Here is a 70,789-nt window from a genome sequence, read left to right on the forward strand (position 1 = left end):
CATGTTAGCATGTTAGCACTTCTTGTTCCCTGCTGTTTTTGGTTGAAAAACTTAAGGTCTGTGGTTAACACAAGCTGAAGAGACGTCAGTAAATACCTCACTGTGGCGCTGATGTTAAGTCATGTGTCCGTGGTGTAGTTTGTTTACAGCCTGGTTGTGGCAGTGACGTTAAGTCGTGTGACCGTGGTGTAGTTTGTTTACGGCCTGGTTGTGGCAGTGACGTTAAGTCGTGTGACCGTGGTGTAGTTTGTTTACGGCCTGGTTGTGGCGGTGAAGTTAAGTCGAGTGACCGTGGTGTAGTTTTTTTACAGCCTGGTTGTGGCGGTGAAGTTAAGTCGTGTGACCGTGGTGTAGTTTGTTTACGGCCTGGTTGTGGTGGTGACGTTAAGTCGTGTGACCGTGATGTAGTTTGTTTACGGCCTGGTTGTGGCGGTGAAGTTAAGTCGTGTGACCGTGGTGTAGTTTGTTTACGGTCTGGTTGTGGCTGTGACGTTAAGTCATGTGACCGTGGTGTAGTTTGTTTACGGCCCGGTTGTGGCGGTGAAGTTAAGTCATGTGACCGTGGTGTAGTTTGTTTACAGCCTGGTTGTGGCGGTGAAGTTAAGTCATGTGACCGTGGTGTAGTTTGTTTACGGCCCGGTTGTGGCGGTGAAGTTAAATCATGTGACCGTGGTGTAGTTTGTTTACGGCCTGGTTGTGGCGGTGAAGTTAAGTCGTGTGACCGTGGTGTAGTTTGTTTACGGCCCGGTTGTGGCGGTGAAGTTAAATCATGTGACCGTGGTGTAGTTTGTTTACGGCCTGGTTGTGGCGGTGAAGTTAAGTCGTGTGACCGTGGTGTAGTTTGTTTACGGCCTGGTTGTGGCGGTGAAGTTAAGTCATGTGACCGTGGTGTAGTTTGTTTACGGCCTGGTTGTGGCTGTGACGTTAAGTCATGTGACCGTGGTGTAGTTTGTTTACGGCCTGGTTGTGGCGGTGAAGTTAAGTCGTGTGACCGTGGTGTAGTTTGTTTACGGCCTGGTTGTGGCGGTGAAGTTAAGTCATGTGACCGTGGTGTAGTTTGTTTACGCACACACACAGAGGGAACATCAGCAGCTGTATCAGTCACAGCATTAATAAAGTGTGTGTGTTTGTGTGTGTTGTATGAGTCATGGGTCATGTGATCAGACTCAGCAGCAGCGTCTCTGTTCAGCACTTTGTTGTTTAGTCTCTTCTTCTCTGTTTACCATCAGACGCCTGAACGCAGCAGCGTCTCTGTAAAGTCCCAACTCTTTACTTTCACTTCCTGTTCAGTCAGCAGCCAATCAGAGGCTGAGCTGCTGATGAGTCATCAGTTACCAGGAAGAGAAGTTTGGAGTTGACCAGCAGAGACAGACAGAGAGACAGAAGGAGCTGAGACGCCTCCTACAGGTTCATCCTGGTACCTTCAGTGTGTCTCACCTGTTCAGTCAGCAGCCAATCAGAGGCTGAGCTGCTGATGAGTCATCAGTTACCAGGAGGAGATGATTGGAGTTGACCAGCAGCAGGAACAGAGGAGGTCAGTCCATGAGGTGACCTTTGACCCCTGCAGACCTCCATCACCACAGTGTGAGAACGTTCTCAGTCACAGTCTGAGTCACCTGACCACGTCTCACCCCTCCTGGTTTATCAGCACACGTTTAGTATCCCAGAATGCATTTCAAACCAACCTCCAGTGACGGTGGGGTCAGACTCAAACTGTACTCATTTCCATCCTGAGAGCTCAGTGATGTCATCGTCCTGAGAGTGGAGCGATGTCATCATCCTGAGAGCGGAGTGATGTCATCGTCCTGAGAGCGGAGTGATGTCATCGTGTCCCTTTGATGTGTTTCGTCATGTGAAGGTCAGGTGGTGGTTTCAGAGACGTGGATGGTTTAATGTGACGACATGTTTCCTGCTGATCAACATGATAATAGATCTCATTCAGCACAAGACGAGAGCATCATCAGTGCCTCACAAGGTCATTGACATTAATGCGCTCTAAACTTTTAGTTCTTAGTGATGTTAACACAACTGGTCGATAGTCGTTTATCCACCTCATTTTTCACGGAAACACGGAGGCAAAACAGAACGCAGCCAGCTTCCGTTTTTTTGTGCGACACTTCCGGTCCAGCACTCTTACCACTGTGTAAATGGGAATCGCCTTGTTGTTTACCTTGCTGAGTTTAGCTATATATATGTATATATCACATTTTTCACGTCACTATATCACCGTTTAGACTAATCTGATGTTTGTAAAGTCTATAAACACAATGACTGAACAAACATTAGTATTTTCTCTGTGTGTAATTAATAACATGGTTATCGTAGATTAGCTGGGCTAACCGTTAGCTGTTAGCCGTTAGCCGTGTCTGTAATAACTCACTAAACTCACAAAGTGGCCCGTGAAAAAAATATTTTCTCCAGCGGATGTCTTAGTTACAACATGATTGAGCTAACTGGAGTAGTTTCATGTCGTATCCGACAACGAGAGGCTTTTAACGGATGACGATCCTGATGTTAGCTTTGCTGCTAGTGTTAACGTTAGCTGTCCCTGTCAGCTGCAGCCACTGATGCTTTCTAGACATCGTGATTTCCCAAAACTGAATAAATACCACACATAGCAACACAAAACTGCTTTGCTAGCTCAATCATGTTGTAACGGCTGGATGGTTGATGCGTACATGCTGATTCAGGTGCTATCAGAGCCGATCCGCGCATCACTATGGCTTAATAATCAACTCAGTCAATTAAAACAACCCGTCCTGTGTTAGGAGTGTATGTCGCTGACAGAAAGAAAGAAAGAAAAGGGAAAAAAAGATAGAAAAGCAGCGTACACCTCACATATTTATTTCTCACAGTTGCGCACACGTGTGGCTGGCATGCAGAAGCACCGTCTGTGTGTCTGTGTGTCGAGGGTGTGAGCCGCAGCTTCAGCTGCTCAGGTAGAGAGGCTGTGTAGCCCGGTGTGTTTTTTCACTGATTCGGTTCTGCAGGTTCTCTGCTGGTACACTGGAGACGGGGATCAAGCAGTTTGTCTCACTCGGGATAGATTGTGCTTTTTTGGTTCATAGTTTATGATTGACGTGCGATTTATTTGTGTTTAGAGGGAATAAATTTCCGTTATAACGGAAACGTGGACACAGTTATCTAACGTTATACAAAATACACAGACTAACAAACTAACTAACTAACTAACTAACTGATTGACTAACATAAACAACTGAAAATTGAAAAAAAATTAGCTTGCACCGTTAGCTCCGGTAAGGGAAAGCATGAGGGAAAGTGGCTGACCGGAAGTCACGCACAAAAAAACGGAAGTTGATCACTATTTACTTCCGTGTTTGAAAATAAGGTGGATAGAAGTTTGGTGATTCTGGGCAGCGGCACCATGAGCAGGTCTTCCATGCTTCTGGGACATAATGAGTATCTGCAGACTCCTGACACAGACTTGTCAGTACAGGGCTGAGCTGCTCCCCACTGTCCTTGAGCACAGCGCCCTGTATCCCATCAAACACAGACGCCTTGTGTGGATTTATTCTTTGGAGGGTTCTACACACTTGGTTCTCCTGTATAATGAGCGACTGGCTAATTGCTCTCTTAACGAATTCTGTTCATTAGAAAAATCAACAGTATTGAATCTGGTAAAAAAGGCATTTAGTTTGTTTGCAAGGGACAAATCATCACTGGTATTAATGACCCCTACCATCATGTACATGCCTCTCCAGGCTTGCCTCAGGTTTGTGTCCCTCATTTTTCTTTCTATCTGAAGTTTGTAACTGTGTTAAACTGTCAGTATGTCTTGTTTCCATGTTTGAGTCATGGGTCATGTGATCAGACTCAGCAGCAGCGTCTCTGTTCAGCACTTTGTGGTTTAGTCTCTTCTTCTCTGTTTACCATCAGACGCCTGAACGCAGCAGCGTCTCTGGAAAGTCCCAACTCTTTACTTTCACTTCCTGTTCAGTCAGCAGCCAATCAGAGGCTGAGCTGCTGATGAGTCATCAGTTACCAGGAGGAGAAGTTTGGAGTTGACCAGCAGAGACAGACAGAGAGACAGAAGGAGCTGAGACGCCTCCTACAGGTTCATCCTGGTACCTTCAGTGTGTCTCACCTGTTCAGGTGTGTGAGGCAGTCTGGAGGGAAATCACCAGAAACACAGCCATAAAAAATAACTCTGTAAACGTGGTTCAAACACACGATGATGATGATGATGATGATGATGAGGCAGAAACATCAGCACATGTTTTAATCTCCTCAGAGGTTTTCTACAAACATGAAATCAAAACAGTCAGTGTGTTTAAAGTGGTTTTAAATCAAAGTCAGTTCAAACTCTTCATGAAAACATTTTTAATCTTCCTAAAATGATCCTTGAGATTTATTCAGAGTGTCTGAAACATGTTGGAGTCAAACTGTGACACTGTGGCTTCATATTGATCTGGAATCATATTGATCCTGTTTATTGATCTCCTCTGTAATCAATACAATATAATATCATGTATAGGTGACGTCATCAAACCAAAACATTTTAACATGGTTCATCAGTTTATTCACAGTCAGTTCGGCCAATCAAACACCAGCTGCTGGTTGTGTCATCTGTTGCTAGGCAGCAGGATGTTGATGTTGAAGAGCAGCAGAGAGTGACGGAGCTGCAGCGCCCCCTGCTGGATCTTCATCATCATCATCATCATCATCATCATCGGAGCAGAGACAGCAGTTTGTCGGGCCGTCAGAAAAGTGCCTCTGGCTCTGAGGAGACTTGGAGCTGTTTTTAAATCAGAGCGGATCATTTCCACAGAGCTGCAGGTGTGTCAGTGTTCATGAATCTACCTGGACACATGATGAGGTCATTGATCAAGACGTCTCATATATTCAAAGATGGAACTGGCTCATTGATGGGACTCAACATCCCATAATAGCTCCATCAGCCTGGTGTCCACGTCGTCATGACGTCAGGATCAGTTCCAGTGTGTTTAATATCTGTGTGTTTGATGTTGAGTTTGTGCCCAGTGTGTTTGGGCTCCATCACATTACAGCTGAATACATTACATTCAAATATATGAACACTGTTAAGATAGAAACATGTTTCTGTATGTTAGTCACATGACCTCATCACATGACATCACATCACATGTGAACACGCTCCATCACACCTCACTCTGATCAGCTGATGGAGCACATTGATTTTTCATGTCTTCAAATCTCTGATTCAGTTTGGGATGAAATCAGTGGCTCTGCTTTTAACTCCACTTCCTGTCTCTGAGGATCACGTTATCTGCACTCTGCTGATGATGTCTGTTGGTGCTCACTGTGAACCAGCTTCCCTCAGGCTGAACAGACTCAGAGCTGACTGAACAGACTCTGAGGGTTAGGGGTCAGCTCAGAGATCTGGATCAGGATCAGTTTGTTGAGCCCGCTCTCTGAAACAGGGACCTGGACCTGGACCTGTGCAACTGGAGATTTAGCCACGAGTCGGTCAGTCCCTCAGTAACACTCTGTAGTTAACCCTTGAATAGCCATGTGGTGAGTTCACTGACCTCTGTGAAAAGAAAGGGCTTCTTGTGATGGTGTTTAATGGGTGATATTAAATCTTAAACATTTCTTTAAAACATTTCATGTTTAAAAAAATGCACATTTAAGAATATTGTTTATTAAAAGCTTTACATGATTTAAAACTCCTGCAGTGTGAGAAAAAAAACTTGTCTGCACAATTTACAGTTGTACAAATATAGTTTAATTTAATTTGATATGAATTTAAATACATATGGTAAATAAATATTATAACAAGTATGACCTAAAATGTTGAAGTATGTACAATTATAATTATCCCACTATCTCTGGGAATGATTTAGAAATGATCCCCAGTCCATGAGGCCGCCTCTCTGGATCCAGTTCCTCTTTGTAATATTATGTATGTTTCTAAAAATGGGTGTTGAACAAAGTAAGGGGCAATTACCTCCTCCACAACACATTAAAGGTCTGGAGAATGTTTAATAAAATAGGGTCTCGGGAGGATTCTCTCTCTCTTTTCACTCCCATTCATTTAAACCCAGATTTTCCTCCTCCGGCCTTGAAGACGGCGCATTTTTCTTAAGGTCTGAAAAGCGTATTTGTACTATAGGAGACTTCGTAGCTGATGGCACTCTCAAATCCTTTAACCAGCTAATTGAACAACACGACCTCCCCTCCAGACATTTATTTAGGTATCTGCAGATCTGTAGCTTTGTCTCTTCAAAAGCAAGGTCGTACCCTGGTGGGTTCTCTCGCTCTTCAACAGAAGTGGTACTGCAAGACCCTGAGCCCCTAAAACTGGTCATCTTAAGTTTCTCTGGGAGGCTGACCAGGGGGTAACAATCTCAGATGATGAGTGGGGTGATGTGTGGCTGAGCTCATCTGGCTGTTTGTCCACCAACAAAGTTAAAGAATCTCAATTCAGAATTACTCATAGGCTTCAGATTGCACCAGTGCTACGGAATAAATCTAATCCTTCACTTTCCAAATACTGTAATAAATGCAAGTTCTCAGAGGGATCATGCTACCATTGCATCTGTCCCTTTATTAAAAATTTCTGGAGAAAGGTTTGCAAAGAAATTTGCGACATATTTGGTAAGCACCTGGATCTCACTCCACTGTCTTGCATCCTTGGATTACATCCTGCACTGAATCTAAAACCTTGTATGCTGAGACTGCTCGATGTTCTTCTGTTTGGTGCCAGACGGTGGATCCTACTTCAGTGGATCTCTGACAACTCTCCTAAGCTCTCACAGTGGTTACAGGGTATAATGCAGGGGTGGCCAACCCGCGGCTCGCGAGCCGCATGCGGCTCTTTGCCTATCAGTGTGCGGCTCTTCGATCCATTAATTAAAACCATCGGCGTGCGGCTCTTCCATCATAAAAAATCAGTTTATTGTTATGAGTGCGTATGGCCCTTTAAGAAATGTAACAGGCTTAAGTGGAGCGAGTGAGTGAGAGAGGAGTGCACACGGGCAGTGAGAGGGTGTGGAGTTCAGGAGGAATGCAGGACTGCAGTGCGGTGGTGATATCGCACGACAAAAAAATGTCAGGGAAGAAGTGCGTGTCTTTGTGTGTGTGTGTGCGTGTGCGTGTGTGGAGAGAGTATGAGAGAGGGAGAGACTGTGTGTGGATGTGTGTGGAGTAGTGTTGCACGGTATACTGGTACCAATGGTAGACCGCAGTAGGCTGCTACTTAAACACCACAGTAGCTACATGACATGGTGCCACTACTGTGGGAGAAGTTCAAAGTCCAATCAAAGGAGGGTGAGTGTCCACACGCTGGCCAATAACAGCCATAGTGAGAAACGAGCCGTTCACATTTCTCTCTTTGTGGCAGGTAACGGTCCACAAACCTCACCGCACTTTAGGGACTGTTCTTAACTTATGAAGGGACTGTTCTTTACTTGTCAGGGGAGGAGGGTGGCTGGTTGATTTTTATTTTATTAATTTATTTTGTTTTATTTTGATCCCCCCTATGTTCATCACTTATTGATGCTGTTTTTGAAGTATGAATAAGTCAATAAGTAATTTATTCCATTGAAATATCATTGATGTATTATAGAAAAGTGATTTATCTTTTTATAAATGACAAAAGGCACATCTGCCTCATTTTCGCTGTGGTATCCTGATACTACTCAGAACTGTGATACTTTCACTGGTACCGTACCGTGGGTCCCAGTTTTGGTACCGTGACAACACTAATCTGGAGAGAGTATGAGAGTGGGAGAGACTGTGTGGATGTGTGTGGAGAGAGTGGGAGAGACTGTGTGGATGTGTGTGGAGAGAGTGGGAGAGACTGTGTGGATGTGTGTGTGGAGAGAGTGGGAGAGACTGTGTGGATGTGTGTGGAGAGAGTGGGAGAGACTGTGTGGATGTGTGTGTGGAGAGAGTGGGAGAGACTGTGTGGATGTGTGTGTGGAGAGAGTGGGAGAGACTGTGTGGATGTGTGTGTGGAGAGAGTGGGAGAGACTGTGTGGATGTGTGTGTGGAGAGAGTGGGAGAGACTGTGGGTGTGGAGGGGGGATGGAGAAAGACAGTATGAAAGGGAGAGACTGTGTTTGTGTGTATCTCTATTCATGGTTATTCATTTGTGTGTGAGATAAATAAATCTGGCTTTGAAAATTGGAAATGTATGGATTTTGATTTTATGTCATTTCGTGTTTGTGTGAGAGAGGGAGTGCATTTGTAAGCACACGTGTATGATGTGGCTCTTTGTACTACCATGGTGATTTTTGTGGCTCTTGGTCTCTGACTGGTTGGCCACCCCTGCTATATAACTTTCAACATAAATGCCAAACAGTAAGACAGACACAATTTACAGCTACAGCAGATCTACTGATTGCGTTTCGAATTTCAAATTTGTCCCTCGCTGTCCACCGTCATTCAACATTTAAAAATGTATCATGTTGTCTTGGATACCTACGCTCAGTCAAGAGAAGAAGAAAAAAGGAGACAAAGAAGAAGACGACGACAAAGAAGAAGAAGTAGTTAAAAAAACAGAAGAAATTAAAGATGTGGCGACACATTGCGGGTGTGAAACCACAAAAACAGGGACAATTAACAATTAACAATTATCTTCATGCTTATTCTGTTCAGTGGAAATCTGTTATAGTTAAGGTCGTGATTGGGAACAGCTCAGTGGCCGGTAAAACATTTTGGCCGGTAAAATTTCAAACTCTACCTGCCATTGGCAGGTAGGTCAAAAATCTAATTTTATACCCTGGTTGGGGAGCCCATCTATGTGGAGTTTAATTGTTCTCCCTGTGTCAGTGTGGGTTTCCTCCAGGTGCTCTGACATGTTCTCCCTGTGTCAGCGTGGGTTTCCTCCAGGTGCTCTGACATGTTCTCCCTGTGTCAGCGTGGGTTTCCTCCAGGTGCTCTGACATGTTCTCCCTGTGTCAGCGTGGGTTTCCTCCAGGTGCTCTGACATGTTCTCCCCGTGTCAGTGTGGGTTTCCTCCAGGTGCTCTGACATGTTCTTCCTGTGTCAGCGTGGGTTTCCTCAAGGTGCTCTGACATGTTCTCCCTGTGTCAGCGTGGGTTTCCTCAAGGTGCTCCGACATGTTCTCCCCGTGTCAGTGTGGGTTTCCTCCAGGTGCTCTGACATGTTCTCCCTGTGTCAGTGTGGGTTTCCTCCAGGTGCTCTGACATGTTCTCCCTGTGTCAGCGTGGGTTTCCTCCAGGTGCTCTGACATGTTCTCCCTGTGTCAGCGTGGGTTTCCTCCAGGTGCTCTGACATGTTCTCCCCGTGTCAGTGTGGGTTTCCTCCAGGTGCTCTGACATGTTCTCCCTGTGTCCGCGTGGGTTTCCTCCAGGTGCTCTGACATGTTCTCCCTGTGTCAGCGTGGGTTTCCTCCAGGTGCTCCGACATGTTCTCCCCGTGTCAGTGTGGGTTTCCTCCAGGTGCTCTGACATGTTCTCCCCGTGTCAGCGTGGGTTTCCTCCAGGTGCTCTGACATGTTCTCCCCGTGTCAGCGTGGGTTTCCTCCAGGTGCTCTGACATGTTCTCCCTGTGTCAGCGTGGGTTTCCTCCAGGTGCTCCGACATGTTCTCCCTGTGTCAGCGTGGGTTTCCTCCAGGTGCTCTGACATGTTCTCCCTGTGTCAGTGTGGGTTTCCTCCAGGTGCTCTGACATGTTCTCCCTGTGTCAGCGTGGGTTTCCTCCAGGTGCTCTGACATGTTCTCCCTGTGCAGCCATGTTGTTTCTCCACCAAACAGCTGTGGAAAAGGAAAAGTTGCCACTGACCACATCATGAGGGCAGCAACTGCCTCAACCCGCCACAGATACAAACACATGCACACACACATGAACACACATCAAACACCAGGAAGAAGCCAGTGGACCAACAGAGACACAGAGCCAGTCGAATCAGTCGTTAGCTTAAGTGACACTGAGGGGACGCAGTGACAGTCAGAATGTGACAGTTAAAGGAAGTGAAGGGACGTCTGAGGACGTCATGTCTGCTCTGTTTGAGGGCAGGTCTGTCTTTCACAGTTAGCCTACGTTGTTTGTTGATCGCTGACATCACTGTTTTGTCTAAATTATAATCTGCTGATCAAAACTGATGAGAAATGATGTCATGAGGAAACTCAGGTCCTTAAAGACACAAAGGAAAGTGTAGTTACCTTTCATTTAAATTTTAATCCAAAAAGCTTCACCCATCAAGCTAGCTAACGTAGCTAGCTCCTCCCCTGGGCTCACACTTACCTTTGCTGTGCTCCTTCCTTGTTGGCCAGTGATGGAAATTCAGAACCATCGCAACGAACGACGGTTTTGAACGCAAGGTTTGAAATTTGACTCCCACACACACTCAGCACACACTCAGCACACACTCCTGTGTGACATACCTCAGGCGGGGTTCGAACCCGCAGCTCTCTACGTTGGCGGTCGGCGTCCTTCAACACTGGACCATCTCCGGCACTGATCAACACAAGGAACCAGAGAGAGATGAAGATCAGACTGAAGCTGCACAAACTTCATCTTCATCAACCTGCAGAGAAACAAAGTTTACAGACTGAAACATGTCCTGGTGTTCTTTAACACTGTTGTACAGGTTCTTTAGGTGGTTCTAGTGTTCCTTTAGGATGTTCCAGTGTCACTGAGGAGGTCACAGAGGTCCTTTGGGAGGTTGTAGAGGTTGTTTAGGTGGTTCTAGTGTTCCTTTAGGATGTTTCAGTGTGACTGAGGAGGTCACAGAGGTCCTTTGGGAGGTTGTAGAGGTTGTTTAGGTGGTTCTAGTGTTCCTTTAGGATGTTTCAGTGTCACTGAGGAGGTCACAGAGGTCCTTTGGGAGGTTGTAGAGGTTCTTTAGGTGGTTCTAGTGTTCCTTTAGGATGTTTCAGTGTGACTGAGGAGGTCACAGAGGTCCTTTGGGAGGTTGTAGAGGTTGTTTAGGTGGTTCTAGTGTTCCTTTAGGATGTTTCAGTGTGACTGAGGAGGTCGCAAAGGTCCTTTGGGAGGTTGTAGAGGTTCTTTAGGTGGTTCTAGTGTTCCTTTAGGATGTTTCAGTGTGACTGAGGAGGTTACAGAGGTCCTTTGGGAGGTTGTAGAGGTTCTTTAGGTGGTTCTAGTGTTCCTTTAGGATGTTTCAGTGTCACTGAGGAGGTCACAGAGGTCCTTTGGGAGGTTGTAGAGGTTCTTTAGGTGGTTCTAGTGTTCCTTTAGGATGTTTCAGTGTGACTGAGGAGGTCACAGAGGTCCTTTGGGAGGTTGTAGAGGTTCTTTAGGTGGTTCTAGTGTTCCTTTAGGATGTTTCATCAAGATATATCTTATTGTGAAAGGTCTGGTTCATAAAGACACTCAGAGCTGATCTCAGATCAGACTGATTCATGTCTGTTTCAACACATTCTCAGTTGAGGTGAAAAGTGTCTCTTGGCTTCAGTTGAGTCCATCAACCTGTGGAGCTGCAGAGCCCCCAGCACTGGGGGAGGGGCCCCTCACTAAAGCAAATGCATCACAGGACATTTTAACACATGAAGACAGGGTCAGGGTTCAGACTGTTACGAGCTGAAGACGCTGGATTAGCGAGCGAGGGTAGCCATGTCTACCTAAACAAAACTGGAATCAGACACCAAGGAAGTGACTGAGTGTGCAGCATGAAGCATTGTCTGTCCGAACATGGTGCAGGCCAGCATTACAGCACCCTGGGTATCTGTCATTTTACACTACTGAGACAGCAACAGCTCAAATGAATCCTGAGAATCCACTGATCCCAGCAGCATCAAACCTATCACTGTGAACTCATTGCATTAACTGTGGAAGCAATCAGGAACACTCCTCCCTTCGTACATTTACAGCTACACATTGTGTCCCAGCTGCTGTTACTGTACTGGTCACATGAAAGGCTCACTGATGTGCACTCCAGTGTCTTCAGGTATGTTGAGTTGGTTCCAGCTATGAACACAGTGTGTCTTCATGTGATGGTGAGGACAAGGTTTTGTAGTCAGCTGACAGCTCAGACTTCAGTCCCCCAGCCTTTAATATCATGGTCTGTGTCTCCATCTGGTGGCTGAATCCTGTCAAAGCTGCTCTGCTTCACTTCAGTAGCTTCAGGCTTGGCAGTGGCAGTACTCACATGTTATGATATGGTTTGTCACAGGTTTGGGGCTGCACATGCATCACTGACTCTAAGAGTTACACAACACATTTAAAACCACTGCAGTCCATCAGGTGAGCCAGTTTCAGGGTCCTGGTGTTGTGCACGCTGACTCACTGCCATGGCAACAACTCATAGTATTGTATGAAAAAAAAAAACGTTACAAAAGTCAAAGCATATTGTGTGAAGACAAATATTAGTAGAGTATGTGGGGAAAAATCATAGTATAGGTTTGAATGCCTTTCTTTAAAGGTGTGAATGAAAATGTTCAAGGAGCAGACCTCAACTGTCTCCAGCTCATTAGCTCAGGGAGATAGAAGCTGGGTTTGAAAGTTAAAGCATGAGAGTTCAAATCTCAGGTGATCTGTCAGTCTGTTTTGGAAGCTGACACCTGAAGGAAAACTATAAAAGCTGTAAGTAACACAAGCAGAGAATCAGTCACCTGGTAGCTCAGGCTGTTAAAGGCCTGCTGACAGATTCAGAGGTCGGAAGTTTGATCCTTGTTCAGGGAAGGCAAGTTTTAAAGTCCATTTCCCAAATGAAAAGGTTAAATACGCCTACAGAAAAACATCCATAGTGACGGGTGCTGGCCCAAGGTGAGTTTGAATCCTGCTTGTTGTTGATATTTGGAGCATCCAAGGCATTTTGCAGGGACACGAATGTGGCTTATGGACCAGTGACATCATAAATACATCATAAAAACGTCATAGTATAGCATGTCGTCCGAATCATGAAAAAAGTCATAGTATAGCATGTCGTCGAAAATCATGAAAAAAAGTCATAGTATAGCATGTCATCCAAAATCATGAAAAAAGTCATAGTATAGCATGTCATCCAAAATCATGAAAAAAGTCATAGTATAGCATGTCGTCCGAATCATGAAAAAAAGTCATAGTATAGCATGTCGTCCACAATCATAAAAAAACGTCATAGTATAGCATGTTGTCCGAAATCATGAAAAAACGTCATAGTATGGCATGTCGTCCAAAATCATGAAAAAAGTCATAGTATAGCATGTCGTCCAAAATCATGAAAAAACGTCATAGTATAGCATGTCATCCACAATCATGAAAAAACGTCATAGTATAGCATGTCGTCCGAAATCATGAAAAAACGTCATAGTATAGCATGTCGTCCGAAATCATGAAAAAACGTCATAGTATAGCATGTCATCCAAAATCATGAAAAAAGTCATAGTATAGCATGTCGTCCGAATCATGAAAAAAAGTCATAGTATAGCATGTCGTCCAAAATCATGAAAAAACGTCATAGTATAGCATGTCGTCCGAAATCATGAAAAAACGTCATAGTATGGCATGTCGTCCAAAATCATGAAAAAAGTCATAGTATAGCATGTCATCCACAATCATGAAAAAACGTCATAGTATAGCATGTCGTCCACAATCATGAAAAAACGTCATAGTAGAGCATGTCGTCCAAAATCATGAAAAAACGTCATAGTATAGCATGTCGTCCGAAATCATGAAAAAACGTCATAGTATGGCATGTCGTCCAAAATCATGAAAAAAGTCATAGTATAGCATGTCGTCCAAAATCATGAAAAAACGTCATAGTATAGCATGTTGTCCGAAATCATGAAAAAACGTCATAGTATGGCATGTCGTCCAAAATCATGAAAAAACGTCATAGTATAGCATGTCATCCAAAATCATGAAAAAAGTCATAGTATAGCGTGTCGTCCGAATCATGAAAAAAGTCATAGTATAGCGTGTCGTCCGAATCATGAAAAAAGTCATAGTATAGCATGTCGTCCGAAATCATGAAAAAAGTCATAGTATAGCATGTCGTCCAAAATCATGAAAAAAGTCATAGTATAGCATGTCGTCCGAATCATGAAAAAATGTCATAGTATAGCATGTCGTCCGAAATCATGAAAAAAGTCATAGTATAGCATGTCGTCCAAAATCATGAAAAAAGTCATAGTATGGCATGTCGTCCAAAATCATGAAAAAACGTCATAGTATAGCATGTCGTCCGAAATCATGAAAAAAGTCATAGTATAGCATGTCGTCCGAATCATGAAAAAAGTCATAGTATAGCATGTCATCCAAAATCATGGAAAAAAGTCATAGTATAGCGTGTCGTCCGAATCATGAAAAAAGTCATAGTATAGCGTGTTGTCCGAATCATGAAAAAAGTCATAGTATAGCATGTCGTCCGAATCATGAAAAAAGTCATAGTATAGCATGTCGTCCGAAATCATGAAAAAAGTCATAGTATAGCATGTCGTCCGAAATCATGAAAAAAAGTCATAGTATAGCATGTCATCCAAAATCATGAAAAAAAGTCATAGTATAGCATGTCATCCAAAATCATGAAAAAAAGTCATAGTATAGCATGTCGTCCGAATCATGAAAAAAAGTCATAGTATAGCATGTCGTCCAAAATCATGAAAAAACGTCATAGTATAGCATGTCGTCCAAAATCATGAAAAAACGTCATAGTATAGCATGTCATCCAAAATCATGAAAAAAGTCATAGTATAGCGTGTCGTCCGAATCATGAAAAAAGTCATAGTATAGCGTGTCGTCCGAATCATGAAAAAAGTAATAGTATAGCATGTCGTCCGAAATCATGAAAAAAGTCATAGTATAGCATGTCGTCCAAAATCATGAAAAAAGTCATAGTATAGCATGTCGTCCGAATCATGAAAAAACGTCATAGTATAGCATGTCGTCCGAAATCATGAAAAAAGTCATAGTATAGCATGTCGTCCAAAATCATGAAAAAAGTCATAGTATGGCATGTCGTCCAAAATCATGAAAAAACGTCATAGTATAGCATGTCGTCCGAAATCATGAAAAAAGTCATAGTATAGCATGTCGTCCGAATCATGAAAAAAGTCATAGTATAGCATGTCATCCAAAATCATGAAAAAAGTCATAGTATAGCGTGTCGTCCGAATCATGAAAAAAGTCATAGTATAGCGTGTCGTCCGAATCATGAAAAAAGTCATAGTATAGCATGTCGTCCGAATCATGAAAAAAGTCATAGTATAGCATGTCGTCCGAAATCATGAAAAAAGTCATAGTATAGCATGTCGTCCGAAATCATGAAAAAAAGTCATAGTATAGCATGTCATCCAAAATCATGAAAAAAAGTCATAGTATAGCATGTCATCCAAAATCATGAAAAAAAGTCATAGTATAGCATGTCATCCAAAATCATGAAAAAAAGTCATAGTATAGCATGTCATCCAAAATCATGAAAAAAAGTCATAGTATAGCATGTCGTCCGAAATCATGAAAAAAAGTCATAGTATAGCATGTCATCCAAAATCATGAAAAAAAGTCATAGTATAGCATGTCATCCAAAATCATGAAAAAAAGTCATAGTATAGCATGTCGTCCGAATCATGAAAAAAAGTCATAGTATAGCATGTCGTCCAAAATCATGAAAAAACGTCATAGTATAGCATGTCGTCCGAAATCATGAAAAAACGTCATAGTATGGCATGTCGTCCAAAATCATGAAAAAAGTCATAGTATAGCATGTCGTCCAAAATCATGAAAAAACGTCATAGTATAGCATGTCGTCCAAAATCATGAAAAAACGTCATAGTATAGCATGTCGTCCGAAATCATGAAAAAACGTCATAGTATGGCATGTCGTCCAAAATCATGAAAAAAGTCATAGTATAGCATGTCGTCCAAAATCATGAAAAAATGTCATAGTATAGCATGTTGTCCGAAATCATGAAAAAACGTCATAGTATGGCATGTCGTCCAAAATCATGAAAAAACGTCATAGTATAGCATGTCGTCCGAAATCATGAAAAAAGTCATAGTATAGCATGTCGTCCGAATCATGAAAAAAGTCATAGTATAGCATGTCATCCAAAATCATGAAAAAAGTCATAGTATAGCGTGTCGTCCGAATCATGAAAAAAGTCATAGTATAGCATGTCGTCCGAAATCATGAAAAAAGTCATAGTATAGCATGTTGTCCGAAATCATGAAAAAAAGTCATAGTATAGCATGTCGTCCAAAATCATGAAAAAACGTCATAGTATAGCATGTCGTCCAAAATCATGAAAAAAGTCATAGTATAGCATGTCGTCCGAAATCATGAAAAAAGTCATAGTATAGCATGTCGTCCGAATCATGAAAAACGTCATAGTATAGCATGTCGTCCGAAATCATGAAAAAACGTCATAGTATGGCATGTCGTCCAAAATCATGAAAAAAGTCATAGTATAGCATGTCGTCCAAAATCATGAAAAAACGTCATAGTATAGCATGTCGTCCAAAATCATGAAAAAACGTCATAGTATGGCATGTCGTCCAAAATCATGAAAAAACGTCATAGTATAGCATGTCATCCAAAATCATGAAAAAAGTCATAGTATAGCGTGTCGTCCGAATCATGAAAAAAGTCATAGTATAGCGTGTCGTCCGAATCATGAAAAAAGTCATAGTATAGCATGTCGTCCGAAATCATGAAAAAAGTCATAGTATAGCATGTCGTCCAAAATCATGAAAAAAGTCATAGTATAGCATGTCGTCCGAATCATGAAAAAATGTCATAGTATAGCATGTCGTCCGAAATCATGAAAAAAGTCATAGTATAGCATGTCGTCCAAAATCATGAAAAAAGTCATAGTATGGCATGTCGTCCAAAATCATGAAAAAACGTCATAGTATAGCATGTCGTCCAAAATCATGAAAAAACGTCATAGTAGAGCATGTCGTCCAAAATCATGAAAAAACGTCATAGTATAGCATGTCGTCCGAAATCATGAAAAAACGTCATAGTATGGCATGTCGTCCAAAATCATGAAAAAAGTCATAGTATAGCATGTCGTCCGAATCATGAAAAAAGTCATAGTATAGCATGTCGTCCGAAATCATGAAAAAAAGTCATAGTATAGCATGTCATCCAAAATCATGAAAAAAAGTCATAGTATAGCATGTCATCCAAAATCATGAAAAAAAGTCATAGTATAGCATGTCGTCCGAATCATGAAAAAAAGTCATAGTATAGCATGTCGTCCAAAATCATGAAAAAACATCATAGTATAGCATGTCGTCCAAAATCATGAAAAAACGTCATAGTATAGCATGTCATCCAAAATCATGAAAAAAGTCATAGTATAGCGTGTGGTCCGAATCATGAAAAAAGTCATAGTATAGCGTGTCGTCCGAATCATGAAAAAAGTAATAGTATAGCATGTCGTCCGAAATCATGAAAAAAGTCATAGTATAGCATGTCATCCAAAATCATGAAAAAAGTCATAGTATAGCATGTCGTCCGAATCATGAAAAAACGTCATAGTATAGCATGTCGTCCGAAATCATGAAAAAAGTCATAGTATAGCATGTCGTCCAAAATCATGAAAAAAGTCATAGTATGGCATGTCGTCCAAAATCATGAAAAAACGTCATAGTATAGCATGTCGTCCGAAATCATGAAAAAAGTCATAGTATAGCATGTCGTCCGAATCATGAAAAAAGTCATAGTATAGCATGTCATCCAAAATCATGAAAAAAGTCATAGTATAGCGTGTCGTCCGAATCATGAAAAAAGTCATAGTATAGCGTGTCGTCCGAATCATGAAAAAAGTCATAGTATAGCATGTCGTCCGAATCATGAAAAAAGTCATAGTATAGCATGTCGTCCGAAATCATGAAAAAAGTCATAGTATATCATGTCGTCCGAAATCATGAAAAAAAGTCATAGTATAGCATGTCATCCAAAATCATGAAAAAAAGTCATAGTATAGCATGTCATCCAAAATCATGAAAAAAAGTCATAGTATAGCATGTCGTCCGAATCATGAAAAAAAGTCATAGTATAGCATGTCGTCCAAAATCATGAAAAAACGTCATAGTATAGCATGTCGTCCGAAATCATGAAAAAACGTCATAGTATGGCATGTCGTCCAAAATCATGAAAAAAGTCATAGTATAGCATGTCGTCCAAAATCATGAAAAAACGTCATAGTATAGCATGTCGTCCAAAATCATGAAAAAACGTCATAGTATAGCATGTCGTCCGAAATCATGAAAAAACGTCATAGTATGGCATGTCGTCCAAAATCATGAAAAAAGTCATAGTATAGCATGTCGTCCAAAATCATGAAAAAATGTCATAGTATAGCATGTTGTCCGAAATCATGAAAAAACGTCATAGTATGGCATGTCGTCCAAAATCATGAAAAAACGTCATAGTATAGCATGTCGTCCGAAATCATGAAAAAAGTCATAGTATAGTATGTCGTCCGAATCATGAAAAAAGTCATAGTATAGCATGTCATCCAAAATCATGAAAAAAGTCATAGTATAGCGTGTCGTCCGAATCATGAAAAAAGTCATAGTATAGCATGTCGTCCGAAATCATGAAAAAAGTCATAGTATAGCATGTTGTCCGAAATCATGAAAAAAAGTCATAGTATAGCATGTCGTCCAAAATCATGAAAAAACGTCATAGTATAGCATGTCGTCCAAAATCATGAAAAAAGTCATAGTATAGCATGTCGTCCGAAATCATGAAAAAAGTCATAGTATAGCATGTCGTCCGAATCATGAAAAAAGTCATAGTATAGCATGTCATCCAAAATCATGAAAAAAAGTCATAGTATAGCATGTCATCCAAAATCATGAAAAAAGTCATAGTATAGCGTGTCGTCCGAATCATGAAAAAAGTCATAGTATAGCATGTCGTCCAAAATCATGAAAAAAGTCATAGTATAGCATGTCGTCCGAAATCATGAAAAAAAGTCATAGTATAGCATGTCGTCCAAAATCATGAAAAAAGTCATAGTATAGCATGTCGTCCGAAATCATGAAAAAAGTCATAGTATAGCATGTCGTCCGAAATCATGAAAAAAAGTCATATTATAGCATGTCGTCCAAAATCATGAAAAAAAGTCATATTATAGCATGTCGTCCAAAATCATGAAAAAAAGTCATATTATAGCATGTCGTCCAAAATCATGAAAAAAGTCATAGTATAGTATGTCAATCAATCAATTCAATCAATCAATTTTATTTATAAAGCCCAATATCACAAATCACAATTTGCCTCACAGGGCTTTACAGCATACGACATCCCTCTGTCCTTATGACCCTCACAGCTGATCAGGAAAAACTCCCCAAAAAACCCTTTAACGGGGAAAAAAAACGGTAGAAACCTCAGGAAGAGCAACTGAGGAGGGATCCCTCTTCCAGGACGGACAGACGTGCAATAGATGTCGTACAGAACAGATCAGCATAATAAATTAACAGTAATCCATATGACACAATGAGACAGAGAGAGACAGAGAGACAGAGAGAGAGAGATGCAGGTAATGACAGTAGCTTACAACAACATTATTGAAAGTAATAATATTATAGTTATAGTTCTGGCTACTGTGGTACAATATGTTGAAAGTATGTATTAATATCTGGCAGTATACATGTGTGACAATAGTCATATGTGTATAATAACAGTAGAAGTATGACTAATGACTAATGATGGCAGCAGCAGCAGGAGGCATCTGGCAGGACCACGGCAGCAGCATAACCACACACGTCACGCTGTCCAGGCACCGCTGTGATATGAGTTAATCTGAGAGACAGTGGAGCACAAAGGCTCCGGAGAAGAAGCCGAGTTAGTGACATCCAGAATGGCCGAGTTAGCAAGATGCAGTAATAGGATACGAGAGAGAGAGAGAGAGAGAGAGAGAGAGAAGGTGCCCGGTGTATTATAGGGGGGTCCTCCGGCAGACTAGGCCTAAGTCAGCCTAACTAGGGGCTGGTACAGGGCAAGCCTGAGCCAGCCCTAACTATAAGCTTTATCAAAGAGGAAAGTCTTAAGTCTAGTCTTAAATGTGGAGACGGTGTCTGCCTCCCGGACCGTAACAGGAAGATGATTCCACAGGAGAGGAGCCTGATAGCTGAAGGCTCTGGCTCCTGATCTACTTTTGGAGACTCTGAATCTGTCAGCAGGCCTTTAACAGCCTGAGCTACCAGGTGACTGATTCTCTGCTTGTGTTACTTACAGCTTTTATAGTTTTCCTTCAGGTGTCAGCTTCCAAAACAGACTGACAGGTCACCTGAGATTTGAACTCTCATGCTTTAACTCTCAAACCCAGCTTCTATCTCCCTGAGCTAATGAGCTGGAGACAGTTGAGGTCTGCTCCTTGAACATTTTCATTCACACCTTTAAAGAAAGGCATTCAAACCTATACTATGATTTTTCCCCACATACTCTACTAATATTTGTCTTCACACAATGTGCTTTGACTTTTGTAACGTTTTTTTTTTTCATACAATACTATGAGTTGTTGCCATGGCAGTGAGTCAGCGTGCACAACACCAGGACCCTGAAACTGGCTCACCTGATGGACTGCAGTGGTTTTAAATGTGTTGTGTAACTCTTAGAGTCAGTGATGCATGTGCAGCCCCAAACCTGTGACAAACCATATCATAACATGTGAGTACTGCCACTGCCAAGCCTGAAGCTACTGAAGTGAAGCAGAGCAGCTTTGACAGGATTCAGCCACCAGATGGAGACACAGACCATGATATTAAAGGCTGGGGGACTGAAGTCTGAGCTGTCAGCTGACTACAAAACCTTGTCCTCACCATCACATGAAGACACACTGTGTTCATAGCTGGAACCAGCTCAACATACCTGAAGACACTGGAGTGCACATCAGTGAGCCTTTCATGTGACCAGTACAGTAACAGCAGCTGGGACACAATGTGTAGCTGTAAATGTACGAAGGGAGGAGTGTTCCTGATTGCTTCCACAGTTAATGCAATGAGTTCACAGTGATAGGTTTGATGCTGCTGGGATCAGTGGATTCTCAGGATTCATTTGAGCTGTTGCTGTCTCAGTAGTGTAAAATGACAGATACCCAGGGTGCTGTAATGCTGGCCTGCACCATGTTCGGACAGACAATGCTTCATGCTGCAAACTCAGTCACTTCCTTGGTGTCTGATTCCAGTTTTGTTTAGGTAGACATGGCTACCCTCGCTCGCTAGTCCAGCGTCTTCAGCTCGTAACAGTCTGAACCCTGACCCTGTCTTCATGTGTTAAAATGTCCTGTGATGCATTTGCTTTAGTGAGGGGCCCCTCCCCCAGTGCTGGGGGCTCTGCAGCTCCACAGGTTGATGGACTCAACTGAAGCCAAGAGACACTTTTCACCTCAACTGAGAATGTGTTGAAACAGACATGAATCAGTCTGATCTGAGATCAGCTCTGAGTGTCTTTATGAACCAGACCTTTCACAATAAGATATATCTTGATGAAACATCCTAAAGGAACACTAGAACCACCTAAAGAACCTGTACAACCTCCCAAAGGACCTTTGTGACCTCCTCAGTCACACCGAAACATCCTAAAGGAACACTAGAACCACCTAAAAAACCTGTACAACCTCCCAAAGGACCTTTGTGACCTCCTCAGTCACACCGAAACATCCTAAAGGAACACTAGAACCACCTCAAGAACCTGTACAACCTCCCAAAGGACCTTTGCGACCTCCTCAGTCACACCGAAAGATCCTAAAGGAACACTAGAACCACCTAAAAAACCTGTACAACCTCCCAAAGGACCTTTGCGACCTCCTCAGTGACACTGAAATATCCTAAAGGAACACTAGAACCACCTAAAGAACCTCTACAACCTCCCAGAGGACCTTTGTGACCTCCTCAGTCACACTGAAACATCCTAAAGGAACACTAGAACCACCTAAAGAACCTCTACAACCTCCCAAATGACCTTTGCGACCTCCTCAGTGGCACTGAAACATCCTAAAGGAACACTAGAACCACCTAAAGAACCTCTACAACCTCCCAGAGGACCTTTGTGACCTCCTCAGTCACACTGAAACATCCTAAAGGAACACTAGAACCACCTAAAAAACCTGTACAACCTCCCAAAGGACCTTTGCGACCTCCTCAGTGGCACTGAAACATCCTAAAGGAACACTAGAACCACCTAAAGAACCTGTACACCCTCCCAAAGGACCTTTGCGACCTCCTCAGTGGCACTGAAACATCCTAAAGGAACACTAGAACCACCTAAACAACCTCTACAACCTCCCAAAGGACCTCTGTAACCTCCTCGGTCACACTGAAACATCCTAAAGGAACACTAGAACCACCTAAAGAACCTCGACAACCTCCCAAAGGACCTCTGTGACCTCCTCGGTCACACCGAAACATCCTAAAGGAACACTAGAACCACCTAAAGAACCTCTACAACCTCCCAAAGGACCTCTGTGACCTCCTCAGTGACACTGAAACATCCTAAAGGAACACTAGAACCACCTAAAGAAGCTGTACAACCTCCCAAAGGACCTTTGCGACCTCCTCAGTGACACTGAAACATCCTAAAGGAACACTAGAACCACCTAAAGAACCTCTACAACCTCCCAAAGGACCTTTGCGACCTCCTCAGTCACACCGGAACATCCTAAAGGAACACAAGAACCACCTAAACAACCTCTACAACCTCCCAAAGGACCTTTGCGACCTCCTCAGTGACACTGAAACATCCTAAAGGAACACTAGAACCACCTAAACAACCTCTACAACCTCCCAAAGGACCTTTGCGACCTCCTCAGTGACACCGAAACATTCTAAAGGAACACTAGAACCACCTAAACAACCTCTACAACCTCCCAAAGGACCTTTGTGACCTCCTCAGTGACACTGAAACATCCTAAAGGAACACTAGAACCACCTAAAGAACCTCTACAACCTCCCAGAGGACCTTTGTGACCTCCTCAGTCACACTGAAACATCCTAAAGGAACACTAGAACCACCTAAAAAACCTGTACAACCTCCCAAAGGACCTTTGCGACCTCCTCAGTGGCACTGAAACATCCTAAAGGAACACTAGAACCACCTAAAGAACCTGTACACCCTCCCAAAGGACCTTTGCGACCTCCTCAGTGGCACTGAAACATCCTAAAGGAACACTAGAACCACCTAAAGAACCTGTACACCCTCCCAAAGGACCTTTGCGACCTCCTCGGTCACACTGAAACATCCTAAAGGAACACTAGAACCACCTAAAGAACCTCTACAACCTCCCAAAGGACCTCTGTGACCTCCTCGGTCACACCGAAACATCCTAAAGGAACACTAGAACCACCTAAAGAACCTCTACAACCTCCCAAAGGACCTCGGTGACCTCCTCAGTGACACTGAAACATCCTAAAGGAACACTAGAACCACCTAAAGAACCTCTACAACCTCCCAAAGGACCTCGGTGACCTCCTCAGTGACACTGAAACATCCTAAAGGAACACTAGAACCACCTAAAGAAGCTGTACAACCTCCCAAAGGACCTTTGCGACCTCCTCAGTGACACTGAAACATCCTAAAGGAACACTAGAACCACCTAAAGAACCTCTACAACCTCCCAAAGGACCTTTGCGACCTCCTCAGTCACACCGGAACATCCTAAAGGAACACAAGAACCACCTAAACAACCTCTACAACCTCCCAAAGGACCTTTGCGACCTCCTCAGTGACACTGAAACATCCTAAAGGAACACTAGAACCACCTAAACAACCTCTACAACCTCCCAAAGGACCTTTGCGACCTCCTCAGTGACACCGAAACATTCTAAAGGAACACTAGAACCACCTAAACAACCTCTACAACCTCCCAAAGGACCTTTGTGACCTCCTCAGTGACACTGAAACATCCTAAAGGAACACTAGAACCACCTAAACAACCTCTACAACCTCCCAAAGGACCTTTGTGACCTCCTCAGTGACACTGAAACATTCTAAAGGAACACTAGAACCACCTAAACAATCTCTACAACTTCCCAAAGGACATTGGTGACCTCCTCAGTCACACCGAAACATCCTAAAGGAACACTAGAACCACCTAAACAACCTCTACAACCTCCCAAAGGACATTGGTGACCTCCTCAGTGACACTGAAACATCCTAAAGGAACACTAGAACCACCTAAACAACCTCTACAACCTCCCAAAGGACATTTGTGACCTCCTCAGTGACACTGAAACATCCTAAAGGAACACTAGAACCACCTAAACAACCTCTACAACCTCCCAAAGGACCTTTGCGACCTCCTCAGTGACACTGAAACATCCTAAAGGAACACTAGAACCACCTAAACAACCTCTACAACTTCCCAAAGGACATTTGTGACCTCCTCAGTCACACCGAAACATCCTAAAGGAACACTAGAACCACCTAAACAACCTCTACAACCTCCCAAAGGACATTTGTGACCTCCTCAGTCACACCGAAACATCCTAAAGGAACACTAGAACCACCTAAACAACCTCTACAACCTCCCAAAGGACATTTGTGACCTCCTCAGTGACACTGAAACATCCTAAAGGAACACTAGAACCACCTAAACAACCTCTACAACCTCCCAAAGGACCTTTGCGACCTCCTCAGTCACACCGAAACATCCTAAAGGAACACTAGAACCACCTAAACAACCTCTACAACCTCCCAAAGGACCTTTGTGACCTCCTCAGTGACACCGAAATATCCTAAAGGAACACTAGAACCACCTAAACAACCTCTACAACCTCCCAAAGGACCTTTGCGACCTCCTCAGTCACACCGAAACATCCTAAAGGAACACTAGAACCACCTAAAGAACCTCTACAACCTCCCAAAGGACCTTTGTGACCTCCTCAGTGACACTGAAACATCCTAAAGGAACACTAGAACCACCTAAAGAACCTGTACAACCTCCCAAAGGACCTTTGTGACCTCCTCAGTCACACCGAAACATCCTAAAGGAACACAAGAACCACCTAAAGAACCTGTACAACCTCCCAAAGGACCTTTGTGACCTCCTCAGTCACACTGAAACATCCTAAAGGAACACTAGAACCACCTAAACAACCTCTACAACCTCCCAAAGGACCTTTGCGACCTCCTCAGTCACACCGGAACATCCTAAAGGAACACTAGAACCACCTAAAGAACCTCTACAACCTCCCAAAGGACCTTTGCGACCTCCTCAGTCACACCGGAACATCCTAAAGGAACACAAGAACCACCTAAAGAACCTGTACAACCTCCCAAAGGACCTTTGCGACCTCTTCAGTCACACCGAAACATCCTAAAGGAACACTAGAACCACCTAAACAACCTCTACAACCTCCCAAAGGACATTTGTGACCTCCTCAGTGACACTGAAACATCCTAAAGGAACACTAGAACCACCTAAACAACCTCTACAACCTCCCAAAGGACCTTTGCGACCTCCTCAGTCACACTGAAACATCCTAAAGGAACACTAGAACCACGTAAACAACCTCTACAACCTCCCAAAGGACCTTTGCGACCTCCTCAGTCACACCGAAACATCCTAAAGGAACACTAGAACCACCTAAACAACCTCTACAACCTCCCAAAGGACCTTTGCGACCTCCTCAGTCACACCGAAACATCCTAAAGGAACACTAGAACCACCTAAAGAACCTCTACAACCTCCCAAAGGACCTTTGTGACCTCCTCAGTGACACTGAAACATCCTAAAGGAACACTAGAACCACCTAAAGAACCTCTACAACCTCCCAAAGGACCTTTGCGACCTCCTCAGTGACACCGAAACATCCTAAAGGAACACTAGAACCACCTAAAGAACCTCTACAATCTCCCAAAGGACCTTTGCGATCTCCTCAGTGACACTGAAACATCCTAAAGGAACACAAGAACCACCTAAAGAACCTCTACAACCTCCCAAAGGACCTTTGCGACCTCCTCAGTCACACCGAAACATCCTAAAGGAACACAAGAACCACCTAAAGAACCTCTACAACCTCCCAAAGGACCTTTGCGACCTCTTCAGTCACACCGAAACATCCTAAAGGAACACAAGAACCACCTAAACAACCTCTACAACTTCCCAAAGGACCTTTGCGATCTCCTCAGTCACACTGAAACATCCTAAAGGAACACAAGAACCACCTAAAGAACCTGTACAACCTCCCAAAGGACCTTTGTGACCTCCTCAGTGACACTGAAACATCCTAAAGGAACACTCGAACCACCTAAACAACCTCTACAACCTCCCAAAGGACCTTTGCGACCTCCTCAGTCACACCGAAACATCCTAAAGGAACACTAGAACCACCTAAACAACCTCTACAACCTCCCAAAGGACCTTTGCGACCTCCTCAGTCACACCGAAACATCCTAAAGGAACACTAGAACCACCTAAACAACCTCTACAACCTCCCAAAGGACCTTTGCGACCTCCTCAATCACACCGAAACATCCTAAAGGAACACTAGAACCACCTAAACAACCTCTACAACCTCCCAAAGGACCTCTGTGACCTCCTCAGTCACACCGAAACATCCTAAAGGAACACTAGAACCACCTAAACAACCTCTACAACCTCCCAAAGGACCTTTGTGACCTCCTCAGTCACACTGAAACATCCTAAAGGAACACTAGAACCACCTAAAGAACCTGTACAACAGTGTTAAAGAACACCAGGACATGTTTCAGTCTGTAAACTTTGTTTCTCTGCAGGTTGATGAAGATGAAGTTTGTGCAGCTTCAGTCTGATCTTCATCTCTCTCTGGTTCCTTGTGTTGATCAGCGTCAGAGATGGTCCAGTGTTGAAGGACGCCGACCGCCAACGTAGAGAGCTGCCAACCTGCGGGTTCGAAACCCGCCTGAGGTATGTCACACAGGAGTGTGTGCTGAGTGTGTGCTGAGTGTGTGTGGGAGTCAAATTTCAAACCTTGCGTTCAAAACCGGCGTTCGTTGCGATGGTTCTGAATTTCCATCACTGACCAACAAGGAAGGAGCACAGCAAAGGTAAGTGTGAGCCCAGGGGAGGAGCTAGCTACGTTAGCTAGCTTGATGGGTGAAGCTTTTTGGAATAAAAGAGCAGAAGTGGGATTTGAACTGATGTAGCACTTTTATTTTGAAAGAGACTGTACATTTCCTGTGAAAACAGAAGTGTATTTTGAAAACAGACAATGCATGTAACAGGCTGAAGTTGACACGGTGTCCCAGAACGTCAACAACCAACACACCCAGGGTACCTTGGATGTCATATGTGGACGTGGAAAGTCCATGACCAAACGTGGACATGTGACGAGGTCACAGTGAGGATGATGTGTGCAGACACACTGTATTAAGGTGGTCCTCATAGGGTGGCTTCACCTGCACACACTGTCCACACCATGGTGACACAGAGCTGGTTGTGTCACCATGGTGTGGGCAGTGTGTGCAGGACAAACTGTGTTAAGGTGGTCCTCATAGGGTGGCTTCACCTGCACACACTGTCCACACCATGGTGACACAGAGCTGGTTGAAAATCAACAGAGTGTGTCTTTAAAATAAAACATTTCATACAGTCACTATGTCCATTCTTTAACTCAACATGTGTCTGAAACAGTAAAGTGTAAGACATCCTCGGCTCTAGTTCTCAGACCAGCAGGTTAAAACCACATCATAAAGCCCACAGACACAGTTTCTGTAACGATGCTCAGTTGTAATGTCACACTGAGCTGGACTGCAGAGCAGGTTACGATCATGTGTGATGAGTCTATGGAGCTTTAAAACATGTGACACAGGAAAGGTACAAATCATTGGTGTCTCTCACCTCTGACAGTCAGCCAGCTCTCAGGTGATTGTCCGACTCCAGGGATGCTGCACCTGTAGAGTCCTTCATTAGACATAGAACTGGCTCCAGAGTTCAGGCTTCAGATCTCTGCAGGTTGCAGTTTAATCAGGTCGGTGTTTGTTTTATCTCCAAGGTGAGAAGAAAACGGGTCCAGAGTTCAGTTTCAACCGTTACAACGTGCACCACAAGGACACACACACCATGGTTATTGTATGGATATTGTGCACAATGAGTCTCGTCAACAGTTACAGTATAAATAAGTGTTTAATTTCCAGAACAGACATACTGATGAACATTTACACAGGTTTAACAAAGGATCAAGATAAACTGAGACGTTTAAATTCACACTCATGTATAAAAGTTTAAATGTGTGTGGAGACAAAAATACAAACTGAGCATTTTAATATGTGAAACTGGACTTTTGTGATCAATGAACCACAGAGACAGCTGCATCAGTTTCACATTCATTCATTTGTCATAATTTATCTTCCTGTTTTAAAAGATGATCGATTAACTACAAGCAACAAGTTGTCATCTCAAGTCATCACGTATCGCTGCTTTGTCAGTGCAGCTTTTAGCGTGCCTGTATTTGACGCCTTTGGGCTGCTACATATACGTGACCACACTGACCCAGAGGTCTGAGCTAGCACAGCCTCTGATGCTAACGCTAGCAGCCAGCCTGGACCAGGTGGTCAGACTGAGTCAGTCTACCTGTGACCGACTCACGGACTCCCTCACAGAATGGACTGCAGACAGTTTGGGTGGTCGAGGACAGGGGGACAACTGTGTCCAACATCCAGCAGCTTCACTACGACACGTCTGACAACATTCAATTGAAGGATCATTTTTAAAACACTTTCAGTTAATTCAGATGAATTAATCACAGAGGAGGTCGATAATTAGATTTTCTTTAATCACTTGACAGCCCTATTAATTATGAATCAACACACATCTTTACCGTCTCTGTGATGTATGAATATATACAACAACCCACCTGGTGCACTGACATGTATGACGTTTAAACACATGAGTGTGCATGGAAACACAACCATTACTCTGCAATATGTAACATCATGAAATATTTCAGTCGGCTGATAAGCTCACATGTACAAGTGACTGTGGATGTTTGATTTACTGTCTTTATACAGACGTGCAGAGTCTCTTCTGTCCTTCAGTCAGATGTCTCTTCTCTCACTGACACATAAACAGTGTGTCTGTGCAATGACACATCATTTAACTTTCATTTAACCTCCAGTGAGTGAAGCCTTCTCTGTAACAGTATGGAGCAAAGACACAGTGTGGACCAGTCCTGCCTCATCGCCTGTGGAGCTCAATCAGTCCTCTAAGAGTGGGCTGGTGCTCGCAGACGGAGCTGGTGTCACAGTGGAGCTGGATGCTGCTGGTCCTGTTATAAAAACATATTAAATCATGTCAGATGGAAAAACATTTTGGGCTTGATCACTGGAATGTATCTTTAAATAGTGTCTAAAAAATAAAGTGTTGTTAGACAACAAATCCAGCTAAGGCGGGGCCTTCTGTGGTGGTCACGACAACATGTTTACAGTTGGTAAACAATGGAGAAGTTTTTCAGTGATTTTAGAAACTGGACGTCCCTATAAGGTGGGCAGCAGGGGTGATGGAGGGGTCCAGCAACAGCGGACTTTCACCCACGAGGCCAGTGTTTGCTTGCTGTATGAATGCAGAGCCAAACCTATCCACATGTCTTTGTTGCACATTGACATCAACGTAAATACGCAGTGTTTTTTAGTTTATTTATTTTGAAAAAGACTGCATGCATGTAACGACCTGAAACTGTACATTTCCTGTGAAAACTGAAGTTTATTTTGAAAAGACACGATGACTGTAACAGACAGGATACACACCCACATGAAAGTCCACTGACCAGGCGGCGATATGTGATGAGTGGGGAGTGAGAATGTGTCGTTTTATACTGGATTTAATTGGTTGTCTTACCCATGCTCAAAGCGTAGTAAACAGGTGTAGTCGAGGGTTCGCCCTGATCTGATGGAGAGAGACAGTGTGAGTTACTGAAAGGCAGCAAACACATCAAACATTTATTTGATAGATTTGATATGTTATTCTACAATGCTGCTTCTCCATTGGAGATATATTTAGCTGCTCTCACACCCGGAGTTTGGTTCATTTGGTCGAGATCAGAGGGGAAAAATGAGCCATTGATGATGAGCAGATGAATTAAATTTTTGGTTTAGCTGTTGACAGAATCACAGGTCTGCTGTCAAAACATCCTGTGGTTGGTTCGTTTTCTTTCACACAACAAACGAAACCGCACCAGAGTCCGTTCGGAAGCAGACTTGGTCCCACCTTTTTGAGCAGTCTCAGCTCGGTTGTTTGGTCACCAGAGATGGATCAATAGCTTTCACACCAGCGCAAACAGACCTGAGTTTGTTTTAACCAAACCAAACAAGTTACATGTGAGAGCACCGTTAGTCACTGCTTTGGTATGAGGGGTACCCCAGGGCTCAATACTGGGCCCTCTTTTTCCCCTGCATATATTTTCCCTGAGACATTACATTCACCGTTTTTTTAATAATCTTTATGCAGATGATACCCAACTTATTATTTGTGTTAAAAACATACTGATGTTGTCCAGAATTTATTGATGGGAATCCTTGTAATAATGTCAGTCATTGTTATTTGTTTTATTGACCTTGTTGTTATAGGTCGTCACAACCAAAGAGTGCTTTGGTCACATTTCAGCATGAACACATTTCTCCTGTTAGACTGAGTCAAATGTTTGATTTAACTTTTAAAATTAATATTAATTGTAAGTATTTAGTAGTAAATATTTTCTCAGGCTGACAAAGACTGCTAATACCTTATTCCATAGTTTTACAATGTAGACCTGACAGTGTTGTATGTTTGTGTGCACTGGATCAACATGTGAAAGGTTGATCAGGGCTTCATGTTGACATTTCTCTCTGGGTCTCCTGATGAGAATAAACTGGGGACTGTAAAGTGTGTATTGTCACGTATTCTTCATGGAGGTTGGCTGCTTGACTCTGATGCAGCTTCCCCCCGACTGTCCAACCACAGGAGCTGCTACACAATGAACTGAGAGGCCAGTGTACCTGTTTCTGTCTGTAGGTTTCTTCTGTGGTTTTTGTCTGAGATGCTATAAAAGAAATTTAAATGAGTGCCTGAAGCTCCTGAAGCTCCTGAAGCTCCTGAAGCTGAGATAGTTTCAGATCATGTCAGTTTATTAACTCAGTGTTTGCAGAACTCTCTGCTTGTGCTGCAAACATTAACCTGCAGGGTGATGAACTTCAAATTAAATCATTCAGTAGTGTTATCTGATTAAATGTGTGACAGCTAGCAGTCAGTGTTAGTCAGTGTGAAATTAATTACCTTCTGCCTTTCCATGGTTTGTGATGACAGCATATACTGGCTGACATCGATCAGCTGCTCTGGTCTCTGCAGGCACTGAAACATAATGATTAAAAACTATCACTACTATTTTAACAGGAACACCAGTTTATTACAGTTATGTTGGTATTACTGTTTTTGTCTGCCAGTTACTAACAAGAATTGCAGTGTAAACATGACATACTTTGTACTTTAGGACTGTGACATGAAACTGAGCATCAGTGTGTTGGTCAAAATTCTTCAACAGCAAAATCTAGATGATCCTTATAAAAATGTTTGGTCTTGACGTGTTTATGTTTGTTGTCATTTTCATGAGACGTATTTGGAGCACGTTTGGCCTCATGATCCAGTTTGAGCTGAGCTGTACTCAACTGTTGCAGTCAGTTCTGGTATCACCTGGAGGCTGAAAGATTCAACCCAGTCTCACTGCGAAGTTGTTGAAGTCTGGCACCTGTTTGGTGACTTCTGGTGTCAGACACCGACAAAAGAAGCCATCCTTAAAAGTCGATGTGATACACTGTTATCGTTTAACGGTGCCGTTGGGCATCAGGGGAAATGTGACGGGACAACAACAAAAGTTAAGGTGGCAGAAGTCCAGGGAGGGTGGCTGATGGATGGGTCCAACAACCACCGACGTTCACCCAGGAGGCCGGTGTTCACTTCCTGTAAGATTGTAAAGCCAAACCCTGTTCTTTATTCCTAAACTCAACCACGTGTGTGTGTGTGTCGGCTAAACGTAAGCATGTGTGTGTGTCGGCTAAACGTAACCACGTGTGTGTGTCGGCTAAACGTAACCAAAGAGACTGTATGCAAACTGAGGTTCTTACCTGCTCGTACAACAGAGAGCACTGGGGAGGAGGGAGGAGAGGGGGGAAATGGAGGAGATGGAGGAGAGGGAGGAGATGGAGGAGATGGAGGAGAGGGAGGAGATGGAGGAGAGTGAGGAGATGGAGGAGATGGAGGAGATGGAGGAGAGTGAGGAGATGGAGGAGATGGAGGAGATGGAGGAGAGGGAGGAGTGAGGAGATGGAGGAGATGGAGGAGAGTGAGGAGATGGAGGACATGGAGAAGATGGAGTAGATGGAGGAGAGTGAGGAGATGGAGTAGATGGAGGAGATGGAGGAGAGTGAGGAGATGGAGGAGATGGAGGAGAGTGAGGAGATGGAGTAGATGGAGGAGATAGAGGAGAGTGAGGAGATGGAGTAGATGGAGGAGATGGAGGACATGGAGAAGATGGAGGAGATGGAGGAGAGTGAGGAGATGGAGTAGATGGAGGAGATGGAGGAGATGGAGGAGAGTGAGGAGCATCTGCCTGAACTGAACACAAAACAAAGAAACAGGACAAAAGTCTATCAGGGACAAATAATCAGAGTTTATCAAGCAATAACAAACACCAGCAGGAGTGCTGCTGTGATTGGTTGGTCCTCGTCACATGACATGTGGTGCACGCTGCGTTCCATAAAGTTACAAAGAGTGCGCCTGCTGTGCGTCTACATTGAAACCTTTGAGTGTGCATCATGCAGCATGTGTGCAGCTGCCTTAAAGTCCCAGTGCTGTTACACTGTACATCAGCACTGACTGAATGACCCCTGTCCAATCAGATCGCTCGGTCTGAACCAGCTGTTGTATTAATGCTCCTTGACTTTGATTTTACAAGTTTCTGAAATCTAACTCATGAAGGGATGTAAAGGTGAGTCTAATCAGGTGTATTCTGAATCTAAATGATTCATACCTCTGAGCTTCATGTAGAGGAGTCTCAGCATCAACAGCAGCAGCAGAGCCACAAGTAAAAGAGTGACAGTCATCCACAGCAGGGAGGAGACACGAGGGGAGTAACTGACAGGAGGACGAGTCTCTTCTTGGTATGCTGGACAGATAACAACATAAAGCGTGTGCTGTAACGATGACACATGGAAATACATGTGTGAAGGAACGCAGGATGAGAATGAAGGATAAAAGATACAGCTCAACTGTGTAAAGTCTCCTTTAAGACAAAACATTTTACACAACATAAAAGAAGTGAGCCTCGACTCAGAGAAGGTTCACACCTGTGGAAACATGAATGTCTCACCTGTGACAGCCAGTCGGCTCTCAGGTGACTCTCCAGCTCCAGAGATGTGACACCTGTAGAGTCCTTCATCAGACTTGGACACACTGCTGATGGTCATGTTTCCTGTGGAGCTCCTCTCGATGAGGCGGCCATCTTTATAGAAATCAGCTGGGAAGTTGGACGCCATCTTGTTTCTGCAGCACAGAGTCACAGTTTCTCCCTCCGTCACAGGACGAGAAGGACTCTCCAGGATCACTGAGTCAGCTGATCGACAGGTGACAGGTCACGTGTTACTGATTAATCATATTGCAGGAGAGTAAGGTGCTAAAAATGAGATGGTGTATCATCTCTAGTCAACGACTCTCTGTGCTTCTGATCTGTGACATCGACAGGAAGTGACCGCCATGAGACGGCGTATCATCTCTAGTCAACGACTCTCTGTGCTTCTGATCTGTAACGCTGACAGGAAGTGACCGCCATGAGACGGCGTATCATTTCTAGTCAACGACTCTCTGCGCTTCTGATCTGTAACGTCGACGTTGAAATATGGAGGAGAAGTTGATCATGTTAGTGCAGAGCTGTCAGAGCGTCACATCTGTCCCACAGGCAGACAGGAAGTAGATCAGCTCTGACCTCATGTTTTCCAGGTGGTTAAAGACGCAGCATGTGTACTATGTGTCCTCCAGACGCTGAACATGTCTTTCATCACAGAGGAGTGTTGTTAAGTTGGATCAGTACTAAAGTGCACATTCCTCCAGCTACTGTTTGATTTCCATTCCCTGTATTTTCATTGGACAGAGATTAATGTCTAAATGATCCCTGTTTGAGCCTTAAGTTTCCTTTCCTCTTTGCTGGTGTCAGAGGGGGTTAAAGGATAACTGTGGTATTTTTCAACCTGGGCTCTATTTCCCCATGTGTATGTGTGCGTATGATTCATGGATACAACTCGTTCTAAAACTGGTTCAGTATTGAGGGAGGCGGATGCAGCCGGCAGCCGTGAAACGAGCTAAAGCGGTAACGAGGGCAAATGCGTCCCGTAAAAGTTTGAGCATTAAAAGTGCTTTTTTCCGCCTCTGTAAATAGCATATTGTAGCGAAGCTGGGGCAGTGGTGAGTGTGAATGAGTGGAGTCAGCTGTCAGTCAGTGTTGGAGCAGAGAGGGGGAGGGCTGCCCCACTGGGTACTGTAAAGGCCCGGACATACTCGGGCGTACTATAAGCGGAGCGGACTCCTCGAGGAATGTCCGCAGTCATTCGGGCTTTCATAGTCGAGTGCACTTCCGCGTTGTAGTTTCCTGTAAAAACGTCCGTGAAAAATCCCCGCGATGTGAAAAATACATACTGAGCAGTCACTGGTGCACGGAGCGGAGTCCGCGTGGTCGTAAAATCTGAGCTTTGTGCGCACAGGGCTTGTGGACGTCCGCTTTGAGTCCGCACGGACCTCCGCAGAGTCTGTTCCACGTACGTTCCGTCCGAGTATGTTCAGGCCTTTAGTGAGTATGTGTGTATGAAGTGTGTGTGTGTTACGCTAGAAGAGTCAGAGGACGGAGTCTTTTACGTGCTACCCCCTGGAGTGTTACTGGAGTTTTTGGAGTGCTCAAATAAACGGGCCTTTTCCCTGAACACAAGAACAGGATGTCGCGCAACACCCCGTACAGCTTTCATAGGCTGCCTTTGTCGGACGGCGAGATGCTGAAGTTGTGGCTAGTTGTGCTACAAATGGATGCTAACACTCCTCTGCAGACACTGCGCCTTGCAGACCATCAGGTCTGCAGTGCTCACTTCTCCCAAGATGACTACTGCCAGCCGAAGAAGAGAAAACATCCAATCCCGAAACACCTCTTCCTCAAGAAAACGGCTGTCCCACGAGTAGAGAGAGCTACAGACACAGTGGAGCAAAGCCTGTGACATCACACAGCCCAGAGGTAAGGGAAAAGCTTAGTATGCTATTTACAGAGATAGCACTGGTGATCTGAACCGGTCAGTGGCGAAAAAAAGCACTTTTAATGCGCAAACTTATACGGTATGCATTTGCCCTCGTTACCGCTTTAGCTTGTTTCACGGCTCCCGGCTGCATCCGCCTCCCTCAATACTGAACCAGTTTTAGAACGAGTCGTACCCATGAATCATACACACACATACACATGGGGAAATAGAGCCCAGGTTGAAAAATACCAAAGTTATCCTTTAAAGCAGCCCCTCATGTTGCTGGTTCTCCTTTAACCAAGTTAAAATCATCACTGTTTGACTTTAACTTATAATATTTACAGGACAGACAGTTTGCACTGAGCTGAGCTGAGTCAAAGGAAATCACACTTCTTTTGCTTTGAGTCGATGTTGAGTCTCACCTGTGACAGTCAGCCAGCTCTGTGGTGACTCTCCAGCTCCAGAGATGTGACACCTGTAGAATCCTTCATCAGACTTGGACACACTGCTGATGGTCATGTTTCCTGTGGAGCTGCTCCTGATGAGGCGGCCATCTTTATAGAAATCAGCTGTGAAGTTGGACGCCATCTTGTTTCTGCAGCACAGAGTGACATCATCTCCCTCCGTCACAGGACTAACAGGACTCTCCAGGATCACTGAACCAGCTGATCGACAGGTGACAGGTCAAAAGGTCAAAATGAAAGTAATGTGATTTTTACCTTTTTTACACTAAATGCTAATTAAATATTAAGTATGAAGCACGTTTACGTTCATTGTGTTTAAATAATAAATCAATAATATTCAGACAGCTATGAAGGAGGATTAGGGCCACGTAAAGGAAAAAATCTTAGCTTTCGAACATTAAGTCAAAATATTAGGACGTTGTTCTTGTAGATCTTTGACTTCAAATGTACAATTTCTTTCCTCAACACGTCCCTCGTCCTCCTGCCCCAGTGATTAGGTTCATATTGGCCAACTGTATTTCATGTCTTGTCCCAACATGTGGCAGTGTTCATGTGTGAAACAATAAGTTAAGGATATCTAAAGTACTCATATTTCACAACATCAGTCATTAAGATTTTAAGTAGGTACCGCTCACTACGATGCTGACAGTGCTGCTTTCCTTTCCTCCAGCTTCACACCAGTATTCTCCGCTGTCTGTTGAGAAGGCCGTCGTGATGGTGCAGGGTCCTTTGGTCTCCCAGTTTGTGTTACAGAAGGTTTTGATGTCCTTGATCCTCCTCATCACCCTCCACTGAGTCGAGTCATGAGGAAAGCCCTCGCAGTTTACAAACACTGACTCGTATTCAAAGACCTGCAGTCTGGATGGGACGATGCGAAGAACAGATGCGTCTGAGAAAGAGAAGAAGGGAGGGATCAGTAACTGTTCTTTATTTACTATTCTAGTAAAATGACAGAACAACAAGGGAGAGATGTTAAAGACACTGAATGAAAAACTCTTTCTAATCGTTTAAACTAACTGGATCTGACAAATATTGACGAGGTGAACATCTACAGTCTGATATAACGGCACCATGAGAGACCAGTAATCACCACTTCATGGTAACTTACCAGCACTGTGGGAACAGCTGTCTTTAACCTGTGCAGGCTGCAGCAGCAGCAGCAGCAGCAGCAGCAGCAGCAGGAGGCGTGTCACTGGAAACACAAACGTTATTTCAGAGACAAAAGCTTTTTCATGTCTGTTTGAAACAAGATGCAGCACACAGACTCAGTACTCACTCAGCGTGACGCAGACAGCTGTGACCTCCATGTTGACTTGCTGCTGACTGCATTACAGTTCACCTACAGCTCAACATGGCTGAGCACTTCCTCTTCCTGTGCAGCTCATTTCTGGTGACTGAGTCTTTGTGTGAGACAGAGCTGAGCTCACCTTCTGTTGGTGTTTGTTTGAAACAGCCAGTGTGTCTCAGATCACCTCCTTCATCCTGTAAGTGCACTAAGGGCCGGATCTACTAAAGGTTTGCGTTAATTCATTGCAGTGATGTGCTAACAGTGTGCAGTAAGGGTTGCGTCTTTCAAAGGTGCAGAATAGTGCGTCTGCATCCAGTTAGTACGTTTGCTGCAATGAATATGCAATATGGGGCGTTTACATGCAACTGTGCGTGTGCTGGGAGGAGAACATGTAAATATATTAACTTAGCACACGCAGCGTGATTTATCAAACCTGGAAGCAGTTTTGCAAACAGAAACTGCGTCTATATTTAACACGTGTCAAAGGCAGCTGCAAACGGTTTGTATGTGTAATTGCGCACACATGGCTGTGGTTATTGTTGCAAGAAGGAGACATGGAAACAATGAAAGAAGACGCAGAGAACACATTTTACACCCTCGTGTGCTGGAGCAGAATGCCATGCCGGAGGAGGACACCAACCTTGCCCGCCGTGCGCACCTCTCCTCCCTCTGTGGTCCCTGGCTGATGGTCAGAGGCATCTCATCGACTGTGCCTCCACCTGGTTTATCTGCAGACGTTTTATTATACGCCAGTTTTTCTTGTGTTCTTCTTCTGATGCCTTGATATCTTCTTTTCACTTCATCCACCGTTCGCATCGTTTTACTTTTTCACAGATTTCTTCCCATGTAGTGTTCCTCTGTGAGACACTCAGCTTTCTTTGCTGTTGATTGGCCTCGTCTACCAACACCTCTAACTCCATAGGGTCGAATTTCACTTTGTGCTTTCTCTCCAAACTCGCCATGCTGCAAACCATAAAACACGCAAAACCCTCATTTAAATAGGGTGTCTCCAACACGTCTGCACCTCTTGACATTTACGCAGTCACTCTTAGTAAATCACCCACAAACCGCAGTTCAGCCTCACACGCAAAATTCTAGATTGTGCAGGCAAATCAGTACACTTAGTAGATCCGGCCCTCAGTGTGTTCACACTGCACAGTACAGGAACATGCAGTGTGCTACTGACACACTCAAAACGGTCCAAAAGTTGAGTGTGGAATGACGGACACTTCTCAGCCTCAACAGTCGCCATCTTTGTGACGTAGCAAACAACAAGGAGCCTGTTAGCTCGACATGTTTTTGCACCAAGTACCAAAACTGTTGTTGAATAGAAGTTGTCAGTGATGTTTGTGGGTCTGTGATGATTCAGTGCATCAACCATAATGTGAGTGCTAACATTAGCATTCCCTAGCAAGCTAATTTGCTCTTAGCCATGGCGCGACATTACAATCAGCACTGACACTGTGGTGCAAGTTTGGTTTATGTGTGGGCGGAGATAGAGGTCAAATGTTGGTGATAATGATCCACCGTCTGTTTGTGATCCATCGTTTGAAAAGAAGAAGAAGAAGAAGAAGAAGAAGAGGTGAAGGTGAGTGCAAGAAGGCAGTGCATGATCTGAGACAACACCACCCTGCTGAAATGAGTGCACCACACAAGCAGTACACAGTGTTCATAGTGTGAAGTGAACGTACAGGAGTGTGTGATCTGAGACACGCTCCTGCTTCCATGTGAAAGCTGACATCTTGTCTCTGTTAGCATGTTGCTGTGTGGATGATTTTAGCATTTAACTTAAAAACCAAAACACAATCTGAGCCTTCCATGCAGCTGAAGACGCAGCATGTGTGCCGCCTCTACGTTTCTGCAGCTCAGCAGTGAGCTCAGGTTTTCACACAGTCACATCACAGATGATAGTAACAGAGCCCATGATGTGATGCAACCCCTGTCCTAACTGTGCACTGTGATGACATGAATGGCTTAATACATCCATGGGAGGCTTCAGGTGAGTGTGTCAGCATCTGTTAGACCCTGCAGCTGTGAACTCAGCGTGTCTGCTTCGAGTCAAACGGACGTACTGTAAAATAATCTTTGCATTAAACCACAGCGAGCAGCGTCTTCAGACGTGAGAACAGGCAGAGCAGAGAACCATGTGGTTTAACCAAGAACTGTAACTATCTGCTACCTCTTAAAAATACACCCTGAGGATGTGAGTCAGCTGAAGCCCATGTCCACGTTTCCAAGGTACCCTGGGTGTGTTGGTTGTTGACGTGCTGGGACGCCGCCGTGTCAACTTCAGCCTGTTACATGCATTGTCTGTTTTCAGAATACACTTCTGTTTTCTGGTTGGTTGAGGACAAAAGAACAGGGCTTGGCTTTACAGTCTTTCAGGAAGTGAACACCGGCCTCCTGGGTGAAGGTCGGTGGTTGTTGGATCAGGAATTGCACAAAGTGTCGTCCAGTTTATGAACATTTATTTTGGTGTATTTTGTACAATGCTTCATGAAAACAGAGGTAATTTGGAACATGATGAAACATTCAAGTGAGATATTGTAGAAACAATCAGTGAAGAGCTTCTGCTGCGACTGTGGCTCCTCTGCTCCATGTTTCAGGTGTATCAGCTGTCTGACCTGGACGACACACAGGCTGGAAATTGATGTCAGTACAGTGTAAAAAAACAACAATGAAATCCCTTGAAATGAAATGTATAACTCTGTCTGATGTCACTGGTGTTTGTGGTGTTTAACTTGACTCGGTTCAACCAGACGTCCTGCAGATAAAGAATCAACCGCAGTATCTTCATCGTCCCCGGTCCTGTTTGGGACGATCTCCCGTCTGCTGCATGGAGGACAGTCGGACATGCTTCTCATAGAGGCCTCATGTCCATCAAAGTGTTTCCCAGCTGAAACCACCAGGGTTTCATAACATAGAGAAATGTAGTGACCCTTTCAATGGCTCATTAGGAGAAGTGACATGCTGATAGGACAGGACACAGTGTGTGTGTGTGTGTGTGTCTTACCTGCAGGAACAAGAAGGGACTGACATGAAGACGTCAGAGTACCTGCCAGAAATGACAGAACACAAACGTGATGTGACTCAACAAGGTCGTGGTGTGAAAGGAAACAGCTGTCTGAACCCTGCTGACAACATGTTGTTGCTCTGTCCTGCGTACCTGCCGTTTCCTCAGCTGAAGCAGTCCCAACACCAGCCCCAGTAACACCAGTGAAGCCACACCTACAGTCTGCAGAGCCGTGCTTAGAGAGCAGCAGCCGTCATTTAAGGGTGCGTCTTTGTGGAACGCTGCAGGGACGATATAACACATGCTGTAACAACTCTATACACGTCATACTGCTGATGCAATTTGCACGTCTTTCTTTAACAAATTCACTGCAGGACCATTTCACTCACACTGACATGTTCACAGGGGTTTATATAGATCTGTTGTCTCTGTCGTCATGGAAACAGACTGAGTGTTAATGTCTCACCTGTGACCGTCAGCCAGCTCTCTGCTGACTCTTCAGTTTGAGACACGTTGCACTTGTAGAGTCCTTCGTTAGATTTAAAAACACTGTGGAGCGTCAGGTTTCCTGTAGTGTTTCTCCTGATGAGGCGGCCATCTTTATAGAAATCAGCTGTGAGGTTGGAGGTCGTCTCCTTTCGACAGCGCAGAGTCACAGCGTCTCCACCATCACAGGGAGGGCAGGGCTCTCCAGGATCACAGGACCAGCTGAGTTGGAAACAAACATCATCACAATGTCGTGCACTGTCAGAATGTCACTATAAGACCTGAAACACACCAGTGATGGTGATGTTGACGGCGTTGCTTCTCTTCTCTCCAGCCTCACACCAGTACGCTCCACTGTCTGATGAATAGGCAGGTGTGATGGTGCAGGGTCCGGTCGACATCTCGAAGTGAGAAGCACATATTGTGACGCCTGCCTTGATCTTCCTCATCACTCTCCATCCATGCAGCCCATGCAGCCCCTCACAGGTGAGAGCAACGGACTCGTACTCGTAGTGCTGCTGTGTGTTTGGATCAACACGAGGAAACACTGCGTCCATGGCAGAGACACAAAGGACGAGACGCACTCAATGAAAAAGATCTTTGAACATGAAAAACACGTTCAAGTCCAATCAAAGGATTTTAGAACAATGTTAGAACACTGCATGTTGAGACACTGCTGCCACAGAACAGGAAGACATGCTACAGCTGCTGCTTCCCAGCCCGTCTGCCAACACACACACACCGGACTAACGAGCGGCCGGTGGCGTCAAAAGTAGCCATGACTTCCCCAGGATAGTAATAGGAATGGTTGCTCTGTTGTTCAGGGTGGTTGCCTGGTTGTTCCTATTTGTGAGGGCGCTTTGGATGGCAGAGTGCCGCACGGTTGCCATGGCTTAGTATGTGATCGTGATAATACTGGGGGGAGTGGCCACTGTTCTGACAGGTCATGTTGTCTGACAACCTGTTGTCCTGGAAACAAGTGTGCATCACTCAGACAGAAGCATGTGACTATGATCATGCAACATGGCGTCATCAGACCTAGGTCAGGTTTCAGCAACACGTTCCCATCTCAAGTCACACATTGACACTTTCTTGCTGCCCTCATGTCTACATATTATGCACAGGTGTCCTTCTGCACCTGCTACCGACATCCCGCACATTCTGGTGCTACAAATGCCGCACTGCCACCAAAAACACGTGGTTAGGTTTCTGCATTCACATGGAAACAGCCACCAGGCTGCAGGGTGAAAGTCCAAGGTTTGTTGGACACGTCCACCCCCCATCAGAGTCAGCTGATCAGAGGCAGAGGAAGGTCATGACCTCCATGACTCGGAGGTGAGTAGGATGACCGTCCTGCTGTTTGGATGATCATATCTTTACAACATGTGTCACTGAGGTTTCTCTCTCTGGATGAATCTCTAAGGAAAGAATCAGTACTCACCTTCTTTCTGGGAGGAGCAAAGGTGAATCTGAGCAACAGTCAGCAGAGACACATTTATCACTAGAGACAGAAGGAGTGAGTCGACTTACAGCAGCAAACACATGATTTGTGTATTTAGGTTCACGTCAGACTGTACTCCATGTTATCACATACTGTAACATGTGAGCAGCGGCTTCATGTCTCAAGCCTGTCTCATGTCCAGGAAGTTAAAACACATTGGTTTGAGTCACAGGAGAGTAAACACCACATGCTTTAACTTTTCATATTCAACCAAACTGCTGTTTGTTCCTTAACTTTATAAAATGCTTTAATTTACCTTAACAAGCACAAATACATGAGACAGAGACAGAGACAGAGACAGAAACAGAGACAGAGACGTGGGACAGAGACAGAGGACAGCTCATGCAGCTGAGAGTGTGCTGACAGATAGATGAGTCCAGTGCAGAGAAACAAGGGAGGAACTGCGTCTCTTCACTTTGTCTCATGTTGTGAATTTCACAGCGTACAGAACGAGCTGTGTTGATCACAGAGCATTTACAGACGGTCAGTACTCACACAGTGTGATGCAGAGCGCTGTGACCTCCATCTTGTCTTCCTGCTGACTGATGGTGTGATTTACAGCTGGGACGTGATGTAGATGAGGACTCTCTGTCTCTGCAGCTTGTTTCTGGAGACAGAGGCAACAGCTGCTTTGTGGTCTCTGCGAGAGAGTCTGAGGAGTGACAGTCAAACAGTTTGAAGCTCTCTGATTCGTTAAGACATCAGGAAGTGGTGGTGGGGGGGTATTTCTTTGCCTTCACTCTTCTTCACCTTTTTATATTTTATTTCCATACTGCTGAGCCTCAGACAGAGGTGAAGGTTTGATTTGAGCTTTGGTAGGGACCACACGAACTTCAATGTTACTCGCTGTGTAATCAAAATCCTTGCTGTTGCCGATCGATTGTGTTTTGACTCTGAGCTGCAGACAGCCTGTCAGTGACAGACACGCTGGTCGAGTATTGACGCCAAGCGAGGGAGGAAAAGTAGGCTGTTGACTGGACAGCTTGCTGAACGCAGCCGTCAACCAGGCAAGATAAGGTTTCGCAAGTTGTGAATGGTAATTCTAAAACGAAGTAGGCTACAGTTTTCACTCAGCATTATTTTTGTATTCGTGTTTCCGTGGCTTTGGTGTGGACTCGTCCTTAGCGTCCATGCCTAAAACTACACCTATGACCTCAGAGATAGGGGGAGGAGTCAGACATCTGGAGGGAGCTCGGAGTAGAGCCGCTGCTCCTTCATGTTGAGGTGGTTCAACATCTGATCAGGATCCTCCTGGTCCAGCTGGTAGGAGGCCCCGGGGCAGACCCAGAACACACTGGAGGGATTATAGATCTCATCTGGTCTGGAGCCGTTTGGTGGCCGTTTTGGTAAGCAACCAGAACCAGGGCGAGAGAGACAGGATCTGGAATTCGATGGATATGCCTTTCCGTCAAAATAAAAGCACCAAGCTAATAAAAATGCGGTGAAACTTTTTAATTTAAAGAATATAATTTACAAGAAAAGCCCCAAGCCATTAAGTTTACCTTTTTCTTTTATTGTATTTAATTGTATTACAAGTTATTATTTCAGTTGTGTGTTTTATTTAAGAGGCACTTGATCCTAGTTTTGTTCATTATACCTGTAGTTTGTAAATGCATTTTTTCGATAAAGTTTGGGGCGGTGGGGGCGGAAGAGAGAGGAAAAGTGCGTGATGCTCACCATGAAGCATGCTCTATCAACCAAGTTTCTTAAAGAACCTCTTCTAAAGCAGACTGTTGTACGTCCATGTTTAAATGATTAAAATGCATCTATCGTGGCGACAGTCTTCACTCTTCTTTCTTTTCCCATTCAACTTTCCAACGTGGAGAAACAGGAGATGGAAATCAATGGTGCGCCAGAATGTAAAGTTTTACTTTGGTGAATTTGGTGAATTCTGGATCCGCTCTCTAGACCGGAACCAGAATCCAGACAAAATTCAGAGTGAATGGAAACCAGGCTCTTCGCCGTACGTGAAGAGCCTGGTGACGCGAGGGTAGATGTCATGTGGTCTGGGAACACCTCAGGGTCCTCCAGGAGGAGAAAGAGGGAGGCCTGTAGTACTTTGCTCATCCTGCTGCCTCTGAGACCTGCCCTCGGATGACAGGATGAAAATGGATTGATTTTCATAATGTACATATTTAAATGTAAACAATGACTCAACATTTTCTCTCGTCACCTGAGAGGCCTTCACAGCCTGTTGCTCAGATACCTGAGCCAGACATAAGGCAGATGTATCCATGAGACAAAAGACGACGTTTACAGAAGGAAACCATCGATTTAAACCAACAGCTTTTTCATCCACAACAGTTTATCTATCACAATGTAAATGATTCACTTCATATGAACCTCACACACACACACACACACACACACACACTCTCCTCTGCTGAGCACCCAGCAGTCATTACAGCCTGAATATCCAGATTTTCAGGTGCAGATGTGTCACACAGTGTTTCAGTGCTCAGTTTTCTCTGTGTAATATGAAGGACAACAACATCCTCCACCGTCAATATCCAGATCTTTGTCTCGCAGTGCACAGGAAGATAAAGTCAAAGATAGATTTCTGACAGATCTGGAGGAGGTACAGAGACACAGAGGAGAGAAAGGCTGAAGACAAAGTGTGGTGGACGTGTTCGGACTCATTGGCTAAAGCTTCTGTCAGAAGTCAAACACAGAGATGTGGTGAAAGCTGCAGCAGCTCCATAAGCAGCGTCTGAGACGTGTGAACACACAGAACAATGTGGTTTAACTGTGTCACTGCCTTTTAATAAAATAAACTCTGAGCTGAGTGAGTCGAAGCTCTCTGACGACGTCACCTCGTCTCTTTAAAATGCTGCTTTATTGAAAACCAACAATGAGACGTTTTCAGATTGTATCTTCTCTTCAGTGATGAAGCTTCATGATGTTCAGACAACAGAAGAATTTCATTCTGTCTTTTGAAACTACACACCTGTTTGACTCTCTTATTAACGACAACGTTCTGTGTTAGTTTCTACTCATTGAATCATTGGAGTCAGTGACGTTGAGTTATTACACTGCAGGCGTCATGTACACACACACACACACACACTGTCTGATAACAGTGGTGTTAAGGTTGAACAGATAAGCAGGTCTGATACAGCAGGTTGACCTCAAGTTCACATTCATGTATGAAAAGTTTGTCAAAGTGAAACCAGACAGAAACGTCCAGATGTCGCACAGGTGACACAGAGGGAGGAGTTTCACAGTCAGGTGGGACATCACACAGGTGAGGCCAGGTGCAGGTGGGCGGAGCAAAAGGCTGGAGAGCGAAGGCGTTAGCAGAGCAAACACTGTGGCAGTGAACATGTGGACATGGTAAATATACTGCAGGGCTGAGTAGAGGAAACAAGGACATGTGGCTGTGACTGAGGCTCACTGCTCTCTGAGGTGGATTCACAGGTACGTGGGATCGAACACACGTTATGAATGATTGTAGTTTTTACATGGAGCTTTTTTTAAGAAGGATTTTGGGTCATTTTACAACAAAAGCTGCTCTGTTGAACTTCTCTCCGTCACATCTGCTGTGCTCACTCTTATCTTAACTGTGAGAGAAACGTAATGGTGCATGTCGTTAAATGACACAGGTGAAACTATCAACCTTATCTGGACCGCCATCTTTACTGGGCAGGTGGCACTGCGGGTGTTCCTGCAGCTGCTCCTCAGGATCGAACCACTAATACAATCAGAACATGTCATGCAGATGATTGTGTCACTGACAGCATGACACCTGCCTGTGTTCACGTTAACTCAGACTAAGTATTAAGACATGAGCAGTTATTGACTGCTGCTTCACATGAGGCTGCTTCTGTTTGTGTTCTGTTGTTTCAGATGGGTTCAGCCTGTAAAGATCTTCTTCTTGTGTCGTCGTTGGCTGCTTTCATTTTTCTGGGGCTGTGTCTGGTGCGTACACATGGAGACGTGATCATCAGTGAGTCTCAGATTCATTTAATCCTATTCTCTCTTCTGTTTTAATCTTTGATGTTGGAAGGAATTAATTCAGATTGTTTTCACCAAATGGTCTTTATTGGTAAAACTCATCATGCCACCATCTTGTTTCAGTGGAGCAGAACAAAGGTTAGACACAATAAAAATCACAGTGACCTCTCTTAAATATATCTCCAGGGAAACATGCAGGTCTGCTGTAGAAACAGTTTTCAGGTCGGGACAGAAATGATCCTGTTGTTTGGTGTTTTCTCGTATCAGATCATTTCATCATGTTCCCGTCAAGATCTTCTGCTGTGACCGTCAGCGCCATCACCATCATCATCACCATCACCATCACCATCACCATCATCATCACCATCACCATCACCATCATCATCACCATCACCATCACCATCACCATCACCATCATCATCACCATCACCATCATCATCACCATCACCATGGCAGTGACTGTCTTTGCTGCGTGGATTTGGAAATGTCGGGAGATCAGTGAGTCGACTCATCTGTCCCTGTAGGCTGTTGATGTGAGGGGACGCTCTGCTCAGTCGGTGTCCTGTCTGTCTCCAGGACCGTTCAGAGACACATGAGACGAGTCTGTATAATATTTGATATGATGCAGCAGAGTGTCCTGCACTGTGTCTCCTGACTGCAACTTAAACATACAACATGTAAAACCTGAATAAAAACTACCGAGACTACTGACACAACAGGACTGGATCAAATATAATCCTATTATTCATTCATTCATTCATTCATTATTATTGTTGTTATTATTATTATTGGGTGAGTTCAGTTTGAACATCGTCTACATGTTTCTCATTAGAGTTAGCGTGGCACATCCCACACACATGCAACAGGTTCAGTCACTGTAAGGTAAATACTAGTGTTGTAGTCAAGACTGCACCAACCGAGACTGAGACAAGACTGAGACCGAGACCGAGACCAAGACATTTAGAGACCGAGACATTTAGAGGCTGAGACATTTAGAGACCGAGACCAAGACAAGACCAAGACATTTAGAGACCGAGACATTTAGAGACCGAGACATTTAGAGACCGAGACCAAGACATTACCAAGACATTTAGAGGTCGAGACAAGACCAAGACATTTAGAGACCGAGACAAGACCAAGACATTTAGAGACCGAGACAAGATCAAGACATTTAGAGGTCGAGACAAGACCAAGACATTTAGAGACCGAGACAAGACCAAGACATTTAGAGACCGAGACAAGATCAAGACATTTAGAGGTCGAGACAAGACCAAGACATTTAGAGACCGAGACAAGACCAAGACATTACCAAGACGTTTAGAGGTCGAGACAAGACCAAGACATTTAGAGACCGAGACAAGACCAAGACATTTAGAGACCGAGACAAGACCAAGACATTTAGAGGTCGAGACAAGACCAAGACATTTAGAGACCGAGACAAGACCAAGACATTTAGAGACCGAGACAAGATCAAGACATTTAGAGGTCGAGACAAGACCAAGACATTTAGAGGTCGAGACAAGACCAAGACATTTAGAGACCGAGACAAGACCAAGACATTTAGAGACCAAGACAAGACCAAGACATTTAGAGGTCGAGACAAGACCAAGACATTTAGAGGTCGAGACATTACCGAGACCGAGACATTTAGAGGTCGAGACAAGACCAAGACATTTAGAGGTCGAGACCGAGACATTACCAAGACCGAGACATTTAGAGGTCGAGACAAGACCAAGACATTTACAGGTCGAGACAAGATCAAGACATTTAGAGGTCGAGACCGAGACATTACCGAGACCGAGACATTTAGAGGTCGAGACAAGACCAAGACATTTAGAGGTCGAGACAAGACCAAGACATTTAGATGTCGAGACCGAGACATTACCGAGACTGAGACATTACCGAGACTGAGACATTACCGAGACCAAGACATTTAGAGGTCGAGACAAGACCAAGACATTTAGAGGTCGAGACAAGACCAAGACATTTAGACGTCGAGACCGAGACATTACCGAGACCGAGACATTTAGAGGTCGAGACCGAGACATTACCGAGACCAAGACATTTAGAGGTTGAGACAAGACCAAGACATTTAGAGGTCGAAACCGAGACATTACCGAGACCAAGACATTTAGAGGTTGAGACAAGACCAAGACATTTAGAGGTCGAGACCGAGACATTACCGAGACCAAGACATTTAGAGGTCGAGACCGAGACATTACCGAGACCAAGACATTTAGAGGTCGAAACCGAGACATTACCGAGACCAAGACATTTAGAGGTCGAGACAAGACCAAGACATTTAGAGGTCGAGACAAGACCAAGACATTTAGACGTCGAGACCGAGACATTACCGAGACCGAGACATTTAGAGGTCGAGACCGAGACATTACCAAGACCAAGACATTTAGAGGTCGAGACCGAGACATTACCGAGACAAGACCAAGACAGAGACATTTCAGAGACCATATATATCAAAGGAAAATCATAAGAAAACATCAAAACGTGAGTTTTTATTATTTCAATCAATAAAACAACAAAAACAATACCTGCTCTGTTGTTGCAGAGCACAATGAAACAACTCTCAGCAAACTTGTTGATTCACTTTGTGACAAAGTTCATCATATCAAACCTGACCTGACCTGATGAGTCACAATAACCCTTTCATTTCACAGAGAGGGAACGAAAAACAGTAAAGAACAAGAAATTAACCTTTGTATTGTCCTCCGGGGTCCCCATCTGTTCTGACTCTTCCTTCTCTCCTTCCTTCCTTCCTTTCTCTTTTTTCCTTCCTTCTTCCCCTCCCTCCCTGTCTTTCCTCCCTTCCTTCCTTCCTCCTTTCCTTCCTCTTTTCCTTCCTCCCTCCTTCTCTCTTTCTTTCCTTCCTTCCTCCCCTTCTTTTTCCTTCAGACATCTTTCAGGACGAGGAGTTCATGCAGCGTCTCCTCCTGCCGTCTCCATCCTCTGTGTGCAGGGGGCGTGTCAGTCCCTCACACTGACAGCGGGCAGGTAGCAGCTGCAGCTGGGAAATCTTTATGCTGCCAATGATTTGAAGTTATCAGCTGTTTTTGAGATGGTCTTTTTCACTCTTATCAGTAAAGCACGGACAAAAAGCATCAGTGGTGGTCTCGACCCGTCTCGTTCAAAAAACCTGTGTTCGCCCAGTCCGAGGCCGAGACGAGACCGAGTTAAAATGCCCTCGATTCCGAGACGAGACCAAGACCCTCAAAAAAGGCCGATCTCGAGTACTACAACACTAGTAAATACACCCCAGAAGCTGCATCACATTCAAAATAGAAATCTTTATTTATTACAAAAATAATTCCACGAGTAAAATCAGTTTCCAGTTCATCAGCTGAGTGCAAGACGAGTTTATAAACTTCGCTTTTGGTCATCAAAATAGTCGAGGAGTGCAAAACCAACAAAGACACAAAAGAAAACACCAAGTCAGCAGCAAACAGCACAATTAACCCCGTCTGACAGTTCATGCAACAAAACAAAAGCTATAAATCAGACAGTGAATAAACCTGGCAGCCTCCCGTCTGAACCTGCTCAGGAAGCTCGACAACACAACATGATGCACAGCCTGCAACATAATGTAACCAGACATATTTTATTTAAATACAAAAACATGATGAGGGGACTGGGAACCAATAGTGGCCCCCAGCAGGTGCCTTTTACCACCCTGATCAGCAGATCCAGGCCGCACCAGCTCTCCCACTGCGTCACATCCACTTGGCCACATTAGTTTCCCCTCACACTCTGCTGGAGCCTCTTTGCTGAACCTTCTTGTTTGTTGGCTCAACGTTTACCTGGCTGTTAAACCCACAGAGTTTATAATAACATGACCTGCAGCAGGTTTGTGGATCAAATCCAAATTAAAGTCTGGGTCAGATTTTTTCCACAGAAGCTCCCTGAGGTTTGACATTCTCTGCTGGGTCAGAGGTCACAGTGTCTTCTCACACACCTTCAGACTGGATCATATTTAGGAACCTGAAACACACAGTTGAGTCCCCAGCTTTAACTCACCTGACACGTCCCCTCTGTACAAGTCTGTGACATCACACAAGTCACGTGACCAACAGGAAGTAGCAGCATTTGAGTTTCCTGAAGGCCAGGGGAGGACAGAAAGTAAGTTCCCTGTCTGAATGTGATCTCTCAGTTATTATGTTGCAGACACAGAGCTGAAGAAAAGCTTAGTTACAACATGCAGACGGTTTCACAGATTGAGCGTCAGAGTGTCCCTGAAACATCTGCAGACACTTTGGACTGACAGGGATTAATCCTCAGTTCAGACACAGTGACGCAGAGAATAGTGTTTGTGCTCATGACAGAAGCTCAGCAGGCTGCTGAAGATGTAAAACCTTTGCTGAATTAGAGCACATGTTTGTTTTTAATCTGATGTTCTCTCTCGTTGTTCCTCTGGAGAAGAAAAGAAAATGAGAGCTCTGGATGAAAACAAGGCAGCCCTCGAGCAAAGACTGGTCATGTCAGAGAGGAGCCTTCAGGATGAGGTCCAGAGCATTGCTAACGTCATGGACTTTGGGTTCTCCAGTATCATGAGGATACTGGAGAACCAGAGGGAGCAGTTCAGACTGGATCTGGAAGACGTGCAGACGGAGATGGAGAAGATCAGGGAGAAGCTTCAGGTCCTGGAGAGGAACATAGCAGAGTGTGAAGAAAGACAGGAAATCCACAGCATTGAGGAATATTTGAGAGACAAGCAGAGGCTGTTAAGAGTCCAGTGGCAGCTGGAGAGGAGGAAGGAAGAGCTGGAGCAGCTGCAGCTGAACACAGAGAGGGTGCTGCAGAGTAGAGAGGCAGAAGGTCTGAAGCTGCTGACAGAGAGAACAGTGACATTAAAGACTGACATGAAGCAGCTACATGAACGACTGCAGCAGGTAGAGACAGAGAGGGAAGAGCTGCAGCGCTCCTGGTGTCTCATCTCATAAAGTTCACTGTGGTCACGTGTGGTGGGTTCAGGGTGTGTTCACACCTGCACAAACCAACCGAACAGGACAGGACAGGTGTGAACGCATCCTTAAAGTGCACCAGAAAGTGGCCCAACAGAAAGAGGCCTCAGTCCTCTTGTGTTCACACTATAGCTTATATATAATGCATGCTGACAGTTTGTTTTTACTTTACATCCTGCGTCCAGATCGACATGGTTTTGTCTGTTTGTTAAAGCGTCCCAGGTCAACATCATGTGATCTAGACGGCTGAACTCAACGGCAAAGAGCAAAGTGAACCTGGAGCGCTTTGTGTTCACAGTGCACAGGTTAGTGAACCGCGTGGTGGACTTGAAGTGAACCGAACTCAAGAGGGGTCTGAGATCTCTCAGAGTGTTCACATATGTGCAGAAAATGTTGAGTCACTGCTCTGAGTCTGTTCAGAGGGCTGAAAAGGACCAAATGTGATTATTAATTATTAAGTGATTGATAGGTGATATTAAGATTGAATATTAATTAGCAACAATCAAAGCTGAGAGTTTGATAATGAAAAACTGTGACTGTGTGCTCTCTGCTGATGAACCACTCTTTATTATCTGACTCCACCAGATGGCGCTCTTGGTTGAAGGACTGACAGTGACTCGAAAATTAGATAGATAGATAACATGAGTCAGGTTAAAGAAATATATCAGTCTATACACACATACATACATACAAATATACATACATATAGGCGTACTTACATACACACATACATATACATATACACACGTATATACATATACATACATGTACACACGCACATATATACACATACATATACATACACACATGGGCGTGTATATATGGGTATTCAGCTACAAATTGTACGTAGGTATCACTCATGCATCATCTAATCATTGTACTTGGAAAGAAGATGTTTCTTTAAGTTATTCTTAAAGGTGGAGACTGATTGTGACATTTGGATATTTGTATCAAGCTCGTTTCAGATCTGCGGTCCCCTGCACGCTACACTCAGACTAGTGGACTTTAGCCTTCATAAGATGCTTTTTTCTAGTGTCGTGTATGTGTAGTGGACAGCAGACTGGAACAAGGTCACACAATCGGTTATTTAAGCCATATACTACCTGGTACATCATACATGCATTGTGATAAATGTTACATTCTGAAAGCTTTAGTAGACCATGAGCATGAAAGAGTGGGTTTGTAGGGGCGTTGTAATGTGACCATGATAAAGCACGTAAAACTTTCTTTTGGAGAATCTGTAATTTCTGTAGATGGCTGGGAGAAGTGTTACACCATATGACATTGCAATAATTTATGTGGGGGTTAAATAAGGTTTTATATAAAGTAAGCAGTGCTGAGAGTGGGAGGAAGTGTCTTAGCTTAAAGAACAGACCAACGTATTTAGACAATTCTTTGGTTGTAGAGTTTATATGAGATTTGAAATTCAAGAACTCAATGTGGACCCCCAGGAGTCTAGTGGAGCAGACTCTCTCAATATCCTGCCCGTTGATATGAAGAGTAATAGGCAGATCATGCCGGTGATTTTTATGAGATCGGAAGAAAATGTAGTTAGTCTTTTTAATATTTATGGATAATTTGTTACATTTGAACCATGTGTCCACCTTCACTAGCTCTCTATTAATGATATGTTGCAGTTCAAGTGGATTCTTATGTGATAAAAATAGGTTTGTATCATCCGCAAACAGTATTTTGTGTAGTACAGATGAAGATTAAACGAAATCATTAACATACAGGATAAAGATGAGTGGCCCCAAAATAGAGCCCTGGGGAACACCAAATTTGATGGGTTTGCATAAAGATTTTTGACCATTTATACATACATATTGTTGTCTCCCATACATATAACTTCTAAACCAACTAAGTGCAACACCTCTGACACCATAGTGATGTAATTTGTTCAATAAAATCTCAAAATCAATGGTGTCAAAGGCCTTAGATAGATCCAGGAACACACCAATGCCACATTCACCTTTATCCATGGCATCATTAATCTTTTCAATAAGCTCAAGGACTGCCATACAAGTGGTGCTCTTTTTTCTAAAGCCATACTGAGATGGAGTAAGAATATTCAATTTATTCAAGTAATCACTGAGTCTATTGTGCACTACTCTCTCAAGGACTTTTGAGAGTGTAGGCTAGAAGGATATGGGACGGTAGTTTTTGTCACCAGACTTAAATACTGGTACCACTCTTGCAACCTTTGCCTTTTTTGGCACAACTCCAGATGATAAAGACAGATTTAAACAGTAAACAAGTGGATCAATGATTACATTAGCAATAGCTTTCAGGGTTTTGTTGCAAATATTATCCACCCCAGCTGTATAAGTACTTTTCAGGTTCATTATAATTTTGAGGACTTCATTTTTATCAGTTGGCTTCATGAAAAATGAATTCAAGTGTTCTCCTGGCAAATAATGTTTAAATGAAGCTCCACTTGGATGACTGATCCTACTGGAAAGATTTTCACCAATTGAAATAAAGTAATTATTGAAACTGTTAGCAAGATCATCAATGCCAGGAAGCACGGTGTTTTTCTGGCCTCTGTTAAGGACTTTATTTAGAACTTGCCAAGATTTCTTTGAGTTACCATGAGACGCTTTGATAAGTTCAGTGTAGTGATTTCTTTTACTCAGTCTCATAATGTGTGTAAGTTTATTCCTATATTTTGTGTATTTTTCCTTGTTAGTGTAACTTGGATTTTTTAGGTAGTGCTTATAGAGTTTATTTTTGTGGTTGATGGATTTCAATATGCCCTTTGTGAGCCAGGGATTTCGATCTGTGGTACTGCATTTGACAGTCTTCTCTGGAATGATAGTCTGGACAGAGTCAGTGATGTCATTAACTTTAATTTTTGTTGTGTGCCGTGTGTCCATCATCATACAGCCAAAGTCAAGAAATAATATAATGGGGAAATGATCAGAAATATCAGAGAGCACTACACCAGAATCCCATTTAGTATTTTGAATGTTTGTGATGATGTTGTCAGTAATTGACTGAGTAGTATGTGTTACTCTAGTAAATAAATTAATTGTGGGGAAAAATGAAAAAGAGTGTAAAGTATTAATGAAATCATTTTTAGCAGCATCATCCTTGGAGATATCTATGTTATAATCCCCAAGGATGACACAGGCTTTAATTTCCACATTTATGGAGAACAAAAGCTCATCCAGCTTGACCCTGAAGATATTAAGGTCAGTGTCAGGTGGGCGATAAATCACACCAACAGTAAGTTTTTTTACCATTACTTAAATTTGTCTCAACAAAGAGAGAGTCAGAGTAATCATCATCAATGTAAAGGTCATGACAAACATTTATCTGATACTTGGACTTTATGTAAAGACAAGTAGCCCCACCAGTCCTACCAAGTCTATTTTTGTAATATAAATTGTAGCCATCTAAGTTCAGGATGTCTACATATGAGCTGTCCTTTAACCATGTTTCAGTACATCCTATCACATCAAAACTACAGCCTGAGTTAGAGAGAAAAGAAACTAAATCATCATGATGTTTATTCAGACTTCTAATGTTTAGGTGCAGTAGTGAGTATTTATTATGATTACTGAGACATTTCAATTTCTCAGGGGCATCATAATTGCACCTTAAATTCCCATCAATGCTAATGCACTGCTGCACACAGTCTCCATCATGAATTAAATCATCAAAGCCCATATAAAGACTGACATTTATAAGTGAGACGGCTGTTGTGGTTTATTTCTGGGAACAAACAACAGGACAGACAGACAAGCAAACAAACAAACAAAATAGAAACAAACAAGCACCATAATGTCCTGTGCACAACAGGAGTGAGACAATAACAAAAAAGAGCGACAACCATGTCGCCTCCAACCTCCTCCATACAAGAGGAAATGGGTTAGGCTATAGGGTCAAGAGCCTAAGAAATAAAATAAGATAAGAAAAGAAAGTCCAAATCGTCCCAAAAAAATATAAGGCTCAGTTTTTAGTAGTTCGAGCGAGGTTGGTAGTGTACGATGTTCAAGTGATGTTTAACTTACAGCCATACAGCTAGTAAACAGTCTTACCTCTCTGCAGCTCGGCAGTTGTGATGCGCCTCTGCACACCTGTAGCCGGGCGCTCAGGCCTCTGGTGGAGATGGGGAAGGGGAGATGAAATCAGCGGCTTCTTTATGTCCGTAAAAGTGTGGATTTCGCTTCCCTTTATGAGCTTTATGGTAGCAGGGTAAAGCAGAAACGCCTTGTAGCCCTGTACACGGGCCTCATGCATCAGCTTGTAGCAAGGTTTACGACGCGCTGCAGTGGCTTCGCTGTAGTCAGGAGCAAACTTCAGCTGGAGGCCACCCACCGTAGGAGGATTTTCCCTGGCTGCATTCAAGACGCGGTCCCTGTCAGTGTAGCAGAGGAACTTCATTATCATCGGCCGGGGGCCGAGTTGTCTCCCGTCAGGCCGGAGTCCCGGCCGCCCGAGGCGGTGACATCTCATCAGCTCTGGGGGGAAAGCTACTGGATCAGCGAACCAAGTCGGGATCTTCTCTGTCAGGTAGGCGAGGGCGCTGTCCTTCTCCAGACCCTCTTTGAGGTTGAATAACAGCAGGTTGTCTCTGCGTGATCTGTCTTCAAATTCAACCAGCTTTTTATTCAAACTTTGGAAGTCCTTCTGACAGTCAGCTGTTGCTGTTGCAGTATTGTCGTATCCAAGCGGATTGTTTTGATTTCTTGACAAAACAGAGTTCATCTTATCAATTTGTTTTTCAAGTCTCTTCGCACGAGCCTCAGCTCTTTCATCAGCCTCTTTGAAATATTTGGCCAATATCTCCTCTGACACTGCTGCCAGGGCCGCGTGTTCCTCGCCCAGCTCCGTGCGTATATTTGCCATTGTTCTTAGCTGAACAGCAGTTTTCCGCCTAGTTGTTGGCATAAACTTAGCAGATTGCAAAAAGACAAAGAGGACTACAGTATAGGTGGAAGGAAGTGCCCATATTATTAGTAATTCTTAAAGTTTGGTAGGAGGGTAGACGCTGTGGCTGTCAGACCTGTCCTCACATGACCGTCCACATCATCCTCTGACCTCCTGTTGCTAGCTACCTGTACCTGTATATATTAGACGTATTGTTGGAGCAGATCTCTGCACACAGAGTACATGTGCTCTGATCAAGGTCTGGACTCACTGATGCTTCCAGCACCTTGGTTATTCTTCTCCGGGTCGAGCAGTGGTTGTCCTCAACTTCTTAGACTTACACTGTCATGGTTGTATTTTTGATTCTGACTTTTTTGAGCTGTAATTTTGATTTATTGTTCTGTTTCTCTGCATGTTTGGTGTCTGATTGTTGTCACTTGTGCAGCAGCAGCAGCTCAGCACCGAGGCTCATGTGACTATCATGTGACTATCATGTGATTAAAAGTTTCCACAGGTAAAAGTAGTTTAAAGTCTCTTGTGTTACAAACTCTACGTATTAACGTATTAAGATCTTTGATGCTCATTTGTGTCACGAAGCCTGAGGGCCAAAGATGCTCGTACATACAGCACACTGTGTTCCTTTGACTGCAACATGGCCAACAGTGGCTGAAGAGTCGGTCTGTTTACATGATTTATCATCATTGCAGCTGCAGACTGTCACATACTGGAAGGATAATAAATGAACAAATGTACTGCTAACTATCTTTTCTTTGTGGTTTAAGGATTTGTGCTTTTATTGACTGGTTGATGACATATTTGATCATGTTATCATGTTATCCCAAGGCGTCACATTTCAGCACTTCATCACTGAGTGTGTTTACATGGACAGTTTAATTCCCTTTTCATTCAGAATGAAAGTTCATTCCTATTAACAGTGATCTTGTAAACACCTAATTCAGAATGAAAATGGCCAATGTGATTGAAAATTCAATCCGATGTAAGGGGCTGGAATATTCCGTTTCTAATTCCCAATGAAAGAATTTCTCTCACTTGTATACACTCATTCCTCTTTAAGTTCATTCCGGTCTTTCTGCACATGCTCGTTTCCTTGCGCTTCTGGTGCCATGACGTATATAGCGCGCGACTTATTGTGCTTCCATTCGCCACAGCACGGTCTTCTATCGGGGTCCGCTCATTATTCCGACATCCCTTTTTTTCCGAAATCTCATTTTTAATTGTTACAAAATAAGTGTTTCATGGTTAAGGTCTGGTCAGGTTTAGGCACAATAACTACTTGGTTAAGGTTTGGAAAAGATCGTGGTTTAGGTTAAAATTATAACTTTCAACATCGTTTCTACTTCCTCAAAACAGGGTGACTGTTGTCGTCATGGCAACAGTAAACAACACGACAGCACGGTCTCTTGCTGCTTTTTGCATTGCAACATTGAGATTTCGGAACAACGGGACTTTGGAACAGTGAGTTTAATATGGTTGGACCAATGGGATGTCGAAACATTGAGATTTCGGAACAATGGGTAATTTCTGGAATAATGGGATGTCGGAATTATGACATAGCACCCTTCTATCTCCCTTCTCCTCCTCAGCAGACAAAGCATTAGCAGAAAAAGCCTGAAAAAGGCACTAAGAACGGCGTCGTCAAGCATCTTGTTATCTGGAGCGAGGACTACAGTGTTTTCTTCTGGTAAACGTAAACACATAACATCCGCCCGCCCCCTATCCAATCAGAAACCTTCCCTGCCCCAAACCTTGTGCAGACCCAAATAAAGGCGATTAAACTGATCTCTGTGTAAACCCTCATTCAGAATGAATATTTCCCATGTAAACTACCTGGAAAGACTTTAATTCAGAATGAGAAGCCATCATGTAACTGCACCCAGTGTCAGTCTACATGTTACTGTACACACTAGCTATCCTTCGACATCTGCCGTTGATGTTCCAGGCAGGAAACCAACATAAGCACGTGGTTAGTTTTATACAGGAAGCAAACAGCGTCCAGGGTTTGTTGGCCTCATCCACCACCCCTCCCTCCTCATAGGGACTTTCCAGCTTCATATATTACGTTGTTACCAGTTATCGATATAAAATGACGCCGTCCATCTGCACATCATGGTGCCACAGCAGGAGCCACAGCAGGTGCCACAGCAGGTGCCACAGTAGGTGCCACAGTAGGTGCCACAGCAGGTGCCACAGCAGGTGCCACAGTAGGTGCCACAGTAGGTGCCACAGCAGGTGCCACAGTAGGTGCCACAGCAGGTGCCACAGCAGGTGCCACAGTAGGTGCCACAGCAGGTGCCACAGTAGGTGCCACAGTAGGTGCCACAGCAGGTGCCACAGCAGGTGCCACAGTAGGTGCCACAGCAGGTGCCACAGCAGGTGCCACAGTAGGTGCCACAGCAGGTGCCACAGTAGGTGCCACAGTAGGTGCCACAGCAGGTGCCACAGCAGGTGCCACAGTAGGTGCCACAGCAGGTGCCACAGTAGGTGCCACAGTAGGTGCCACAGCAGGTGCCACAGCAGGTGCCACAGTAGGTGCCACAGCAGGTGCCACAGCAGGTGCCACAGTAGGTGCCAGGCAGCCACTGACATTTCTTAACACCATGAAACTCCATCTGGCTGCCTTACCAACTGAACACTGCTTCTGGCGTCGGTGTCTGACACTGAGGTCACTGACAAAGAGGTGGAATTCTACGACTTCAAACGAGATCAGGTCGTTGTAACACAACTAAAGAGAGCAAAGCTTGTATGAGTCACTCAGACTGACTGCAGAGGGCAGACTAGGACCTCTTCTTCATCACTTAGAAAAAATGGACGTTTATAACAAAATAAAGCTCAAGACACTGAATAAAGAGGCCTGTTAGCATGTGTCAGAGACAACACATGAACATGAGCATCGCAGGACACTTTCATGTCTTTGCTGGATTTCTGTAGATTATGTGATGCGATAGGAGGGGGTGGGGGGGCTTTACTCCACAGTATTGTGGTCCTTCACACTGTTGCTGTCTGTATTTCCAAGGTGCTCAACTTTGACATGTGTCAGTTATTTTGACACTGATTCAGTCTCACTACTTCAATATCAGCGACAATGAAGGTTTGAAGATGATTTTTTTACCCACATAACAAAGCTGTGAGAGCAGATATTAGCACAGGGTCCCTCCACAGGACGTGTCTATACTGCAGAGGTAAGCCACACAGGAAGAGGAAGCTTTCATCGACATTAAACTTAGACTATGTTTGAGTCTGATGATCAGTCGGTCAGCAGGAGGACAACATGGAGGTCACAGCGCTCTGCGTCACACTGTGTGAGTACTGAGTCTGTCTTTAAGGGCCTTGATACAGTGTAGTGTAGTTAACACTGAGTGAAGGCGTCAATGTTGAGCAGTGTCACATGTTCATAGTTTAAGACCTGGAAAGAGACGATAATGTGTTTATGTCAAAACATTTGCAGTTTCCATGTTCGTCAGACATAAAGTGTTTGCTCTGGACACTTCTGGAAACCATGGATACGTTATATGTGTACATTATTCTGTAGCCGACATGTTGAAACTTCAGCTTCCTCTGGTGTGGTCAGGTTTGTCACAGAACACTTGGTTTTGGTTCTGAGGAGATCAGGTTTTGGCTTGAAGCACCCAAATTTGGTGGCACAAAAGCTGCTGGAAAAGTAGGAACAGGTCCGAGAAAAACACACACAGCTACTGTGGCTCACAGCTCCACCATGATCTGCTGAAGAGACCCAGGTCTTTAAAATTTACCATGAACACTGGTGCAAAGTGTCGCCAAAAACAACCTGGTCTCACTTTAAGTTGTTTAATACCAGCACTTGAGCAGTGACCTCCGACATCTATCAAACTCTGTTCTGTTTCCGAAGGAGGAAAAACATCAGTTAGCAGTGTTGTACCAACGTTGTGCTTTTATTTTGAAAGAGACTGTATGCAAACTTCTGTACAGATTTTGCATGTTCTCCCCATGTCAGCGTGGGTTTCCTCCAGGTGCTCCGACATGTTCTCCCTGTGTCAGCGTGGGTTTCCTCCAGGTGCTCTGACATGTTCTCCCCGTGTCAGTGTGGGTTTCCTCCAGGTGCTCTAACATGTTCTCCCTGTGTCAGCGTGGGTTTCCTCCAGGTGCTCCGACATGTTCTCCCTGTGTCAGCGTGGGATTCCTCCAGGTGCTCCGACATGTTCTCCCTGTGTCAGCGTGGGTTTCCTCCAGGTGCTCCGACATGTTCTCCCTGTGTCAGCGTGGGATTCCTCCAGGTGCTCCGACATGTTCTCCCTGTGTCAGCGTGGGATTCCTCCAGGTGCTCTGACATGTTCTCCCTGTGTCAGCGTGGGTTTCCTCCAGGTGCTCTAACATGTTCTCCCTGTGTCAGCGTGGGTTTCCTCCAGGTGCTCTGACATGTTCTCCCTGTGTCAGCGTGGGTTTCCTCCAGGTGCTCTAACATGTTCTCCCTGTGTCAGCGTGGGATTCCTCCAGGTGCTCCGACATGTTCTCCCTGTGTCAGCGTGGGTTTCCTCCAGGTGCTCTAACATGTTCTCCCTGTGTCAGCGTGGGTTTCCTCCAGGTGCTCTGACATGTTCTCCCTGTGTCAGTGTGGGTTTCCTCCAGGTGCTCTGACATGTTCTCCCCGTGTCAGCGTGGGTTTCCTCCAGGTGCTCTGACATGTTCTCCCCGTGTCAGCGTGGGTTTCCTCCAGGTGCTCTGACATGTTCTCCCTGTGTCAGCGTGGGTTTCCTCCAGGTGCTCTGACATGTTCTCCCTGTGTCAGCGTGGGTTTCCTCCAGGTGCTCTGACATGTTCTCCCCATGTCAGCGGGTTTCCTCCAGGTGCTCCGACATGTTCTCCCTGTGTCAGTGTGGGTTTCCTCCAGGTGCTCTGACATGTTCTCCCTGTGTCAGTGTGGGTTTCCTCCAGGTGCTCTGACATGTTCTCCCTGTGTCAGCGTGGGTTTCCTCCAGGTGCTCTGACATGTTCTCCCCATGTCAGCGTGGGTTTCCTCCAGGTGCTCCGACATGTTCTCCCTGTGTCAGTGTGGGTTTCCTCCAGGTGCTTTATGTTGATCTTGAACAGTGGTGGTCAGTTTGGCAGCCATCTCATCTCTGTGTCACGCCATCCACCTTACTTTCAACCACCAAACGTCAAATTCAGCTCAGATACTACATTATGTTAGAGATATTGATATGCTCCATACGAGCTGTACACATATAAGGCATCCATGGTGGTAACTTGGCTGCTATGCTGCTTTATACTTGACTACATTTCAGAGGTGTATTTCGTCCTTTGAGCTTCACTCCTATCCAGCACATAGATTTGCTAAATACTCTGCAGATCAAGTGTGCACTTAAAAAATATCATTTATTTTACAGATTAAATTCCAAAACAATAGTCGTTGAAATAGTTTTTTAACAGCAGATATGTTTTTAATGCACATCTGATTTATTGATTTATTATTTCTTTATCTGTGTGCACAGTGATGAGTCTGTGGCTGCTGCTGGTGATGAAAGTTCAGGACAGTTTTTCTCAGAACGTGTGTAAGAACATGTTTAATATTTAACTCCATTGTTATTTTGCATCATTAACTCTCTGGATAATATCACAAACTTATCAGAGGCTGAGATTCAACTTAATGTTTGGTTTTGCCTAAAACTGTCCCCTCATGTCTCTGTTAACGTCTCCGTCTGTCTCGTTGGCATCAGACGCAGCTTTTCCTCATGTGGATCCAGCCAGACTTCAGTACTTTGAATACGAGTCCATCCATTTTAGCTGTGCGGGGTTTGATGGGTCTCGTGGATGGACAGTGATGAAAAAGATCCCAAATCAAAACAGCACATGTGGCACCAGCTGGGGAGCCTTCAATGGGTCCCACTGCAGCATCACCAATACCTACGTAGACGACAGTGGAGAGTACTGGTGTCGGACTGAAGGAAAGGCAACACTGTCAACATCACTGTTACAGGTAGGGTCACAGACGCTGTGTTCACTCACATGCATGTTTGTATCGTTCATTCATATTGTTTAAAAAGTGTATTAATAGGACTCATGGCTTCCTATGGTGTCGGTGTTTACAGGCCCACAGAGGATGCTCACTAAAGTCCTCCAGCTAAGCAGCTTCAGACTGTGCTCGTTAGAGTCAGGTGACTGACAAGTGGGGCAACTCTGCAGATCAGCTGCTGGCCATTATATACAACTAATGTGAAATATCTGAATATGTTTTCAGGGAAACATGATGCAGAGCAAATTATGTTTAGTATTAAAGCAATGAGGAAATGTTGCAAATTAACAGACTGGCAAGTCGCAGAAATGTTGATACTTAAAGTAATAACAAAACAGGCAACCTGGCAATACAGCAACATTTAACCAAAAGCGCAGCCTTTCTGTAAACTTGAGCCTGGTCTCACTCTGAGGTCGACAGAATCCAGCTCTTGGGCAGTGACTTAAGGCGTCAGAAACCAACAAAAGAAAGCATCCCTTAACGTCGGCATGATACATGGCTGGTTGTGGTTATAGTTTAACATCACCCAGCGATGACGGGGAAACGCAGCGGTGAAAGGGCGAAAGTTAAGCCGATGAAACTCACAGTCAGGCTGTCGGGAGGGGTGACAGATGGATCCAGCAACCACACTTTCCTCTGAGAGTGTTAGCGGTCCTTCCCGTGTGATTCTAAAGCCAAACCCGGTTCTTATTCCCCGAAGCCAATAACGTGTTTCTGTTGCCTAAACCCAACCATGTGTGTGCTGTACCGACTTAGTGCTTTTTTTTTTTGACTGTATGAAAATGTTAAATTTGTATCTTGAAAGACAAGAACTTGACACGGCGTCTCAGAGCGTCAACAACCAACACGCTCAGGGTCCCTTGGACGTCATATGTGGACGTGGAAAGTCCATGACAGAACTTTCACGGTGTGGCGATATGCTGCCAGTCGGCACCTGTTGGAGCAGTGTGACACGTGGATGGACAGCGTCAGTTCATAAAGCAGTCAGATGGCACTTGTTGCGGCTCAGTTGGAAACACAGGAATGTCCCTGTAGAGTGGGCGGGGGGGGGGGGGGGGATGGGTCCAACAAATCCTGGACTTTCACGCGGGAGACCGGTGTTCACTTCCTGTACCATGATGTCTCTTTCTACAGCTAACCATGAGCTTTTGCTGGTGTTCTGGTGCTGGTTGGTCCTGGAACTAAACAGCTGATACCTTGCATGTAATATATAGCCATGAGAGGCGACTGTAAAGCGACAATAATAGAATCGTCTCTGAAAACCCAACAAACATGGACGCCTCATATCTGCCACAGTCTGTTGTCTGAAGCCATTTCCCTTCTCTACCATCTGTCCCACATGGTTTCAGGGTGTTAGTCATGGTCGGTTTGTAAAGTCTGGAAATTTCATGCTATTACATCATATTTATCAGGTACTTCCACTCGGATGGTCGTCTGTCACATGACGTGGACCAATGAAAAACAACTTTCAGGGTGTCACAGATAAAATTATGATGTATGGCTACATCCTCCATCAACCTGCTGCACTATGATCACCAGTTTTCAGTTGTATATGTCTGTGAAGCTCCAACAGTCATGTCCATCAAACTAATAATGATAATAATAATGATATTGTATGTTGTTCAGCTGGCTCAGTGATCCTGGAGACTCCCGTCCCTCCTGTGATGGAGGGAGACACTGTGACTCTACGCTGCAGGAACAAGACAGCTTCTGCCAACATCTCTGCTTCCTTCTATAAAGATGGCCGCCTCATCCAGAACGTCTCTGCAGGAAACCTGACCATCCACAGTGTGTCCAAGTCTGATGAAGGACTGTACAGGTGTCTCATCTCTGGAGGTGGAGAGTCAGCAGAGAGCCGGCTGACTGTCACAGGTGAGACATTAACCTGAATGAGATCCAACTCAAAGGCACCAACAGAAATGATTAAATCAGTACATGTGTGAAAGAAGCTTTCAGAGGGCGCCACAGCTCTGACACCAGCACTGTTGTTCCAGGACATCATGACGAGGCGATGCCCTTTTGTTCGGATCAACTTCCTGTTCTCCTCTACCTCCTCGTCAGGACGGTGGGCACAGTTTTATGGGTGGCTCTGCTGCTGTTGGTGCTGAGGAGACGTCACTCTGGGGAAAGTACACAGGTATTAACTGACATGCCAAAAGTAGCTGCTAGAAGCATTACGAGGCTATACGACATACATCAGCCAAAAACTACACATAGAGCAATGTCTTCCAGGTTTGTTGACCAGCTTTGGCAACAAAAACACTAACTCAAGTTGCATTTAATTGTATATTTAGACTCATTCAATCAGTACAATGATGACGACTATGGAAATCTTCAGTGGTGGCTCATGTCATGGGCAGTACATGCGTCATCCATGTACATGTCATCCACAGGGGGCGCTACAGATGGGGGAAGAACAAAAATCTAAGTGATTATCTTTCACTAGTTTTTACTAAAACTGTTATTGCTTTTATTCTGAAATACGACATGAGGTCACAACAACATAACTACATGTCAGAGCCGACTAAATAACAGAGAAGCCCTTCACTTTACTTGCTCTCTGGGGGAGGTGGGCAGAGGTTCTGTTAAAGGTTGTTTCATAAATGTGTGTTATTGAGTTTGTGCTCATTCAAAGGTGTGAAGTGTGATGAAGGACTGGATCCATTTATTTTTTATAGTGTAGATTTCTGTGTTTCCCTGGAAACAAAGAATAAATAACAACAACAAACAACAAAAACATCTGTATCAGCTGTCGGTGAAACTGTAATTTACACATTGGTATCAGTATCAGCCCAGAATTTCCAAATCAGTGCATCAGTGGTTCAATTAGAAAATGAATTTGTACATTTTATTAATTAATTTACAGTCATGTATCATTTTATTGTTTATTCTTCTGAACAAGTTCATTTGTAGCTCTTTTTTATGGATAATTCATCGATATGATTATTTTAACACGTACTGTACAACATGTTACTGAAAGAAAATTAGCACATATATTTTATTTATTTTCTATTGCTAATGAAGTTGGTTATTTGCATTTTGGGTAATAAACATGCTGTAATTTAACTGTTGAGCTGCAGCAAACGACGTAGGGTGGTAAAAATATTGCAGCTTGGTGACAGAGTTGGATAAATAAATGTGGGTGTCGTCTGCGTAACATAATAGATTATCTTGTTTTATTTGTATTGTATAATTTGACCCTCTGCAGTGAGAGCTTTGAAGGTTTAATTAATGTGTCTTGGGAACTCTGCTTGTCGTATATGCAAAGATAATAAGTCTTTATTTTGTTATTACTGTAGTCTTGGTGATTGTTTAAAAACTTATAGTTTAAAATGAAATAACAGACACATTTGTCTTTTTTCTACAGCTGACCAATCTGGACAGAGAAGAAGCTCGACGAACCAAATAATGAGTGACGCTTCACACACTTTTAATGCACCTGGTCCCTTTTCACCCTGCATGCTCTCTGACATGATCATTATGTGTTCAATACGACGTGTTCTTTAAAGTAATGTACAGATTTATAACGTGTTTTGTATAGAAAATAACTCATTAGCATATTTTATGTCTTGGCTGGTGTGTCAGTCGTGTGCTGTGACCACTGAACAACACAAGATGAAGTTTCTCAGGAGTGAAGGTCAAGATATTTCTTGTGCTTAAAACACACCATCTGTCTGTAATCAGAATATCTTTCTTGTATCTCTTCTAATCTTAAACCCTGACGGACCGCGTGCAGAGTAACCACAGCGCCTCTGCAGCTCTGTGAGGAGACGCTGTGGGTTTGTTTAAGTGAAGACTCGTCGAACTCAGAAGACTCAGGTCACGTTCTTTGGTTTTGATCTACACCTGCTCAGTGGTAGTGCTTAGTCACTTACCGTTTGTCATGTGTGCTGGAGTATTTTTATCGTGTGAAGCACTTTGTGTTGCATTGTTTGTATGAAAAGTGCTATATAAATTTATATATATATATATATTTTTATATATATATATATATATTGGTTGATAGCATTTGATGTCTTAAATATAGTTGAGCAGTACACAGACAGATGAAGTGTGAATGCTCTGCTGTTTGTGGTGTTATTTCCACCAGTGTAGAAAAATAAAGAGCGAAGTGAAAGAATTTTAAGTTTATTTTGTTTCTGGACGTCCAGCATGAGATTTCCCATCTGTGTCACAGCAGACACACGAAACAAGGAGCTAAACCCTTTTATACTTCACACCCAAAACACAATTCATTTGGCACAAATCTAGTATTATTGTACAAATATAAAAGCAAAGCTGTGCAATCTGAAACGGTTCAGCATCCATTCATCCGTCATCAAACAGATCTGTGTGATCTCTGTGAACATGGAAGGGATGGATGGTCAAAGCATCTAAAAGCAGCTGGTTTCAGAATTCAGAAGCATCCGAGGGTTTTAGAGTCTAAATTGGGATCAATGGACCATTAGCATTTCTCCTTAAACATAATAACAATCCAGTCATTTCAATTACTACAAAGGTGTGAAGTGTGATGAAGGACTTATTTATTAACAATCATAAAAATACTTTGATTTAATTACTAAAATAGTGATAATCAATAACGTCAACATGTAAAAGACCTTTACGCAGACCTGTTGTTCTGTGACCACTGTAAATCACCGTAGAAAGTTTGTCAGGGTGAAAACAGCTCCTGTTTGTGTTCAGGTTTTGTCTGTCTGTGTCCACATACTCAGTATATCCACTCAGAGCGTGTCTTTAACCTGCTGCAGGAAAACCACACCATCACTGTACAGATATGAAAAGAGCCTGTGGGTCCTGTCAGGTCACTCACACCACACTGAAGCAGTGCACCTTGGTTTGATGCTGACAGCTGCTGAAACGTTGATGTCCTGAAATATTGTCTGCAGCTAAACACCAAGTGAGGACTAAATTAGTCACGGACAGGGTCAGAGAACGCAGAGTCTGACACACATGAACTTTGATGAACCTGAAGACACAGAAACAACACACGTATAGGAACATTTCAAACTCTCTGTGTCTGCAGTCGTGGCTGTAAAATACCTAAAGGTTTACAGTGACTGGACAACTGCAGCCTGTCCTCATTCAAGACTCGTCAAATATCACGGCTCTGTCAGTGACATCAGCGTCACACACTGACCCCAAATGGGAACTTTCACAGTGGTATGATCCGCCACCGGGCAGCATCAGTTGGTAACATGGCCAGATGGAACCGGTCACATCGGTGTCTGCGTCAGATTGAGACACTACCAGTGATGACCTGATATAAGGAGCTGGAAAGTCCCTACAGGGCAGGAGGAGTAGTGACATCACACCCTCACTGTGACCACGCCTCATCAACATATGGCGTCCAAGGTACCCTGGGTGTGTTGGTTGTTGATGTTCTGGGACGCCGTGTCAACTTCAGCCTGTTACATGCATTGTCTGTTTTCAAAATACACTTCTGTTTTCACAGGAAATGTACAGTTTGATACAGTCTCTTTCAAAATAAAAGCACTACGTCAGTACAACACCACCAACTGATGTTTTTTTCCTTCAACACACACACACATGTGGTGATGTTTAGCCAACACACACACACACACACACACGTGGTTACGTTTAGCCAACACACACACACACACACACACACATGGTCACGTTTAGCCAACACACACACGTGGTTACGTTTAGCCGACACACACGCGTGGTTACGTTTAGCCGACACACACACACGTGTGGTTATGTTTAGCCGACACACACACGTGGTTACGTTTAGCTGACACACACACACATGGTTACGTTTAGCTGACACACACACACATGGTTACGTTTAGCCGACACACACACATGTGGTTACGTTTAGCCAACACACACACACACATGGTTACGTTTAGCTGACACACACACACGTGGTTACGTTTAGCCAACACACATACATGGTTACGTTTAGCCGACACACACACATGGTTTAGCCAACACACACACGGTTACATTTAGCTGACACACACACACACGGTTATGTTTAGCCGACACACACACACGTGGTTACGTTTAGCCAACACACACACATGGTTATGTTTAGCCGACACACACACACACGTGGTTACGTTTAGCTGACACACACACACATGGTTACGTTTAGCCGACACACACACACGTGGTTACGTTTAGCTAACACACACACGTGGTTACGTTTAGCCAACACACACACGCGTGGTTACGTTTAGCCGACACACACGCGTGGTTACGTTTAGCCAACACACACACGTGGTTACGTTTAGCTAACACACACACGCGTGGTTACGTTTAGCCGACACACACGCGTGGTTACATTTAGCCGACACACACGCGTGGTTACGTTTAGCTAACATACACACGTGGTTACGTTTAGCCAACACACACACGCGTGGTTACGTTTAGCCAACACACACGCGTGGTTACGTTTAGCCGACACACACGCGTGGTTACGTTTAGCCGACACACACGCGTGGTTACGTTTAGCCGACAAACACACGTGGTTACATTTAGCCAACACACACACGTGGTTACGTTTAGCCAACACACACACATGGTTACGTTTAGCCAACACACACACATGGTTACATTTAGCCAACACACACGCGTGGTTACGTTTAGCCGACACACACACGCGTGGTTACGTTTAGCCGACACACACACACGTGGTTATGTTTAGCCAACACACACACATGGTTACATTTAGCTGACACACACACACGTGGTTACGTTTAGCCAACACACACACATGGTTACATTTAGCCGACACACACACACACACACGTGGTTACATTTAGCCAACACACACACATGGTTACGTTTAGCCGACACACACACATGGTTACGTTTAGCTGACACACACACACAGACGTGGTTACGTTTAGTCGACACACACACATGGTTACGTTTAGCCGACACACACACACACGTGGTTACGTTTAGCCAACACACACACATGGTTACGTTTAGCCAACACACACGCGTGGTTACGTTTAGCCAACACACACACACGTGGTTACATTTAGCCAACACACACACGTGGTTATGTTTAGCCAACACACACACGTGGTTACGTTTAGCCAACACACACACATGGTTACGTTTAGCCGACACACACACACGTGGTTATGTTTAGCCAACACACACACATGGTTACGTTTAGCCGACACACACACATGGTTACGTTTAGCCGACACACACACACGTGGTTACGTTTAGCCAACACACACACATGGTTACGTTTAGCCGACACACACACACAGACGTGGTTACGTTTGGTCGACACACACACACACACACGTGGTTACGTTTAGTCGACACACACACATGGTTACGTTTAGCCGACACACACACGTGGTTACATTTAGCCAACACACACACGTGGTTACGTTTAGCCAACACACACACATGGTTACGTTTAGCCGACACACACACGTGGTTACGTTTAGCCAACACACACACATGGTTACGTTTAGCCAACACACACACATGGTTACGTTTAGCCAACACACATGCGTGGTTACGTTTAGCCAACACACACACACGTGGTTACGTTTAGCCAACACACACACGTGGTTACGTTTAGCCAACACACACACATGGTTACGTTTAGCCGACACACACACACGTGGTTATGTTTAGCCAACACACACACATGGTTACGTTTAGCCGACACACACACATGGTTACGTTTAGCCGACACACACACACGTGGTTACGTTTAGCCAACACACACACATGGTTACGTTTAGCCGACACACACACACAGACGTGGTTACGTTTAGTCGACACACACACACACACACGTGGTTACGTTTAGCCGACACACACACATGGTTACGTTTAGCCGACACACACACGTGGTTACGTTTAGCCAACACACACACGTGGTTACGTTTAGCCAACACACACACGTGGTTACGTTTAGCCGACACACACACGTGGTTACGTTTAGCCAACACACACACATGGTTACGTTTAGCCGACACACACACGTGGTCACGTTTAGCCAACACACACACATGGTTACGTTTAGCCAACACACACACATGGTTACGTTTAGCCGACACACACACGTGGTTACGTTTAGCCAACACACACACGTGGTTACGTTCAGGAACAAAGAACAGGGTTTGGCTTTACAATCTTCTCCTGGGTGAAAGTCGGTGGATGTTGGAGCTCATTGTGTTCATGGATCTATAATAAACATGATATTATATTCTGGAATCAAAGTACAGATCTCTTCTCTTCTGTCTGGACAGACGTGTCCGTTGTTTCTCATGAGCGTGCACATTTGAAGCATTTCTACAGTTTATTTCAAAAAAACACAATTACAAACTGCATCAAAGACAAACAAACAATTCTTATTGAAAAAGACAAACGTAGACAAAAGATTAAAGAATTTCAATTCTCACAGAGTCAGTGCTTTCTTAATGCTCTGTCTGATTATAACCACATTTTACCTGATATAAAACCCGACACCTGTTTGAACATCAGAAACATTTAATGACCCAGTCTCTTATTGTAAAGCAATCAGTGTGAGTCAGAGCAGGGTCCAGTCCTTTGTCTGTCGTCCCTGTCTCTGTCTTCACTGAGGATTAACCTGAGTTTTCTCTGGACCTCCGCCCCCTGTGTCTTCACCTGCTCTGGTCACAGACTGATTGTCTTTGTGGTTCTCTGCGTCCATGTTTATCCCCTGCAGCACCTTCCCTGCTCTCATCAGCAGTTTATCTGTGCTCAGTAACAGTTGTTCATGTTCTCCTTTTCTACGACGCGCTTTACTTTTCTCCTCCAACATGATTCCTTTCAGTCTGAGGAATCCCTTTGCTTTGTCACGTTTTGTTTCTTCCTCCACTGCCTGAACCTGCTCTTCAATTCCACCCTCCTCTTCCTCCATGTCCTTCTTCTGACAATCAAGTTTCTCTCTCAGTGTTTCCAGTTGTTCCACCTGGTCCTTTAACGTACCAACTACCAGAGCAAAGTGTTTCTGTTGCTGCTCTCTCTCCTGTTGCTGTTGGTCAAGCTTCTGTTTCATCTCTTCTAAATCCTCCTGGCTCTTGCTGTTTGCCACGAGTGGCTCTCTTTGTCCGGTCTCTTCAGTGTCATCTGCAGGGTGCAGCTCAGCATCTGTAAATACACAGGAAGAAGT

The 70,789-nt window shown here is 44.1% G+C and overlaps 5 protein-coding genes across 7 annotated transcripts; 2 read left to right on the top strand and 3 right to left on the bottom strand.

Moving 5' to 3' along the window:
• Positions 1 to 27,987: 27,987 nt before the first annotated feature.
• LOC144459781 (uncharacterized) lies at positions 27,988 to 33,418 on the bottom strand. Of its 2 annotated transcripts, XM_078164423.1 has the most exons (4): positions 33,184 to 33,418; positions 31,095 to 31,169; positions 29,682 to 29,729; positions 27,988 to 29,112 (listed from the first exon to the last, which is right to left on the bottom strand). In XM_078164423.1, exons 1-4 carry the CDS (start codon positions 33,347 to 33,349, stop codon positions 29,042 to 29,044), a joined length of 360 nt encoding a protein of 119 aa, XP_078020549.1. In that variant the 5' UTR covers positions 33,350 to 33,418; the 3' UTR covers positions 27,988 to 29,041. The 2 variants fall into 2 exon arrangements, with proteins under 2 accessions (XP_078020549.1, XP_078020550.1); XM_078164424.1 differs by lacking the exons at positions 27,988 to 29,112; positions 29,682 to 29,729; positions 31,095 to 31,169 and adding an exon at positions 32,381 to 32,979.
• A 2,052-nt stretch (positions 33,419 to 35,470) lies between these two features.
• On the bottom strand, positions 35,471 to 36,917 carry LOC144459910 (high affinity immunoglobulin gamma Fc receptor I-like). Its single transcript, XM_078164716.1, has 4 exons — positions 36,827 to 36,917; positions 36,659 to 36,742; positions 36,179 to 36,439; positions 35,471 to 35,751 (listed from the first exon to the last, which is right to left on the bottom strand). Exons 1-4 carry the CDS (start codon positions 36,855 to 36,857, stop codon positions 35,471 to 35,473), a joined length of 657 nt encoding a protein of 218 aa, XP_078020842.1. The 5' UTR covers positions 36,858 to 36,917.
• Positions 36,918 to 39,764: 2,847 nt separating this feature from the next.
• On the bottom strand, positions 39,765 to 42,486 carry LOC117246120 (uncharacterized). Its single transcript, XM_078164427.1, has 5 exons — positions 42,334 to 42,486; positions 40,630 to 40,884; positions 40,318 to 40,559; positions 40,005 to 40,132; positions 39,765 to 39,893 (listed from the first exon to the last, which is right to left on the bottom strand). Exons 1-3 carry the CDS (start codon positions 42,362 to 42,364, stop codon positions 40,504 to 40,506), a joined length of 342 nt encoding a protein of 113 aa, XP_078020553.1. The 5' UTR covers positions 42,365 to 42,486; the 3' UTR covers positions 39,765 to 39,893; positions 40,005 to 40,132; positions 40,318 to 40,503.
• A 2,535-nt stretch (positions 42,487 to 45,021) lies between these two features.
• LOC144459855 (uncharacterized) lies at positions 45,022 to 51,208 on the top strand. Its single transcript, XM_078164626.1, has 4 exons — positions 45,022 to 45,255; positions 45,685 to 45,784; positions 46,060 to 46,290; positions 50,224 to 51,208. Exons 2-4 carry the CDS (start codon positions 45,685 to 45,687, stop codon positions 50,742 to 50,744), a joined length of 852 nt encoding a protein of 283 aa, XP_078020752.1. The 5' UTR covers positions 45,022 to 45,255; the 3' UTR covers positions 50,745 to 51,208.
• Positions 51,209 to 58,915: 7,707 nt separating this feature from the next.
• On the top strand, positions 58,916 to 67,159 carry LOC144459832 (uncharacterized). 2 transcript variants are annotated; one of them, XM_078164548.1, is made up of 6 exons: positions 58,916 to 58,960; positions 61,127 to 61,186; positions 61,352 to 61,611; positions 63,274 to 63,519; positions 63,642 to 63,784; positions 65,015 to 67,159. In XM_078164548.1, the coding sequence occupies exons 4-6, from the start codon at positions 63,312 to 63,314 to the stop codon at positions 65,054 to 65,056; spliced, it is 393 nt and encodes a 130-aa protein (XP_078020674.1). In that variant the 5' UTR covers positions 58,916 to 58,960; positions 61,127 to 61,186; positions 61,352 to 61,611; positions 63,274 to 63,311; the 3' UTR covers positions 65,057 to 67,159. The 2 variants fall into 2 exon arrangements, with proteins under 2 accessions (XP_078020674.1, XP_078020675.1); XM_078164549.1 differs by lacking the exon at positions 58,916 to 58,960 and adding an exon at positions 60,289 to 60,395.
• The last annotated feature ends 3,630 nt before the right edge of the window (positions 67,160 to 70,789 follow it).

This window comes from Epinephelus lanceolatus, chromosome 22 (genome assembly GCF_041903045.1).
Source record: "Epinephelus lanceolatus isolate andai-2023 chromosome 22, ASM4190304v1, whole genome shotgun sequence".
NCBI lineage: Eukaryota > Metazoa > Chordata > Actinopteri > Perciformes > Serranidae > Epinephelus > Epinephelus lanceolatus.

Excerpts from the sequence above, each read along its gene's own strand:
- LOC117246120 (XM_078164427.1), bottom strand. The coding sequence starts at position 42,364 with ATGGAGGTCACAGCGCTCTGCATCACACTGT. Across the intron at positions 40,885-42,333 it reads AGCGCTCTGCATCACACTGT|TGTTTCCTCGTGTTGATCCA; the intron begins GTGAGTACTGAC and ends CCATGGACGCAG. Across the intron at positions 40,560-40,629 it reads CGTCAACATCACCATCACTG|CTGGTCCTGTGATCCTGGAG; the intron begins GTGTGTTTCAGG and ends TTTCCAACTCAG.
- LOC144459832 (XM_078164548.1), top strand. The coding sequence starts at position 63,312 with ATGGAGGGAGACACTGTGACTCTACGCTGCAGGAACAAGACAGCTTCT. Across the intron at positions 63,520-63,641 it reads GAGCCGGCTGACTGTCACAG|GACATCATGACGAGGCGATG; the intron begins GTGAGACATTAA and ends CTGTTGTTCCAG. Across the intron at positions 63,785-65,014 it reads ACTCTGGGGAAAGTACACAG|CTGACCAATCTGGACAGAGA; the intron begins GTATTAACTGAC and ends TTTTTTCTACAG.
- LOC144459781 (XM_078164423.1), bottom strand. The coding sequence starts at position 33,349 with ATGGCGTCCAACTTCCCAGCTGATTTCTATAAAGATGGCCGCCTCATC. Across the intron at positions 31,170-33,183 it reads GAGCCGACTGGCTGTCACAG|TGCCTGCAGAGACCAGAGCA; the intron begins GTGAGACATTCA and ends ATTATGTTTCAG. Across the intron at positions 29,113-29,681 it reads TTACTACGCTTTGAGCATGG|GACCAGCAGCATCCAGCTCC; the intron begins GTAAGACAACCA and ends TTTTTATAACAG.
- LOC144459910 (XM_078164716.1), bottom strand. The coding sequence starts at position 36,857 with ATGGAGGTCACAGCTGTCTGCGTCACGCTGA. Across the intron at positions 36,440-36,658 it reads CAGCTGTTCCCACAGTGCTG|ACGCATCTGTTCTTCGCATC; the intron begins GTAAGTTACCAT and ends TCTCTTTCTCAG. Across the intron at positions 35,752-36,178 it reads TGTCAGCATCGTAGTGAGCG|CTGGTTCAGTGATCCTGGAG; the intron begins GTACCTACTTAA and ends CCTGTCGATCAG.
- LOC144459855 (XM_078164626.1), top strand. The coding sequence starts at position 45,685 with ATGGGTTCAGCCTGTAAAGATCTTCTTCTTGTGTCGTCGTTGGCTGCT. Across the intron at positions 45,785-46,059 it reads ACATGGAGACGTGATCATCA|ATCATTTCATCATGTTCCCG; the intron begins GTGAGTCTCAGA and ends TTCTCGTATCAG. Across the intron at positions 46,291-50,223 it reads TTGGAAATGTCGGGAGATCA|AAAAGAAAATGAGAGCTCTG; the intron begins GTGAGTCGACTC and ends CCTCTGGAGAAG.